At 39.9% G+C, this 65542-nt stretch overlaps 1 protein-coding gene and 1 pseudogene across 1 annotated transcript; both read right to left on the bottom strand.

Moving 5' to 3' along the window:
- Window positions 1-11983: 11983 nt before the first annotated feature.
- On the bottom strand, window positions 11984-60764 carry LOC114052598 (annotated as a pseudogene).
- Window positions 60765-61079: 315 nt separating this feature from the next.
- LOC114052597 (taste receptor type 2 member 8-like) lies at window positions 61080-62063 on the bottom strand. The gene has a single exon (XM_027875271.1). It carries the CDS (start codon window positions 62061-62063, stop codon window positions 61080-61082), a length of 984 nt encoding a protein of 327 aa, XP_027731072.1.
- Window positions 62064-65542: the final 3479 nt, after the last annotated feature.

The following is a 65542-nucleotide window of genomic DNA, read 5'->3' as shown; positions in this document are numbered from 1 at the left end:
AATTTGAGGGGAAGGATGCCAAGGTGGTACCTTGTTTGTTTCAAGTAAAGGATGAGGTTGTTTATTCTGTGATGACAATGCCTGGTGTTAAACCTGGAAGAAGCGGACTGCTTTGTTTAAAAACTGGGTTCTTTTAGTTGCTGTGTTTATTCTCTCCAAGGCCAAGAGCAGAGGAACCCTGGCCAGCTGACGTTAGCATGATTACTCACCCAGCTGGTAGGCAAAATCCAGGTTCTGGACTCCCTCCTTTCCTACCCTAGCTGGCCCCAGGGAAAAGGAAACACCTCAGATTAGACTCAAGTGACCTGACTTCCCTTCATATGAATGGACGGCCACAGAAAGGGCGCCATCATCCTCTGCACCCTGTGGCTAGAAAGGGCAATTTCCTCCCCAGAGACCAATGGGAAAAAATGTGAGGAATCTCTCCGTAGGTCTGTAAAAGGCTCTCAGGAGAGTTCAGTGGAAGAAGGCTATAAAATATGTCATCATAAAACTCATGTTTCTTTAGGAAGAAGTTGGAGAGCTTTTAAACCAATAGGCTTGCAGCAAGAATGATGGGATTTTGTATTTCCCAAGTCAGAAAATACATGTCTCTTCAAGGGGGAGAATGTGGTTACGGTAGAGAGAGAAGGCTGGCCTCCAAGCCTTGACAACTTGGGCACAAATCCTGCCTCTGGTAAATGTTGTAGCTGTGTGATCATGGGCAAGTCGCTTCTCTCTGAGCCTCAGTTTGCTCATCTGTAAAATGGCAACAGTAAGAGCACTGATTGCACCATTGACCACTGTCATCCTCTCTGCTTTTTTATGACATGACTCTCTCCTGGTTCTCCCCCCACCTGCTTAACTGCTCCTTCTTAGTCTCTGTTCCTCATTCCACGTCATGCTTCCAACTGTGGGTTCCCTCTCCTCCCCTTCCCTTCCTTTCCCTTCCCTCTCCTATTTTGCTACAGCTTATCATTCCCATTTTACAGTTGAGGAAACAGGGTCATGTGTGCGCTGCTGCCTGAACTTGCAGACGAGGTCACTGTAGTTTTGCTTGAGTTTACTTTGTTACAAGAGATCTCGGACGAAGTAGGAATTATCTGTAAATGTGTCTGATGCAAAAACAGAACACCAATAATTTTTGAAGAGCAACAATCAAACCTAATTTTTTTTGAAAGAAAGACATAGGTTCAGAAAAATGACCTGGCCAGGGTCATCTAGCTAGTGAGTGTCACAGATAGGATTCCAACCCCTATCATCCTGATTTGACGTCGTCCTGCATTCAGCCTCCTGTTCCAGGCTACCTCTCTGGGCCAGTGTGGCGCTCTTCCAGAGAATGGTGAGATCGGAACTGGGCTTTGAAGGATAGATAGAATAATGATGAATTAATATTGTGTGATATAGAAGAATAATAGTGAATTAGTACTGTGTGATATATAATAATAACAACAACAACGACAACATCCGGCCTTTTTGTAGCATTTTAAGGCTTACAAAGCACTCTACATACACTCTCATTTGAGTCCACCAACAAGCCTGTGAAGTAGCCACACTTAGGACTCTGAGAGCAAGCAAATGACTTGGTCATGGTTATAGGACTGCTGGGTGTGTCAGAGGCAAGATCTGAACCTGGCCAAGAGACTGGATGGTACAGTGGAGAGAGCATTATTGAGGTATAGGACCCAGGTTCAAACCCCGCCTCTGACACGTGCTGCCTGTGTGGCCTTTGAATAAGTCACTTAATCTCTGTTTGCCGCAGTGTCCTCATCGGTAAAATGGATAATGGCAGCTCCCAGGGCTGTTGTAAAGATCAGATGAGATATTAACAAAGTGCTTTGTAAACTTTAAAGCAGTTATGTAAATGGTAGTTACTATTGGTAGTGACCTCTGGTCTCTGTACCAGTCTCAAAATTTGATATTTAACAAATTAATATTTCAAGTATCTAATTCTGTTATTTCTCTCTGTGCCTAGCTCTGTGCATCCTACACATAAATGATTGCCGAGTAAACGAATGCATTGGAAGACACTGTTCAGCAACTGTCTTAATATTCTGTTCTCATTGCTTGATAGGAAGTGGGTGCATGGATGTGCATACTTAGGTTTTAAGCAGTGTTAAGGCATCACTTTTTTTGCTTGGCTCCAGAGGAAAGGAAAAGGTGGCAATTGGGTGGTAATTGAAGAGAGGCAGGTTGAGTCAATAGGAGGAAAACTTTCCCGATGATCAGAGCTGTTCCAAAGTGGATGGGGCTAGCTACCTCCAGAGATCAGGGCTTCTCCTCCATGGAGGGGTCCAGTCAAAGGCTGGATCATCACTTGGGGCACCTGGTCGAGACATTCTTGTGGAGGTACCTGTTGGACTGGAACAGTCACAGAGATGGCTTCTGTTGAGAGCATAGTGCCTGGGACTGAGTAAGCCCCAAAGAAATGTTTGTTGACTCATCGACTAACTGACTGTGATGAATAGTCCGAAGGGTAAGTAGGTTTACTTGTCATCTACACTTTCTAGTTCCTGGGAGCCCTGCCTGTTGACCTTGGTTTGCTTGCTCTTCCAGACTGCAGCCACTTTTGGGTATGACAGGTGCAAGTGGTTGTCACAAACAGACTCCCAAATGCCAACCAACACAGACCAGGGTCGGCTCCCAGGCAAAGTCCCATGACATATTTTTTTCTCAGGCTCAGAGAGAGATCCTGGTCTGACCATACTAAAAATGGGAAAGACTCATCCAAGGAGGAGAAAGCATGGGAGTCCAGAATGATGTCTGTGAATGCCTCACACTTCATGAGACTGCGATCAGGGGATCAGAGCCTGGGATATTGAGTGTGTCCCTAAATGACCAGAAGATTCTGACCCTGGCTGTCAAGGCTGGTCTAGACTTCTCTAACTAGAAAGTTAGATCTTTTGATCTTTTGAGGAGATCTTTTGAAATTTACCATTGCTAAGTTATTCCCTAGGCCAGGTAGGGGAGTCAATGGACAAGACTTAACTCACCTTCTCCTCAACCCTCTCCCACCATCACTTGGACCCTGCCCTTGGGATCCTGAGAGTTGAATGTTCACCTCCTCATCCCTTCCTAGCCATTTCCAAACCATGTCTTCTCATTTCCCCTTCTTACTTCACTTTCTGGGTTCTTTTCTCTCATTAGAATGTAAGCTGCTTGAGGGCAGACACTGATCTCTGGAGGTAGCTAGCCCCATCCACTTTGGAACAGCTCTGATCATCGGGAAAGTTTTCCTCCTATTGACTCAACCTGCCTCTCTTCAATTACCACCCATTTGCCACCTTTTCCTTTCCTCTGGAGCCAAACAAAAAAAGTGATGCCTTTGTCTCTGTAATCACAGTGCTCATGAGTCCTGGCACATAGTAAGTGCATGATAAGTACTTTTTCATTCATTCACAGAATTTCAGGGGAAAAACTTGGGAGCCAGACCCCAATCATTATTATAAGATACCTAACAAATGATTTTCTATGAAGGCTTCCATTGAAGGAAGTCCCACTACAACCTGAAGTGGCGAATTCCACTTTAGATTGATCTCATTGTTGGAAAATCTCTGCTTACATCAAGCCTCAATTTACCTCTTTGGAACTTCCAACCCATTGTTCATGCTTCTGCTCTTGGGGGCCGAAAGGAGCTGACTAACAACAAGAACAACTCTCATTTCTGTGGTGCTCTAAGGTTGGCAAAGTACTTTAAAACTATTATCTCGTTTATCCTCACAACAATCCTAGGAGATAGACGCTATAGTTTATCTTCATTTTACAGATTAGGAAACTGAGGCAGACAGAGGTTAATTGACTTTGTCCAGGATCAGACAGCCTCTGAGGCCAGATTTGAACTTAAGACTCCCTGACTCTAGGTTCCTTGCTCTATGCCCTGTGGTCTCCTCACCCCCACCCCGACCCTAGCTTCCTCTAACCACATGGTAGCCCTTCAGATACTTGAAGACAGAAACCCAAGTCCACTTCAAGTCTTTCTTTCTCAAGGCTAAATAACCCCCGTTTCTTGAACCAATCTTCACCGTCCATGGTCCTTCACCACCCTGCACCTCCTCCTCCAGACACTTTTCAGCATCTTAATGTCTTTCCCCAATAGGGTACCTAGAACTGAACCCAGTACATCAGACGTGGCCTGACCTGGGCTGAGCACAGAGAGACTGTTAACTCTTTCCTGGATGTCACTATTCTCTTAAAGAAGTCAAAGATCCGGGGCAGCTAGGTGGCACAGCGGATAGAGCACTGGGCCTGAAGTCAGGAGGACCTGAGTTCAAATCCGACCTCAGACCAAACCCTTGACACTTACTAGCTGTGTGACCCTGGGCAGGTCACTTAACCCCAACTGCCTTAAAAAAAAAAAGTCCAAGTCAAAGATCCCATGAGCTTCCATGTGGCAGCCACGTCCCACTACTGAGCTTGTGGTCCACTAAAGACTCCAGATCATTCTCAGACAAGTTGCTGTCCAAGTGTGACCCACCTGCATCTTATACGTATAAAGGTGATTGATTGATTCCAAGGATTGGATTGTCTGTAATTCCCCCTCTGATGTTATCTCGGTAGATTCAGCTCATCGTTCCAATCTGTCTGTCAAGATCTTTTTGTTCTTCCTCCCAGGAATCCAGCGCAGTAGTCCCCTCTCCCAGTGAAGCTCCCCCCCCCAAAGGGGCCCCTTCTTTTCACAATAACGTACTGCATGGGCCCACTTCGGTTAAGGCATGGAAGACAGGAGGGCCCCGGGAATATATTTCAAATCATTTGTCCTTCCCCTTTCAGACGACCTGAAATCCCAACTTCCCCACCCCCGGATACACACACATGCTTGGGACACAAAAGCCGACGGGGAGCCGAGACGCGTCTCTGTGACTGCTTCATGAAGGAGGAAACGTCCTGGATCTGGAGACGTTGGTCCTGAGTTCAGATGCCGGTTCTGCCATTTACCCTGATGTGCTTAGCCAAGTTCCTTCCGCCCGGTGAGCCTGACCAGGGAGGGAAGCTAGATGTCTTCTAAGCTGTCTTTGTGCTCTGGGTCTCTGCTTCTGTAGCAATATTCATGGGAGAATAAATATGCTTCAATGGAGCAAGGAACACGAACAGACGATTAATAAGGGCGGAATGACATGTGCTGACAGCCACACGGAATGATGCGCAACCTTCCTACTAAACAGAGAAGAGTGAATTTAGGCCTGTTATGCCTATTAGAAAAGCAACCCAAGATTATCGAGGCTGTGAAGAACCAAACTCCCTACCACGTTTCTGCTGGGGGGCGGGGGTCAGACTGGTGCAAAAATATTGGAGAGCAACATAGTGCCTTCCTGTTGGCATATGTGATCTTCTTTGATGCTTAGAACAATCACGTGAAGTAAATGCTGCTATTCTTTCCATTCTACAGATGAGGAAGTTGAGGTTTATTAAGTGTCAAGGTTGGATTGGAACCCAGTTCTTCCTCACTCTACATCCACCCCTCCGTGATTAGACATTGTCGGCTTCCCCTCTCTGTCAGCTCTACCTTTCTGGCTCCCAGCCCCAGTCCCAGGGGAGAGACAGAGAGGACAATTCTCTCATTCCTGGTCAAGGCATGTCTGCTGTCCCAAAGTTTAGGGAATCCTAGGTTTAGAGCTGGAGGGGGCTTCAGGGGCCAAGTCCAATCCCCTACAGATTGGGAAACTGAGGCTCAGAGAGAGTAATGATTTAAGATCGTAAGATTCTATTGTCTCTCGTTGTAATATATGATGCATAAGACATATCATTCCTCAAACCAGACATTCCATTGCTAGGTCTGTGTCCTCCTCCAAATCATAAATAGGGCAGAGACCTAAAGACCCATCTGTGCAAAATACATGTAGTTGCACTATTTGTGATAGCAAAACAAACAGACAAACACAACTGGAAACTATTAATGCAATGGAATATTGTGGTGCTGTAAAAAAGGAAATGTATGCTGCAGAGCAGAAACCATGCAAGGACATCTGTACAGGGTGATGCAGAATAAAATCCACAAAGAACTGTTGGGGTGCTAACTACTACATGCAACAAGAAAGGAAAGGAGGAGGAGACTGGAGGGGAGGGGAGAGAAAAAGGTAAGGGGAAAAGAAGAGGAGGAAGGGGAATGGAGAGGGGAAGAAGGTTATGGGGAGGAATGCAAATGAAAGGGATTCAAATGAGGAATGCAGATGAAAGTAGAGGAGGGAGAAAGAAGGGAAGCCCAAAGAAAGTGGGGAACAGGGAAGAGAAGGGGGGCGGGAAGAAAGCAGGAAATAGCCAGAGTTAGCGGGTTCTCAGGCAGGCCTGTAAGGCAGCCTGGCCAAAGCATTTCCCTTTTTTTTTTGTCACTTTCTTTTGTTCTTTTTGACACAAGATTAAAGGTTCAAGGTAAGCTTTTACCCCAAGTTTCGCCGTCTGTCTGTTTTTGTTGACAGTTATTAAGTTCTGGTCCCGTAAAATATATTTTACAAACCAACAGGGAGCAGGGCACACCAGATGCTGCTCCACTCTGGACACAAACCAGAGAAACCTCTGAGCCCCTGAGGGGGTAAGGGGTGGTAGGGAAAGGGCTCCTCCTCAGATGGGGCGGTCCAACCCTCTGGGCTCACAGAGTCCCCAAGACCAGCCACAGAGCAGCTTCATAAAGTAAAAGAGAAACACTAGGCCTGATTCCCATCAGGTACCTCTTCAGGGGTACCCTCACTCTTTGGTGCTCCCTCCCAGTTCCCGTCCTGTTCAAGGGCCAGGACATGAGGAGGCACGCTGTAGAGAGCACCCTACTGATTCACGGAGGGGAGACTGTGGCTCCGCAGATGGCAAATCCCTTTTCTGATCTCCTGTCCATTCCCCCAGAAGTTCAAAGTGGGTGTGGTCTGAGAAACAATGTCAAGGTCCCCAGCTGACTTCCTCTGTTCCCACACAGCCCACTTCACTGGGCTCCCACTGGACGTCTGAGGCTTATTTTCCCCTTCTGCTTTGGGTCCCTCCGTCTCTCAGACCTTGACGAAGGACGGTGGATGGCGGCCTTGGCTGCCCCTCACTGTCTTCCTTCGAGGAGACATTGCCAGCTTCCCCTCTCTGGGCTCTTACCTTTCTGGCTCCCAGTCCCAGCCCAGAATGGGACACAGAGATGAAATGAGGACAGATCCATTCCTGGTCAAGCTTCTCATTGCTGTGGTCCCAAAGTACAAGAGCTTAGGGAATCCTAAGTCAAGAATTGGAGAGGACCCAGATCAAGTCTAAGCCTCTCATTTTACAGATGGGGAAACTGAGGCTCAGAGAAGGGAGAAAGCCTTAAGATCCCAGTTCTAGAGGTAGAAGGGACCTCCAAGGCCGTATGGTCCATCCATTCCCCATTTTAGAGATGAGCAAAGTGAGATCTAGAAAAGAGAAATGATATAAAGTTAATAGGTCCAGAACTAGAAGAGAACGGAGAGGCCATTTCGCCCAGTCATTTTATTTTATAACTGAGGAAACCGGGTTTTAGAAAGGTCCGGTGATATGCCCAAGATCTCACAGTCGGTGAGCCCCGGGGCAGGATTCGAACTCGAGGTCTCTGCCTCCCCATCCACTCCCTTCCACTGGGTCCTGAGGGAGTTGAGGAGCCCGGCTAACCCCACTGTCTCCGGAAGGGAAGGCATCCACAGCTTCTGAGTCACCGACCTGCTGCTGAGGGGCTCCCAACAAGCACAATCCCCATCCTGACCTAGCGGCTCAAGACGAGCAACAGCGACAGCAGCAGGAAAACCCCAGGGAAGAAGTCCCCAGCAGAAAAAGCCATCAGAGAGTGGACCCAAAGCCGGCAGGAAAGTCGGGGGCTCGGACTGCGCCGGTTCCCATCTACATTTAATAAAAGAAACTGCAAACAATTCACTCTTCACTTTGTTTTTTATACTGTGGAGCCATTTTAAAATTGTTTATTTTCATGTTTGCTTTTGCTGAGCCCTTATTCTGCTAAATTGAGAATTAAAAAAAAGAGAAGACAAGGTTTGGGGGCAAAGTCAAGACGTCTGTCTACAACGTGCCATGGACGTGTGCACGCTGCATCTGCCGACAGAGGATGTGTGGAGTACTGGTTAGCATGACGGGTCTGACATCAGGAAGACATGGGTTCAAATCCTGCCTCTGACATTTCCTAGCTGTGTAATTTTTCACTAACTTTTCTGAGCTTTGGTTTTCTCAACGGCAAAATCCAGGTGTTAGACTTTCTGTCCTCCAAGGTCCTTTCTGGCTTAGAATCTATGATTCTGGGGCTCCAAACCATGGTAGAGGGAAGCATATTTAAGCTCAATTTAAGAAAAAGCATTCTAACAATGAAAAGCTGCCCAAGAACCGGGTGAGTGTCCTTGGGAGGTAGTGAGCTCCCTGTTAATTCAATTCAATAAGGCTATGTTAATCAGTCACTAAGTGTTTATTATGTGCTCGGTAGTGGAAACATAAAGAAAAAAAAATAATCCCTGCCTTCACGGAGCTTACATTCCACTGGGAGAACTACATTTAATTGTGACTGGAAGGATTGAGGAAGAGATAAGATCGTCATCTGCTAGACATTTTACAGAAGGGACACCTCACTTGATTGAAGGACTGAATTAGAATTTTACACTCATCTCTGCCACTTACTATCTGTGTGATATCAGACAAGTGGCTCAATATCTCTAGGTCTCAGTTTCCTCACCTGTAAAATGACGGAGGAGGCAGCTATGTGCTATGGGGGTGTACTAGAAAGTCACAGCCCTTAGGGAAGCTGGCTTACTAAATCAGAAACCAATAATTACAATTACCAATCTTGGTCCTGGAGAACAATCGAGTAAATCCATTTCCTTCCTTTCTGAAGAGAGAATGTGGGGTGGGGTTGCTGTGAGTGTGCAATGCTGCATATACTGTTTAAAAAAAAGTCTTTTTGCTTAATTGTTTTTCTCATTTTAAAGGGAGATTCCAATTGGTAGGAGATGGGGAGGAGCAGCAGAAAATAGCGTAAAAAGCTGATATTGCCCCTGCTTATGCCTGTTTCCTTTTCCACAAGGAATTAACTTAAAATAATTACTTATATTTATTTATGATGAGACAATCAGAGTTAAGTGACTTACCCAGGGTCACACAGCTAGGAAGTGTCAAGTGTCTGAGACCGGATTTGAACTCAGGTCCTCCTGACTCCAGAGCTGGTGCTCCATCCACTGCATCATCTAGCCACCCCAAGGAATTAATTTTTAACCCAGAATTTGTTTTGTTTTGTTTCTTTTCTGGTGGTCTCCTGAAAGGTGATTGGAAGTCATATACCCTTATCAATAGTATCTTAAAGCAACTTAACAGGCTGTTCATTTCTGGCCCCTATGCTGCCTCTACAAGAAGACATTTGATCATTCATTTCATGACCTGAGACTAAAATGGACCATGATATTTATGCCATGATTGTGGTTTTCAATAAATCATTCCCAGGTGGTTCAGAAAAGCAGAATCAATGAGGAGACAATAAGTGGTCTAGTTCTCACCCAAGATCTATATGCCATGTTGCCTTCACAGGTACTGGATGAACTTGTGGATTCCTGGTCCAGGGGCAGCACAGAAGGTCTAGAATGGTGGTTAGCCAGGCTCTGCTGAGTGTAGTGAGAGCCTCCTTGGTTCCCGGCAGTCCTGAGAGCATGCTCAGCTGACATCGCAGTCAAGGGCTTGGAAGCCTGGACTCCACTTACAATGCTCCAGTATGGGTGGGTGCTCACTGCCCTCACAGGGTTACTCTGGTAGGACTTAAAGATATCTTGATTCCTGCCCCTGACATAGGTCATCAGCTCTAGAGCTATAAGGGAACTTTCTTATTTTGAAGCAGAAAAACCTGAGGCTGAAAGACGGAGAGTGACTTGCCCAAGGTCTTATACATAGGAAGTGGCGAAGGTGGGATTTGAACCCAAGTCCTCTGATTTCAAATTCAATGAGGTAGTTAGAGAAACACGAAGGAGGCACCAGTCATCAGCCTCTTCTGTAATCTCCCTGTGTCCACATCTCAGCATTGATGCTAGGAAACAGGAAAGAGCTTTCAGGAGGATCTGAGGGAAATCCTGCTTTTTTCCCTGTAAAATTTAATCATGCTAAGTGATAGCTCCAATATGTCTTCTGCCAAGCAAGAACAAATGATTCTGTGCCACATGGGTGGCTGGGACACACGGATTGGTGGAGTTGTGCGTGTACGTTGTGGGTGTGCCAAGGGGAGCCTGGTGTGTGCCTCTCACATGGTGGAGGATGCCCAGACCACACATTCATGGCTGCATGCTGGATAAACAGTTACTTTTAGCTGGGGATTTGGGACCAGTGGCTCTCAGGGGGCTGCCTAGCTGAGTGTGCGTGTTTGCATGGTGTCCATCACCATAGCCTGCTCCAGCATCTGGATAGCGCAGAGCATTTAGCCTGCAAATGAGACCCAATACAACGCTGCAGACATGGGGTTGGCAAATAAGAACCCTCTCCTGGCCACATGACCACCACTCAAATTTGGGCCCTCACCTCTTGTCTTGACTATTGCAAGTTGGCCCAAGTCTCTTCAAGTGAAAAGCTCACATTGTCTTAAAGAAATGAGGCAAAATGAATCTCAGCTTCATGAAAAATAAAATATGAAGAACCTCACTGCTTAAAGTGGAGAGGTTAGGGTTAGCTATGGGTGAGGAATGTTGCAAACACCACCAGGCACTATCACTGTGTCCAGTGGTTTTCCTTAATTGTTCCTTGTTAAAAGGTGGGGCTCATTCAGTAAATGGAAGAGTGTGTGTGTGTGTGTGTGTGTGTGTGTGTGTGTGTGTGTGTTCGCGTGTATATGAATATCTAGAAGTGACTGTGACGTAAAGCAGAAGGCATCATTACAATGTATTTTTAATAAAGGACAGGGTGTCAGGACTCTTGGGTAAGTGATATAACTTGTCTTGGAAAACTTTTGTTGAAATGATTGATCTTGAAAACATTCTGGTGAATTGAGTTAACATGGAAAATATCCTGGTGAAATGACTTGTTTTGGAGAACATCTTGGTAATATGATTTATCTTGGCAACATCTTGGTGAATTGAACTATCTTGGAAATCAGTTTGATGAATTGATTTATCTTGGAAGACATTAGTTAAATGACTGCTCTTGCAAAACTTTTGGTGAAATGGCTTGTTTTTGAAAGATATTTTGGTAAAATAATTTCTCTTGGGGCTATCTCAATGAAATAATGGGTTTTGGAAAACATCTTTGTGAAATGATTTATGTTGAAAATATCTTGGTAATTTGAATTAACTTGGGAAAAAATGGATAATGGTAAAAAACAAGCTGCAAGTCCCCAGCAGATAAACGGTCAAAGTATATTAACAGTTATCAAAAGAAGAACTGCAAGGTACTCACAATCATGCGAAAAAATGCTCCAAGACATTCCATTATTAGGCTCATACCCCAAGGAAACCATTGGTAAGACAAAATTCCCCAAATACTCCAAAATATGGCAGCACTTTTTGTGATAATTAAGAAATGGAAACAAAATAGATGACCATCAGGTGGAGAATGACTAAAGAAATTGTGTCACAATTGAAATATTACTGTGGAATTACTGATGGAATACTGCTGTGCTGTAAGAAATGATGTATGTGTTGAACACAGAGAAACATGGAAAAAGTTGCATGAACTGATGCAGTGAGGTCAGCAGAGCCAAGCAAACAACATCCACAATGAGTACAACCAGGGAAATGGAGAAAATGAGGACACAACAAAACATTACAAGTCCAGGCAGATAGAGATTTATGCCTCTGGGAAAGGGCCTCTGGGAGGCAAAGGAATATATTGAACTTGAAGGCACAGCATATGGTGCTAAGGGATTTTGGCCTCCCAGCTCTGGATAAGGGAGATGGTGTAGGTCCAATTCTCTTGTTAAACCTGGGATCGGGGAAACCAAGGCACAGCAGCTGCCAGGCATTGCTCATGTCAACACAGGTGGAAGACACTCTGCTGCTGCCGGGCTCACGGAATTCTTACCAACACACCTGGCATTGGTAGTGCCCAATCATAGCTTTCAACAGATGTCCCAATAGTCCAATTTCGGGAAGGTCTTCTGGGCAAAAATGTACACAGTGAGGTGTGCATTGGCCAGGAAGTCCACTCGAAGTTGCTCTCCCATCAAAGTGGCTGCCTCAGTCCTCCAGTCTACACAGACCCATTCTCCTGGATGTTCCCTGACATGCCTGAAAGAGGCACAAAAGTCTGGGGGGAGACCTCTTACTTTCAATAGGCAATCTCCCTGGCTCATGCCAGGGTCCTTTGCTTGTTGGGCAAGAACACTTCCTTCTGTCCACCCCCATCCACCTGCCCATTAGGATGAAGCAAAGCTGAGGCTGTCGTCCTGAGGCAGAGTGGGAGCACTTTGTTGGGGCACCCTAGGCCAGGCAGGGCAGTCTCAAGGCCAAGAGAGCTAGAGACTTTGCCTGTGTCTCCACCGTCTTCCATAGCAGCTCTCACCCTTCTAGCTCTGCTTCGGTCCACAATGGCATCTTGCCCCTTCTACCACTCGAAAACCCAACCCAACCCAAACCCTCTTCATAGTTCAGTTTCCCTTAGCTTCCGGGTCCAGATCTCTTGACAGAGCTCCAGGCTAAGCTGCATTTGCTCCTGAATTCTGGGACCACTTGAAGCCCACAGCACCAACCCCTGGAATATCCCACCTATCCTCCCTGTTTCAATTCGCTTTCATCCAGCCATTGTCTTACCAGGCATCTCCAAAGCACTCCAACTGCTCTGTTGCCCAGGGCCACAAAAATCAGTCTTCAGGGCAGTAACGGAACCCTGGGAGGAGCGTTGTACTATGAACCAACTCTACCACTTTGACTACCTGTTCCAGCTTGGGCAAGTCATTCAAGCCTCCATTTTCCCATCTGTAAAATAGGTTCCACTAGATGGCCTTTCCAGTCCCTTCAAGCCCCAGATTTGTGCTGTGGGGGTTGGGGTGGGGGTTGATGCTATATGCAGATAGGGCTTCAAGCCACTCCAGAATTCAGGAGCAAGTGCAGCTCAGCCTGTCAAGAGATCTGGAGCTGGAGGTGGAGAGAAACTGAACAGTGAAGAGGGTGTGGTTTGGTTGGTTTTCGAGGGGGAGAAGGGGCAAGAAGTCCTGCCATCAAAGGCTCTGCTACCTGTGGCATCATAGGCTAGTCATTTATTGTTCTTGGACATAAGTTTCCTCATCCGGTCCCTTTCTAGCTTTAAATTTATGAGCTTGTGCCATTACAATAAGGGGTTGGGAGGGCAGGGGGCATTTAGGGCTCAAGGAAGAGCTATGGGAGCCGTGGCTCCGATGACCTGGGTTCAGAACCCATGCCTGTGGCTGTGACCTTTGGACCAGATACTTCCATTCCCTAGGCCTTTATTTCCTTCTCTGTAAAAGGAAGAGGTTGGATCAGATGGTCTCTGAGAACCCTTCCTAGCATCCTTCTCCCAAGGTTGTTGTGAGAATCAAATGAAATAATCTTTGTAAAGCACTTAGCATAGTATGTGGCCACAGGAGGCAAGAGTCAGGAAGACCTGAGTTCAAACCTGACCTCAGGGATTCACTAACTGTGTGACCCTGGGCAAGTCACTTAACCTCTGTTTGCCTTAATCCACTGGAGAAGGAAATGGCAGATCACTCCAGTATCTTTGCCAAGAAAACCCCATTGACAGTTGGTCAACAGGGTCAGGGTTTGAGGAACAAATGTTTATTATTATTATTATTATATCTAGGATCCTGTGATATCCCCTGAAGCTCGGTTTCCTCATCTCTAATATGAGTGAAACTAGACTTGGAAGGTTCCTCCAAGCTTTAAAGCTGTGATCCTATAATCTTGTGTATATCTATTGCCTTAGAACATTTCTTCTATTGTTATTAAGCTTCCCCTGGGTTAAGACTCATTTCCCAGAGAGAAATATTAGCTCCATTTCATATTCCATTGCCTTCTCCACAGCTGCCAGCACTTTACATATAGTAGACTTTTTCTCTTTTTAGATTTATTTTTACAACTAACAAAAATCTATTTTCCCTCCTGTTCCCTCTCAATTATTTTCTTAATGAAATAATCAATAAACATTTATTGTTGTTGCTGTTCGCCTTTTGTTTTTAGAAGAGGACCAATGACATCATGGAGTGATGTCCACCGGGGCATCCTGGGATGCAGTGGATGATCTTGGAATCTTGAGTGTCTGACCAAGCTCTAACTCCACCACACTTGCTTCTGCTGCCTTCATGGCTATTGAAATAAACCATTCCCATGTGTCCTTTTCACTGGGGGACGTCTTCACATGCTTGGAGTAGACAGCCCCCTCACTTCCTACTGAGTTTAAAGCCTGTAGTTACCCTCAGCCTGGTTTAGCCTGTCTGCCAAGATTGCTTTACCAGGATGTCACTGTGAATGCTACAACTTTTTGGAGCCACAAATGAAAGTCGTATGAAAGATACCAAAGGTGGATGAGCATCCCTGAAAAGGGCTCAGCAGCCCTCCCACCAGAGGTGCTCATCCTCCCTGAACACTTCATACACCCCCAAACATTAGTTAATAGCCCATTGATTGCCCTGCACTGTACTAAGCGCTGAAGATACAAAGAAAGGTGAATGGACAGTCCTTGGAGTCTCCAGGAGCTCATGGTCTAATGGGATAGATAACATGCCCACAACCATGTGTAAACAAGCTATGGTCAGGTCCCTTGATTCAGGGGTGTCAGGAAAGGCTTTCTGTAGAAGGGGACCTGAAGGAAGCCAAGGGGACCAGGAGGCAGTGATTAGGAGGGGAGCATTTCCAGAATCGAGGACTGACAGTGAAAATGAATGGAGTCAGGAGATCTACAGTCTTGTGTGAGGAACAACCAGGAAGCCAATGTCACTGGATTCTTGAGTATGTGTGGAGCGGGACAAAAGGGTCCAGAGAGTGCAGTGGAGGATTAGGGCTTTAGAGCTGAAAGGAGTCCTGGAGGCCATGTAACGCAAACCCCTTATTTTACAGAGGAAGAAACTGAGGCCCAATAAGGGAAAAAGATTTGCCCAAGTTTATGGAAGTGGTGACAGGGAGGATTGGACCATTTCTTTTGATTTCATACGTGACCACTGTCTATCCCATCATTGCTCTCCACGTCTAATAATAATAGCAAAAGATGAGAATGGGGAGATGGAATTTCCTTACCAGAAAGTCACTTTGCCTCCAGATTCAGTTTAAAAATAACCAAAAAAAAAAGTAATTGCATCACCACACCCCACTTCTGGGGCTGTTGCAGAGAAAGAATTTAGCAAACCACAAATCCCCTTAGAGAAGTATTTCAAAACATTGATGACAACTCACCTCTCTAAAGGCTCAGGTTTGGAAAATGTTTCAATTCATCACCCTCAGGAGTTGAGTCAGGGCTGGGCTGGAGGGGGAGGCATCCTTATCTTTATCTGTATCTTTGTCTGCATCTTTGCCTCCAGGTACGAATACTGTTATTGCTGCCTAACTGTAGGAGTTAATGCCTCCACCTAAAATTTGCCTCCGAGGAACTCACCTCATTCTGAGTGGCACCAGAGGCCAGAAGCAGGAGCAAAGGGGGCAGAGGTGGGACTGGCCAGAGAGGCAGAAGCAGGACAAACTTTCTCATGAATCCCTAAGATCCTAAAGTAGAATAGGCAGCCTCCTGAGTGAGTAGGATCCCCACTGAGAGAGACGCTCTAAGTGGATTGACTGGTTGACAAGCTGTTGGATTTGCCATAGAGAGGACGCATTCAAGGTCGAGTTGGACGAGCTGGCCCCGGGATCCCGTCTGGTTCTGAGATACTCACAGGGCTGCTGTCTCAATCAACTGAGAATGCATGGAAAACATTGGGCAAAACTCATGACTCTGTCAGTTGTTGTTATTATTAAAAGCCCAATGGCTAACCCACTTTGATGTCCCAAGTTTGTATGTTTTAAAATTTTGTTGTGGTCCACCTGTAATTTCCTTGTGGTAGCAAACTTCCAGTAAGGAAACTTTCCTCTGCCAACATTATGATCAACAATATGCAGTCTTTTTTTTTTTTTAACAGTATCTTATTTTTTCCAGTTACAAGTAAAGACAATTTTTAACATTCATTTAAAAAAAATTGAGGTCCAAATTTTTCTTCCTTCCTAAAATGGTAAGCAATTTGATATGTTATATGTGCAATCACATAAAGCATATTTCTATATTAGTCATGTTGTGAAAGAAGAAACTGAGCAAAAGGGAAAAAACAAGAAAAAATAAAATGAAAAATAGTATACTTCAATCCACTTTTAGATTCCATTGGTTCTTTCTCTGGAAGCAGATAGTATTTTCCATCATGAATCTTTCAGAATTGTCTTGGATCATTTGTATTGCTGAGAAGAGCTAAGTTATTCACAGGTGATCATCACATAATGTTGCTGTCACTGTGTACAAGATTCTTCTGGTTCTGCTCAATTCACTTTGCATCAGCTCATATAAGCCTTTTCAGGTTCTTCTGAAATCTGCTTGCCCCTCATTTCTTATAGCACAGTAGTATCCTATTACATTCATATGCCACAACTTATTCATACACTCCCCAGTTGATGGGCATTCCCTCAATTTCCAATTCTCTGCCACCACAAAAAGAGCTGCTATAAATATTTTTGTACAAGTGGGTCTTTTTCTCTTTTCCTTTTCTTTTTCTTTTTTTTTTTAATGATCTCTGGGATATAGACCTAGAAGTGGTAAACAATATGCAGACTTAAAAAAGTAGAGTATTGAGTAGATGTGCTCAGGGCCACCTGTTCAGTATGTGTCAGAGGCAGCACATGGACCCAGGTCTCCTCGAGTTTGAGGCTCAGCTCACTATCTAACTGACTTAAAGACCCAAGTTTTATGGCTCAGAAATGCAGACCCATGGGCACTCATAGATCCCATCTTTAGATTCAATTTAACCTTGAAGAAACCAGCTACTTTGTTGTCATCTGGATTTTGACCACAGAGTTCAAGGGTTTGATGGTAGGGGAAGATTTCAGGGAGGGATGGGAAAGGATTCTGATCCTGCGTCCGAAAGCCTGAGGTTGAATCTTGGCTCTTCCTACCTGTGTGACTTTGACCTTCACCTCCTGTACCTCAGTTTCCTCATAAAATGAGGGGATTAGATTTAATCCAAAATGAATTCAGGAATGCATTAAAATGCCTTTGTTAAGTGTCCATAAGGTGCCAAGTCTTGTTCTAAGTGCTGGGGATGAAAAAAAAAACAAACAAACTGAGAATGTCTCTTCTCAATCTAATTGAGGGAAGGTTGTGACTACAGGGTGGATTGAAAGTCAGAGAGGTGTTGAGGGTGCTGGAATAGATGGCAAGGTCAAGGGCCCAGTCAGGTAGCTTCCTGATCTCTGTGCCTGGGGAACTGGAGGGCAAAGCTTCGGGAAGATGGTAAGGTCAAGTAGTCCTCCATATTGCACCACGGATTGTGGTTGATGGTTCCCTCTTTGTCCAACTGATGTGAACAACTATATTTATGCCCAGGGCAGGGGTCCTGGGGGATTCTTGCCTACCAGCATTAGGCATCAGAGGATGGGCTTGAAGGTCCAGGGAGAACAGGAATTCTGGCTTCCCTACCACAGGGGTGGGGACAAGGTGGGGTGGGCATGGGGTGGGGGAAGAGGTCAGAGCCCAGCCAGGAGGAGGAGAGGAAAGGGGCCATGGGTGCCTAGATGCCCCCTGAGCCTGGGGTGGAAGAAAGGTGATTCCTCTCTTACTTCTGCTAGTGGGGTATAGACATCCTGGGGAAGGGGTAGAGAGGAATCTAGGAATTGTTGGGGCCCTGACCTAGGGCCTGATCTGAGCTGTATAACTTTGGGCAAGCCCTTCTAACTCTTGCCCCCCCATTTCTGCATTTGTAATAGGAGGGTATTAGAATTGATGGCCTCCCAGGCCTCTTGCAGCACGAAATTCCTTCTTCTATGATCCCATTTCATATCTAATCCATTACAGAGAAGCTTCTGAACAATTACCAGCCTCCTTAAAGTGGACAACAATCATCCAATCTGTGCCAGTCCAAACTCCAGGGCAGCTAGATTCATCAGCAAGACGGAGCCAGTCAGGCTCATCCCTGGGAGCTGCCGCTGCAGAGCAGTCAGCCATAAGCTCATATCCTGGATGGAGAGAAATTAATTTGAATTATGCCATTAAACAGATGTGCTCTGTGGTGCACGGACAACCTTTTATTTTGTACATGTCGAACCTGCTGCCACATCAGCTGGCATCCAATTAATTATACAGAGTTATCAACTAGCAGGATGTAACAAGTTGTGACACAGTCATACATCACCCAGGGCCTTGCTTGGGGCTGGGCTGCCTCCCAGAAGCATGCCTGCCATGTTGGAACCAGAACTAGACCAGAGGAGCAAGCTGGGGAAGGGGGGGGGAAGGGGATGCTCTTCCAGGAGGCACCATGAACCTGTCTGCCAGGTTCCACACATAGGCCAGTGCCCATGGGATTCCTGAAGGATGGGAGCTACCTTCTTCATAGTTACCATTTATATAGCAATTTAAGGTTTGCAAATGGACTTTATGAATTTTATCTCATTTCATCCTCACAACAACCCTGTGAGGTAGGTATTATTGTTATCCTCATTTTACAGATGGGGAAACTGAGGCAAACAGAGATAACTAACTTGTCCAGAATCACAAAACCAGCAAGTGTCTGAGGCTGATTTTGAACTCAGGTCTTCCTGACTCCAGATGCTGCCTGGCTGCCTCTAACTGCTTCTTATTCACATCAGAGCTCCCTGGAAGGGCTTCTGGGCTTGGAGTTGAAGACCTGCGTTCAAATATCTTGGTAACTTCCTGCTCTCTAGGATATAATTTCCTCTTCTGTAAAATGAAACAAGATTCTCGTCAAGGTTAAGAACAAGGAGTTCTTAATCAGGCATCCAGGAACACAAAAAGATTCTGAGAATGGCATTTTATTGGAACTGGATTCCTTTGCTATCCCAGATAGCTCATTTTATGCATTAAAGGGTTTTTGCTTTTTTTTTTTCAACATGGTTAACATGGAAACATTTGGCATGACGTTACAAGTCTAATGGTCATCATATTCTTTACCTTATCATTTGAGGGAGGGAGAGAATTTAGAATGCAACATTTTTTTTAAAAGTATATCCACTTCAAACCTCTCATTTTACAGAAAAGGAAACTGAGGCCCAGGACTGTTCATTAACTTGCCCAAGGTTGCCCAGGCTTGAACCCAGGTCTTCTGACTGTAGACTGCAGCCTACATGATATGCTGAGGAGATGACTGCTCAAGGAGAGTCTGTGTGGGCACAAGGGTGTGCCAGGTATCGTAGGGGAGCTAAGTATGTGTTCTCCTGGACATAGTGGCATTCTACTGCTCTGAAGTTGATGCACAAAATGCCAAAGCCTGAAGAGCAGTAAGATAAATTCTGAAAGCACATCAATATAGTGCATTGTCAATAGGGTTTATGAGGGAACATGAGAAAGGATGGTGGGGTACCATACTTTGTGGGTAACAATGAATATTTATTGATTTTCCATGATATTTATGCATTTTTAACATGCTAGCAAACTGATGACATGGAACTCAAGTGGGGCAAAATCTCCCCCCATGGGCTGGGCCAGTGTGCTTAATCTCAATTTCTAAAGTTTGGCTCTCCCAAGCTGGGTGTCCTGGATGAGCCAAGAAGCTGTAGCACATGCAGCAGCCAAACCCCAGCAACACACCCCTTGGTGACTTAGTGGGGTGTCTACCCCAAGCACATGAAGACTTCTCCTGAGGAATGGCAGACTGGAAAAATGTGTTCTATTGGCCTTGAAGGCAGCTAAAGCAGGCGTAGTGCAGTCCTTAGAGCTCAGTTAGACATTAAAGACACCAAAGTCATCCCCCTTATCCTGGTCCATCATCTTGATTTTCTCTTGCACTGGATTTCAATGACTCTGGAAAAGAGAGTAAGGCTAATGACTTCGTGCAGTTCTATCAAGATATCACCCTGGGGTGTTATTGGTCCTGTTCAAAAACAAAGGACAAACAATGACAACAACAATGGGCAGGAGCTTGTGTAAAATATTACTAGCATAAATTCACATGGCTTTAAATGTCAGTGCTCTTGGACAAAACCCCAGCCATCCTACTCCAGGTACAGTTCTATTGGTGCTGCCTTTTACTATTTCATACATTGACAAACTGCCTTAAATATTTACTAGAAGGATGACAACAGGGGAAGGAAAGGAATAAGCATTTATTAAGCACCTACTATGTGCCAGGCACTGTGCCAAGTGCTTTACAAATATTACCTCATTTGATGCTCACCTGGGAGGCAGGTGCTATTATTATCCCCATTTTACAATTGAGGAAATTGAGGCAAACAGTTTTAAGGGACTTTCCCGGGGTCACCCAGCTAGTAGATATCTAAGACTGGAGTTGAACTCAGTTCTTCCTGAGTCCATCCACCCCCAGTGCTTTCTCCATTTCACCACCTAGTTGACTCACAAGAGATCTCTCCAAAGACACCCCGATCACAAGTGATTTACTTCAAATCCTTTGCTAGAATTAAAGGACATTGGGATAGTCCCCATGCATTATATCAGTTATCTTATTTAGTCCTTATGACCATTCCATGAAGAAGGTGACTGGGGGTGCCTCAGTACCAGGCCAGCTGGTGTTCTTGCAGCAGCTGCTAGCTCATTTGCTTGGAGAAACTCCCATAAAAGTATTGTCTCTGCTCCGGGACATTGTAGTAATGAATCTCTGTCACTTTATTTCCTAATTCAAGCCCCCAGCTAGAGATCACTGTGATATTTTTATGACCATTTTAAATCTTTCTCCCCTCCCAGGTACTCCCCAGTCTGTCCTTTCTGGTGCATTCCAACAATATCACATAAGGTTTGGATGTGCCAAGTGCTTAACAGCTTTATTATATCTTGCCAGCTTAAGTGACCAAATAAATGCTGAAGAAATAGAGATAAACTTGCTCCCAGCTAAGTATCAGCCTTTTACAAGAGAGGACAGGAGAAGCAGGGGAAGCCTAAAGAACCACGACCTTCCTTCCATCTGCAGCCCAAAGGGGTTTTCAATCATGCAGGCTCCCTCCCACTACCGGGCTGCAGCATCTGGTTCTAGCAAGCTCCATCCCTTCTCCCACTCCCCTGATAGCTGCCCCTCTGCTGCTTTTTTCTGAGGTATCTCACATGGCCTCCTTCCTCCTTCCACAAATCCAAAGGTGGGAAAGGCTGGACCAGTGAGTCCACATGCAGCCCATAGACAAATTCCAAGATTAGGGCAAAACTCCCTTGGGAAGAGGTCAGTGAGGATCCTGGGATACACCTCCCCCAAGCCAAGAGGAATATGTGTCTAGGGTACTTGTCTTTTCAGTGACACCTGGAGAAGGCATAGCCAACAGCACTGCAAAGGTGGATTTATCAACCCCCTTTTACAGAGGAGAATACTGAGGCTTGGAGTGGAGGAAAAGAGGCTTTTCCACAGACAGCAAGTGGCAGACCCAGGATTCAAGCTCAGAACTTTTGACTCCAAATTCAGTGCTCTTGATAGGTCTTCTCCCCATCTTACAAATTAGGAAACTGAGGCCCAGCGATTTAAAGTGAGGCAACCTAGGATCCTATATTTAGAAGGAATTTCAGGGGCAATCAAGTTCAGCTCTCTCATTTTACAAGTAAATGACTTGTCCAAGGTCAGAGAGCTGCTAAGCAGCAGACCCAGGATTCAGTCCAGCACTCTCCACTGCATAGCGGCAGTTTGAATGGTAGTGAACACACGGGAAGTTGTGGGGACTCAGTTACTCAGTCCTCGATACCCAGAAGCCACTACCAAAGCTCTGGCTACTCCCAGAGGACATACTGCTGCTGCAGGTGCCGAGGACTGACCTTGGCTTCACCATTTCAATTCCCTGTGGATTTTCAAACAAAAAACTCAGTAAGCCATTCATCTGAGGGAGGCCAACATAGACCTAGGAAAGAGTTTACCTAAGAGTTCCATGAGAAGCATTGTGACTCACAATTCTCTCCTAACTGTGGGGCAGTGACTTGGGTTCTAATCCTAGCTTTCACTTATTAGCCATGTGACCTTGGTAAATCATTCCCCTTCTCTGGGACACATTTTTTCTCATCTGCAAAATGAGAGGTTTGGAGGAGATAGCCTCCGAGATTGGTTCCAGTTCTAGAGCTAAGATCCAGGCGCAGTGGGAAAAATTCAGGTTTGGGAGATAGAGAACCCGGGTTTGAATCCTGCCACTGCTGGTTATTAGCCGTGTGACCTTGGGCAAATCATTTCTCCTCATCTCATCTGTAAATGGCTGCTGAGGGCCCTTCCAATTTTACATGTGTGAGCCTCTGACCTAATTGATGAGTAATGTTCCTTTGAGTCATATGGTTTAATCATCTTTAGCTTGTGTGGAATTCTCTGCATGTATTCTTTTCATTCGAGCCTCACAGTGAGGAGGTATTACTGTCTCCTGCCCCTTCCCCCAACTTAAAAAATAAGTAAATGGACTTATAGTTTCATGGGTTTAGAGACTCCTGGATGAAAAACCAGCTGGGACCCAGTTGGTCTCCTGAACACTCAGAAGCCAGCCCTCTACATAAACCTTTTGTCCCATCCCTTCCACCATCCTCTTGTACATTGCCCCCTCCACCATCTCGTCTCTCTCAGTCTGATTTTCAGAGTCTCCCTCTCAATGAGCTCCTTTGCTTGCTGCCTACGCACCCTCATGTCTCCCCATTCTTAAGAAACCCACACTCCATCTGCCCATGCCTGCTCCCTCTTTTCCTATAGCTTTCCTCCCCTTCTCAGTTGAACTACTGGAGAAAGCTGTCTGTCTTAAGTGACTCCATTTCCTACACTCTCACTTTCTTCTTAGTCCCCTACAATCTGACTTCCGACCTCTTGGCTCAAATGACTCTCCTGTCTCTAAATTGAGTGATGATCTAATTGTCCATCTTCTCAACCTGAATTCTCCCTGATTTCTCTGCTGTATGTGACCTTCTTGACCAGCTTCCCCTCTGAGATAATCCCTCCTCTCTGTGTTATTGGGACACTGTCTGACCTACTAACTGTAAGTGTCCCCCAAGACTCTATTCTGGCTTCTCTTCTCCTTCTATACTATCTTGACCAGTGGCTTTGTTGATTCTATGGATTCAAGTATCATCTCTATGTAGATGAGCCCTGGATCTGTATATTCAGCCCTAATCTTTCTCCTGAACTCCATTCCTTCACCTTAACTTCCCATTGGATATTTCCAACTGGGTACCATCTCAAATTCAATATGTCTAAAACAGAAGTTATTGTCTTTCCCCAAAAAAACCCATTGCTCTTCTGAATTTCTCTATTAAAGTCACAATCTCTATTAAATTCACAAACTCATGTGTATATACACATATACACTCATGCATATATACACATATACACCACCATCATTTATTCTGGTCATCGAGATACCCAATCTCTGAGTTACCCTCAACTCCTCCCTCCCACTAACCCCATGAATAGAATCAGTTTCCAAATCTTTACATTTCAATTTCTCTAGCATCTTTTGTATACACTCCTTCTCTCCACTCATACAGACTTCATCCCCGCTTGCCTATACTTTAGCAATAGCCTCATAATTGGTCTCCCTGCCTCCATCCTCTCCCCATTCCAATAAAGCCTCAATGGCTGTCTGAGTGATTTTCCCTAAGTTCAGGTCTGACCAGAAACTCCAGTGATTCCTTGTTACTTTTAGGATTGAATATAAAAGTCTCTGCTTGGCATTCAAAACTCTTCACAACCTGTCCCTCTCCTTTCTTGCCAGTCTTATACATCACTCACCCCTGTGCACTGTAAGATCCAGTCATATTGGTCTATGTACTGTTCTGCGCCCACAACACTCCATCCACCATGCATCACTTACTCTCATTTTTAGTCCCAGAGGGACAATGTAAGGTTTATAAAGTAGGGCATTAGAGAAATTGAATTCCATCCAATTAAGCCAATATAATATATATGTTTATATATACACACACATATAAGCCAATTGATCTAACATACAGACATATGCAAGTATATAGATATGTTCATATACATTCACAAACACATGTGCATATACATACATACGCTCATGCATATATACATACATGTGTATATGTATATATGTGTGTGTGTGTGTGTAGTATAAATACAGAGGCCCACAGAGGTTAAAGATCATAAACTAATAAAGGACTAGCAGTGAGATTGGAACCTGGGTTCAACCAGAGCCAAGGCTATTTCAACTATACCCTATTCCCATTGGAAGGAGAGAGAGGTCACTGCTTCCAGTAGCCAAATCTTCAAAGAGGAATTTTGCTTTACAAATTTTGTCCTACAAATCCTGTGTGGCCTAGGAATTCTGGTGGGATTCCAAGACTGCCCCAAGGTCATTCAACAGAGTCAAGATTTGAACTTACGTCCAGTGACTCCAAGTTCAACACTTCCCATTTGAGCATCTTTTCCACTCCAGCTAGTCACAGAGATGGTTTTTGAACCCAGGTACTCTGACTCCAAGTCCAACACTGTTTCTACTTCATCACAGCTGCCCCTCTGCTAGCAGTCTCTACCCAGGCTGAAGAAGACCTAGTTCAAAACCCACCCTTCCCTCCCTTCTAATAGTATCTCTGCCCCACTGGGAGTCACTAACGGAAAAAATGACTGACTTTGGAAGCTGCCAACTGAGGTTCAAATCTCACCACCAGAACTCACCACCAGGATAACTTGCTTCACTTCTTGGATGTCAGTTTCCTCCCCAATGCCTAACATACAAAGCATCTGTCATAGAATTGGACCTTAATAGTTTCTAGCTGGTTGATTGATTGATTGATTGACAGACAGATGGCTGCAAAGTGCCTTCCACCACTATCTTACTGTGATCTGATTGTCCTCCTTCTTTCTCTACAATCCCATCCTCTCTTGTCCCCCCCACCCCCCAAACAAGTTAGAAATGTACCAAGAGGCCAAAAAAAAAGTTTGATGAAGTGAAGTGTTGCCAGGCCCCTAAATGCTATTATAACTCCTTTGGAGAAAGCTCTTTGGTTTGGATCTAAAAGGCTGACATCCCCGGTCACTGCATGCAAAACTTGGTCTTGGGGCTGTTGGGCAGAGGGTGAAGAGAGCTGTGTAGGGATTTATTATTTTTGTGTTTTCCAAAAAAGCAAGCTTTTGGAAAGAAATAACTATTATCACGGCCCTTTGTGGCAGCCATGAAAGCTAGTACAGGTCTAACTAAGGCCCTTATTGTGTCACTGTCTTCTCTGGCCTTCCGTCTGAAAGTTGCAATCATTTTACTACCAAGTAACAGTTTTCAGTACTGAGAACAAAATGAGCCATGAGTGTACAGCCCGAGGGTAAAGCAAGTCTGCAGAGAAAAGCATTCCTTACTTTGGCTTGGCCAAGTCCCCAAGTTCACAATATTTGCCACAAAAAGTTTTTTCTTGCCAGCATGTGCTCTGCATGGAGTTTAGGAGAGGGTACAAAATCAGCCTTCTTTTCTACCTCTGAGTCAGAAAGCCATCATTTTCCTATGTGAGTGGATGGGTGGGGAGAGAGACAAGTGGCTAGGAGCATACCCCTCCCTCCCCTCCCCCCACCCCAAGATGGCATGCAATCTGATATAGTCTCTACATATGCATTCATATTAAGCATATTTTCACATTAGTCGTGTTGTAAGCAAGAATTAGAACCAATGGGAGATACTTTGAGAAAGAAGAAGCAAACAAAAAAAAAGAAAAAGAAAAAGAAAGAAAAGAGTATGCTTTGATCTGCATTCAGACTCCATCCATTCCAGACTCTTTCTCTGGATATGGACAGCATTTTCCATTCTGAGCCTTTTGGAGTTGTCTTAGATCCTTGCATTACTGAGAAGAGCTAAGTTGATCATCGTGCAATGTTGCCATTACTGTGTACACCCTAATCACGTGGCAATCCAGCCCCAGAAGTCTTGCCATACATACCTCATAACAAAGTTCCTAAAAATTCACATAGGATCATAGAGAAGGCCTTGAGCAGAGAATGTCTTGCTGAGTCCAAGTCCGATACTGTATGGATTTGTCTTATTCTTACAATGAATGAAAGAGTCTGGAAAATTTTCTTTAATAGCTCCATGCTAACTTCTTCTCCCCCAGAAGAGTTATGACCTCAAACACACCTCTAAGGCTGAAGATTTATCTCATTTACATCTTTTCAGGCATTATTTCACCTGCCACCACATCTTCAAGGTTACCTGTCTCAGCTTGCTGTTGTACAGAATCAGGATTAAGGAGTGGCCTGAGGGATAGAGGAACATCAGTGGGAGGGCAAACATCACATCCAGCCTTGTGTTTGGAATTAAGTAGCTCCATTGGGAGATGACTATACCCAAGTAGAACAGCACAAAGAGGATGAGGAAAGAGAACGTAGCTTTCATGACTCAAACATGGGCCTCTGTGCTGGAGTCCCTGGATCCCGTAGCATTGAGCTTCATCTGATGGGTGTGTCTCCGGAGGGAGAGGATGAGGAAGGACAATGAGACCAGAGACAGAGTTTAGGGGATTAGACTCAATAAGTTCATGATAACAGGGATGGTAAAATATTGACTTCCACTCACCTGGAACTCTTGGAATGCTTTTGTGTCATTTCCTCTACTGATTAAATAGTAATAAGCTCTCTCTACCAATGGAAAGTCAATGAGCAAAGAAAAGAGCAAAGGTCCCACCTGAAGCATGTTGACCACATGGTTTATTCTCTACTTCAACTGGAGGAAGAGGGGGTGGGAAAAGTTGGCAATCTTTAGGAGATAGAAGACAGTGAGGCAAGTAGCAAACCAAACACTAGGAAGGTAGGTCAGTATCCAGAAAATATCAATAACCTTAATTTGATTGGTCAGTAATTCATGTAGACAGAACACAAATATAAAGCTAGTCCATATTAATGTGCATAACAGACCGATTCTAGAAATGGCCAAGGGTACCAGGATGAGATCTCCTGTTGCCAGTTTCTTGTTCTTGATCCAATCAATTCCATTCACTAGTACCATGAATCTATTCTCCAAAATCCCCAATAGGAACTCTCCGGCTATCAGAACCAATAAGATTTTCTCCCCACAACTTAGCATGTTGTCTGAGAGATTACTACAGTCCCAAATAGTGATACTGCTGTTAGATTGATATCCAGTTAAAACAAGCCCTGAATTATATGAATATTCCTGATACTGGATGATGTAACATTTTCTTCCCTACTTTGGTCTCCTGCTTAGGTCAAAAAATGTGTGGCCCTATTAGGATACCTTCATCAAGAGCACCTCTGGTTTTTCCCAACAGTCCAATTAATCCTATCTAACCCAGACTGTCTCTGAATTGAGTGGCAATTCTATTTCCTCATTGGACGTGATTTTGGCAACACTAAGTCATTTGCCAGACGCAAATGACAAACAGTTTGTCTTTCAATGTGCTCCTCTTTCTGATCGGGCTAATTTGAATCAAAATGCCTGAACTTTGCATGATGAGCCTTGCCTACCAAACTACAAAACCCTAAATGCTGAAATCAAGCTTTCTTCCTTTCATCATCTTCATCTAATTGAAGAAATCTCTTTGGTTATTTCATATCACTGACAACCAATTTGGAGTGGGTGAGGGGAAGGATTGGAGAAGTACTAAATGCTTTTAGGAAATGATTTAGGAAAAAGAATATGCTAAAAGGTTATATGACTATTTTTCTGTTTGATGAACTGAAAATTAACTTTCATCTTACCCTCAGCTGTGTAACTGTGTTTACCATATTGTGAAAGTTTTCTTGATCAAGAATTCTATAAAATGTGACCTCAAAATGTCTTTTGTGAGAGAGATTTCCAAGGGCATGAAGGGACTTTACTGCTCTGGATGTTCTTCTCTCCAGGCAGAATAACTCTTGGATGATAACGATGATAAATTAATACAAATCATTTCTGGAGTTTGTACTAGCAGTGCAAATTACAGTACTAATATTTTTTGACAGATGAATGGAGATATTTCCAGTCTAAGAGTCTGATATTTATCTCTGTATCTTGGATATTAGGTAAGATTTTCTGAGGCATGATCATGAAAAATCCATCACCAAATTAGATAGCCAAGATGGTGGATTGGAAGCAGAAACCCAGCCAAACTCTCCCAACATTTGCCTCCAAACAACTTTAAAATAATACATCAAATCTAATTTTGGAGTAGCAGAATCAACTAAAGATCAAGGTGATACATTTTTTCTAGCCTAAGACAACTTAGGGTGTTGGCAGAAGAGGTCTGTGGCACCAGGGTGAAAGTCTGCCTGGAGCACAGCAGCAGCAGCAGCAGCTATGGGCTTTGGAGGTGACAATAGCAGCAGCAACTTCAGGAACTCTCAGCCCAGACACTAAATAATTGAGTAAATTGGTAAAATTGAGTTAAATAATTCATCATCTTGGGGTAGCTAGGTGGCACAGTGGATAGAGCTCTAGCCTTGGAGTCAGGAGGAACTAAATTCAAATCTGATCTCAGACACTTGACACTTACTAGCTATGTGACCCTGGGCAAGTCAATTAACCTTGATTGCCTCACCAAAAAAAAGTTATAATAATTCAGCACCTTGTCAGAAAGAGATTATATGAGACCATTTGCTGGCACTGAGTGCAGTTGGTGCTGATTGACAGCTCTATTGACCATATATAATTTTGGGTGTCAGTTCATGGACAGAGAATGTGTTCATGATTGATCACAGGGGAATAGGGTTCCTGGTTGCAATTCCAAGGCAGAAAGGATCACCAGTACATGTGACTGCAGAAGAACCAGGGCCCTTCCTTGGTAAAGACCAGAACGCAGACCAGAAGAGTAGTGACCACACTTGCCCATACATAATTCTGGGTGATGGTTTCATGACAGAGAGGAGTGCATCTCATATACTCACAGAGAGCAGAGGCCCTGGTCTCAATTGCAAGGCCAGGAGGAATACTAGCATGTGTGACTGCAAGGGCTAGGGGACCTGGTCACAAATGCAGAGCCAAAAAGAATTCTAGGGATTGTGGCTGCAGGGGAGCAGGTGCCCTTCCTCATTAAAGACAACAGTATAGACTAGGAGAGCAGTGACCACAGCTCTCCCTGGATCACACCACCTTGGGAGCATCAAAAACTTCTAGACCTCAAGAACTAGCTCTGAAAACAGTAGCATGAAAAAGTCTTAAAGCTTAGGACAGTACCTCTCCAGTTCCAAGGGAGTAGAGTCTAAGTTTAAAGACATGAAATAGACCGGAAAATGAACAAACAAGAAAAAAATTAATTTGAGCATAAAAATTTACTAGCTTGACAGGAAAGATTAAGACACAAACTCAGAAGAAGAAAGCAATGTGAAAACAGCTACAATAAAGCCTCAAAGAAAAATACTAATTGAACCCAAGCCCAACAGGAATTCATGGAAAAGTTAAAGAAAGAGATAAGAATAGGAGAAGGAAAATTGAGGAAAGAAATGAGAGTGATACAAGAAAATTATGAGAAGAGAATTTATAACTTGTTAAAGGAGGTGCAAAAAATTCCTAATAAAATAATATCTTAAAAACAGAATTGGCCTAATGGCAAAAGAGGCAAAGCAGTTTATTGGGAAAAAAAACTCCTTAAAAAGCACGATAGGCCAAATGAGAAAAGGAGGTACAAAAAGTCACCGAAGAAAAGAACTCTTTAAAAAATTTGCATTGGGTAAATGGAAGTTAATGACTTTATAAAACATCGAGAAACTATACAACAACGTCAAAAAAAGAAAAAAAATAGAAAAAAAATTGTGAAATATCTCATCAGAAAAACAACTGACATAATAGATCAAGGAGAAATAATGTAAGAAATATTGGACTATCAGTGGAATAGGTTAGGTACACAAGACACAGTAGTCAATGACTATAGTAATCTACTATTTGATAAATTCAAAGATTCCTGCTTCTGGGATAAAAACTCACTATTTGACAAAAATTGTTGGGAAAACTGGAAAATAGTATGTCAGGAAATAAGCACAGACCAACATCTTACAGAGTTTATCAAGATAAAGTCAAAATGGGTACCGAATTTAGATATAAAGGCTGATATGACAGACAAACTGGAGAATAAGGAATAGTTTACCTCTTACATTTATAGAGAACAGAAGAATTTATGACCAAACAGGAGATAGAGAACATTATGAAATGCAAAATGAATAATTTTGATTACATTAAATTGAAAAACATTTTTGCACAAATAAAGCCAAAGCAACCAAGATTAGGCAGGAAGCAGAAAACTGGGAAAAAATTTTTACAACCAGTGTCTCTGATAGGGACCTCATTTCTAAAATACATAGAGAACTAAGTTAAATTTATAGGAATACAAATGGTCAAAGGATACGAACAGGCACTTTTCAGATGAAGAAATTAAAGCTATCTATAGTCATATAAAATGCTTTAAATCACTATTGATTAGAGAAATGCAAATCAAATTGACCCTGAGGTACCATATCATACCTATCAGATTGGCTAACATGACAAAACAGGAAAATGATAAATGTTGGAGAAGATGTGGGAAAATTGGAACACTAATGCATTGTTGGTAAATTTGTGAACTGATTCAACCACTCTGGAGAGCAATTTGGAACGATGACCAAAGGGCTATAAAATTTGCATACCCTTCGACCCAGCAATACCACTTCTTGGTCTGTATCCCAAAGAGATCATAAAAATGGGAAAAAGACCCAGATATACAAAAATATTTATAGCAGCTCTTTTTGTGGTGGACAAGAATTGGAAATCGAGGGGATGCCCATCAATTGGGAAATGGCTGAACAAGTTATGGTATATGAATGTAATAGAATACTATTGTTCCATAAGAAATGATGAGCAGGCAGACTTCAGAAAAACCTGGAAAGATTTACATGAACTGATGCCGAGTGAAGTAAACTGTACCAGGAGAACATTGTACACAGTAACAGCCAAATTGTGGAATGACTAACTTTGACAGTTAGCTCTTCTCAGCAATGCAAGGATCTAAGATAACTCCAAAAGACTCATGATGGAAAATGCTATCCACATCCAGAAAAAGAACCACCGAGTATGAATGCAAATTGAAGCAGACTATTTTTCGCTTGTTTCTTCTTTCTCATGGCTTCTCCCATTGGTTCTATTCCTCTTTATGGCATGACTAATGTGAAAGCATGTTTAATATGAATGTATATATAGAGCTTGTATCAGATTGCATGCCGTCTTGAGGTGAGGGAGAAAATTTAAAACTTAAAATCTTATGGAAGTGAATGTTGAAAACTATAAATAAATAAATAATTAAAAAGAAAAAATGTTTCCAAGGTTAAACAAAAAATGAAAAGAAGCTAAATTTTCCTAAATTTTAATTTTATTCCAACTAAAATTACTCTGCAAAGAAAGATGTACCAGTGACTTATACTTAGTTTGAGAGATAGCATGGTGTCTGACACCTCAGAGTCAAATGAATCTAGATTCAATCTCACCTCAGAAATTTACTAACTATGAAGTGTCAATTAAGCTGTCAGAGCCTTGGTAAGATGGGTATATTAATAGTATTTATCTTGTGGTGTTGTTGTGAGCATTAAATGTGACAATCTACATAAAATCTGAAAAATTTTAAGTGTTATATAAATATCAGTTATTTTATAATTAATAACATCATTATTGATTGATTTGATTAATGAATAAAGTCTCAAGCAACTACTAAAAAACTGGACTACCTGAAAACCATGATCAAAAAAAGAACTGAAATATATTTCAAGAAATTATAAAGGAAAACTGCCCCAATATCTTAGATCCAAAGGGTAAAATAGAAATGGAAAGAGTTCACAAACTTCATAATTATTATAGCCAAGTCCAAGAGTTCACAGGTGAAGGAGAAAATATTGTAAGCAGCCAGAAAGAAACAATTCAAATATCATGGAGCCACAATCAGGATAATATAACATTTAGTGGCTTCCATATTAAATGCATGGAGAGCTCGGAATATGATGTTCTGAAAGCCTAAGGAGCTATGATTACAATCAAGAATAACCTACCCAGCAAAACTGAGTAGAATCTTTCAGAGGAAAAATGGATATTTAATGAAAGAGAGGACTTTCAAGCATTTCTAATGAAAAGATCAGAGCTGAGTAGAAAATTTGACATCCAAACACAAGACTCAAGAGAATCTTAAGAAGGTAAGCATGAAAGAGAAATCATGAGACTCATTAAAGTTAAACTGTTTAGATTTCTTATGGAAAGATGATACATGTAACTCTGAAGAACTATCATTATCAGGGTAATTAGAAGCAATCTACATAGACACAAAACATGGATGTGAGTGGATTATGTTGGGATGATGTCCAAAAAAATGAAGGAGTATGAAAGAGGAATAAACTTGGAAAAGGGGAGAGAGGTAAAATACAGAAAATTTTCTCACTTAAAAAAGGCATGCAAGAAAAATTTTAATAATGGAGGGGAAAACAGGGGTGGTGGTGGATGGCAGTGCTTGAACCTCAGTCTCATATATATATGCATATATACAAATGTATGCATGGATATGTATGTATATTTATATGTACATATATGTAAATACATACACATACACACTCAATTGTGTATAAAAATCTATCTCACTCAACAGAAGTTAATAGGAGGGGAAAGGTATAAGAAAATGGGGGGATGACAAATGGGACAGATTAAGGGAGGCAATGGTCAGAAGCAAAATGAACTTTTGATGAGGAACAGGATAAAACAAGAAAGAGGAGATAAAAAGAAGAAAATAGGTTGGAGGGAAATACACAGTTAATAATCATAACTGTGAATGTAAATGCAATGAGCTCACTCATAAAATGGAAGCACATAAGCAGAATGGATTAGAAATCATAATCCAACAATATGATGTTTGCAATGGATACATTTGAAACAAAGAACACACACACAATTAAAATAAGGAGATGGAGCAGAATCGATCATGCTTTAGCTGAAGTAAAAATGGCAGGGATGGCAGTTATGACCTCAGACAAAACAAAAGCAAAAATAATTAATTAAAATTAATAAATATTTAAATAAAATAATTAATTAAAATTAATTAATTAAAAGAGATAATCAGGGAACCTATATTTTGATAACTGCTACTATAGATAACAGAGTAATATAAAAATTATAGCAAGTTTCTTTGAAAAAGGCCTCATTTCTCAAATATATAGGGAACTGAGTCAAATTTATAAAAATAAGCCATTTCCCAATTGATAAATGGTCAAAGGATATGAACAGGCAATTTTCAGAAGAAGATATCAAATCTATCTATAGTCATGTAAAAAGGCTCCATATCAATGTTGATTAGTGAAAGGTAAATGAAAACAACTGTAAGTGAAAATGACAAATGCTGGATGCAATGAGAGAAAATAATGAAATGTTGGTGGAGTTGTGAAGTGGTCTAATCATCGTAGAAAGTAATTTGAAGCTATGCCTATAGGGCTATAAGACTGCATACTCTTTGATTTAGTAATAACTCCAGGTTTGTATCCCAAAGAGATCAAAGAAAAAGGAGAAAGGACCTATATACACAAAAATATTTATAGCAGCTTTTTTTGTAGTAACAAAGAATTGGAAATTGAGAAGATGCTCATCAATTGGGGAATGACTGAACAAGTTACAGAATATGAATGTGCTGGAGTACTATTTTGCTATAAGAAATGATGAGAGGGATGATTTCTGAAAAACATGAGAAGATCTATATGAACTGATCAGCTGTGAAAGACTTAGCAACTATGGTCAATATAATGATCCAAGAAAATTCCAAGGGATTCATGATGACAAATGCTACCCACCTCCAGAGAAAAAAACTGACGAAGTCTGAATGCAAATTGAAGTATTGTTTTCTCTCTTTATTTTTCTTGCTTTTGTGGGGGCATGATCTGGATAATATGGAAATATGTTTTGCATAATTTTACTAGTACAATTGATGCCATATTGCTTTCCTTCTCATGAGTGGAAAGGCAAAAGAAGAGGGAGAGAATTTGAAACTCATTTTTAACGTCAAAAATAAACAATAAATTGTTAAAAAAAATCATCCGCCACCTCCATCACCACCACTATCATCATCATCTTCATTATCATCATCATCATCATCATCCTCACCAGAAACAATAACAGTGGAAAGAAGGTTCTGCCCTCCACCCCTCTGTGATACATGCAGTCACCAGAAGCAGGATTTTATGTGGGACTAGAGGTTTGTTTCTGAAATTGCTACCCTGTGTGTTATACTTAGGTAATCCACCAGGAGGCACTTTAAGCTCAAGTTGTATCATCTTTTTTCAACTGCATGCATGAGTACAAAATAGTGCATCCAAGTACTAAGTCCTCCCTGTTAATTGCTATCCCCAGTTGGAATACCTCCCTACTTGCCTCCAAAATTAGAGGTAAGAATATACTTATGTTACAGGAGAGAGTCTGGACCAACGATTTCACTTCTCTAAGGAACTCCTAACTGAGGGGAAACTTTCTCAATGAAGGTTGGCAACTTCTCTGCAGATTATATTCACAGATAATTGTTCCCATCATTGAGAGGCCAAATGATTTGCCCACTGTCATCCTGGCAGTATGTGACAAAAATAGAAATAGAACCCAATCTTCCTGGCTTGGAGTCCTTCCTTATCTCTCTTATGCCATGCTGCTTCTCCAAGAATATTCTTCTAGTAACTTGTCATTTGCTTCATTGATTGTGTTTTCCTGGTTTCCCCAATTGGTTTTTCACTCTAAGCATGATACAAGTGAAAAAGCACTTAACCAGGACATAAAGCAAATTAAATTTACTGAAATAAAATTCCAAGTAACAAAACATGGTTTTAAAAAGTTATTTTTAAGTAATGGAACAGCACTATTCAGTATTAAGGTCTAAATTTTAATTCCTACCCTTTTTCTACTATACACCCATACCTATATCTGTTTATTAAACTAAAACAAAGTCTTTTTTTTTCCTCCAAAGTAAACATTTCTTGGTTTAAGAACCAGAAATAGGGGTGATGAGGATGAAATCATAATATGGGATCCTGTCAAGAACTGACTGCATAGTGATTTCCATCTCAAATTTCTGGCTGTTAATCAAGCTATTTCAGTCAAACACCTTCTCAGTGTCTTTTCTTGATGTTGTACATGTCTGGCTAGTGAATGCATGTGGTCAGGACAAACCCCAGAAGAACAGGAGAGAAAATTTCCTAAAATAGAGAGACTCAAAGTACTCCCTCATCCTTTAAAAAAACTCTCTTCTAAAAGGTAATGACAGTAGGGTGATGTCTTGTATTCTGCTTATCTGTGCTTCTTTCTTCCATCTTCCAACCTCCTTGGTCCTTCAGGATACAGAAATTTAGGTGACACCAGTTCCTCCCACTGCCCAGTGGAAGCAGTCAGTGTTATAATACTAATAATTCACATGTAGACAGCACTTTAAGGCTTAACAAATACTTTGCATATTAGAGGGGTGATCTGGAGGACACTGACAAACTACTTCCAATCAACTTGGTGAGAATACAAAACCTTTGGAGACATCTAGGGAGCATCTTCCCATGAAATGTAGATATGTTCATTGACATCTTGCTGATGAGATACAAGTAACTCAGGATGATAGCCTGAGATATTCTTATCTGGAGACACTGGCCCTAATAGTACATGAAAGTAAACTTTTTTTATTTATTTATTGGCTAGGCAATGGGGTTCAGTGAGTTGCTCAGGGTCACACAGCTAGTAAATGTTATGTGTCTGAGGCTGTATTTGAACTCAGGTCCTCCAGAATCCAGGGCCAGTGCTTTATCCACTGTGCCATCTAGCTGTCCCTGAAAGTAAACTCTTAAGACTAGATCAGTTTCTTGTTTATGTTTTCTCCCTATTCGAGGTTCCTTTTATGCCTCTTGTCTTAAGCCATTTTCCAGAGAGCAGCAAAGGTTTAAGGAGGGAATTTTGCCCCAACCCTACAGGAGCAGTTGGTGACTTTCAGCAGAAGTAGATGACAGAGATAGTCATGCTTGCACATGTCTGGAGGAGCTCATGGGCAATTTCCTGAATCCTCATGTCCTATATGTGGGGTGTGGGTGCAGTTTTGTACTTCCTAGGCAGTATGACCTTGGAATCTAGCATTCTAACCAGATAAGGAATCATGTCTGAGCAGCACCAGCTTTTGGAATTTTCTTGTGGGTACCTTCAAGTTCAAGAATTCTTAAGTTTGACAACTCTGAGGTACCATCCCACACATGTTATAATGGCTAATATGACAGAAAAGGGAAATGACAAATGTTGGAGAGGATTGGGAGAATTGAGACACTAATGCACTGTTGGTGGAATTGTGAACTGATTCAGCCATTCTGGAGAGCAATTTTGAACTATGCCCAAAGGCCTATAAAACCATAAAACTTTGACCCAGGAATACCACTAATAGGCCTCTGTCCCAAAGAATTAAAAAAAACAACAAAAAAAAAGGAAAATGACTTGTAAGCACAAAAATAGTTATAACAGTTCTTTTGTTAGTGTCAAAGAATTGGAAATTGAGTGGATGCCCATCAATTAAGGAATGGCTGAACAAGCTGTGATACATGATTATGATGGAATACTATTGTACTATATGAAATAACAAGTAGAATGCTCTCAGAAAAACCAGGACTTACACGAACTGTTGTAAAGTGAAATGAACAGAACCAGGAGATCACCGTACACAGTAACAATGATATTGTAATGGTGATCAGCTGTGAGTGGCTTGGCTATTCTCAGCAATACAATGATGTAAGACAATTCTGAAGCACTTATGAAAAAGGTTATCTAGCCCTCAAGGAAGAATTGATGGAATCTAAATGCAGATTGAAGCATACTTTTAAAAAAGCTTTCTTTTTCTTTTTTTGTTTTTTCTTGGTCTATGTTTGATTTCACAACATGACTAAAATGGAAATGTTCTGCATGACTGCACATCTATCAAATTGCTTGCCTTCTCAATGAAGAGGATGGGGAGAGAGGAAGAGAGAGAATTTGCCACTCAAAATTTAAAAAAAAGAATGTGAAAAATTGTTTTTACATGTAATTGGAGAAAAAAAGTTAAATAAAAAATTTAATTTCCAACTTTGAGAGGCCAAGGGATTGGTCCTTACAAAGAGAGATTTCTTGATGCAGTGGTTTCCTTAGAGAGAGGGTCTCATAACAATCCTAGATATTATTGCTATTTTACAAATGATGTAATGATGCTCAGAGAGATTAAGACCTACCCATGGTGATACAGGTTCTAAGGGTCAAAGTGAGACTTTGCACCCGGATTTTAGTGGTTCCAAATTCAATATTTTATGAATTGAACTAACTCTCAGTGATCTTGCAACTATAATGAATGAAAGGAATTGGGGAAAAGTCCTTTAAGAAACCTATGCCAACTTCTTTCCATCCCAGAAAAGAAAAGGTCATTCTCAAATTCATGTTTAGAGCTGAGGCTTTATTTCATTTATTTCTTTTCAAGGAGGACTTCACCTGCCCCAGAACCCTTAGGATGACCTGTATCAGCTTGCTGTAACCCAGAATCAGGATCAATGAGTGACTTGAGGGACAGAGAGAATTAATTGCCATATCTAACAGTCTAGCCACATTATCCTCAGTCGAAGGGCAGCTCTTGACAGTGAGAAGGGTGCCCAAATAGTACAGTACAAAGAGGTTGTATGATAAAAGAGACCACTGTCTTCATCACTCTTACATGGGCCTCTGTGCTGGGATCTTTGGAGCCAGTGACATTGAGCTTTGTTTGCCGAGTATGTTTCCACAGGGAAAGGACTAACAGGAAAGAAGAGATTATGGCCAGAGTGCTGGTGTTCAGACTTAGCGAGCTGAGGAAAACCTGGACGACAAGGTGCTTACTTGTACTCATTTGGACTTCTTAGGATGCATTCCTTTGACTTTCTTTACTAAAGATTCTGTGATAGTAATAAGCTCTCTGTACCAGCAGAAAGCCAGTGGACCAAGTGATGACTAATGGTGCCACTAAAACTGTGGGGACCACTCTGTTGATTTTCCACTTCAACCAGAGGAAGAGAGAGTGGGAAGGGAGAGTTGGTGATTTTTAATAACGCAGTTAGTAAGCCAAACATTTGAATAATGGGCCAATATCCAGAAGAGATCAATGATTCTCATTTTATCTGTAGTTGATTCATCTGTCCAGAACATGATTCGTAAGCCATTCCATGTTATTTTGCATAACAATGATTCAGGATATGGCAAAATTGACAAGGATTAGATCAACTATTGAGATTTTCTTGCTCTTGGACCAGTCTATGCAGTTCACTAATGCAACAAACTCATTCTCAAGAATCCCCGTGAGAAAGTCTCCAGTTATCAGAATCAGAAAATTTTCTTCTTTGGATTTGACATGTTGAGAGATAGAAAACCACCTAGAAATTATAGATGTCTCTAATATTTCTTCTGCTGTTGTTGTTGGATTGATTTCCAACCAAAAGGGTCCATGGAATGAAACTTATATTCCTGATACTTGACAAATTCAGTAGCTTTTTTCCTCTATCTTAACTGCGACTGCTATCTCAAGTAAGAAAATGTTTAGCCCTGTTAAGGTCATCAGAACCTTAACTGCTCAACAGCTCAGTTAATGTCGTCCAACCTAATCACTATCTCTAGGTGGCAATTTTTATTAAATTAATGAATTTTTAGTTTTCAGCATTCACTTCCATAAGTTTTTGAGTTTTAAATATTTTCCCTCTCCCTCCTTTCTCCCTCTCCCCAAGATGGCATGCAATCTGATATGGGCTCTAAATGTACATTCATATTAAACATATTTTCACATTAGTCATATTGTAAAGAATTAGAATCAATTGGAGGAATGACAAGAAAGAAGAAACAAAACAAAACAAAGAGAGCAAATAGTATGCTTTGATTTGCATTTAATGGATGTGGATAGCATTTTCCATCATGAGTCTTTTAGAATTGTCTTAGATCCTTGCATTGCTGAAAAGAGCCAAGTTTATCAAAGTTGGTCATTGCACAAAGTTGTTGCTGTGTACAGTGTTCTCCTGGTTCTGCTTACTTCACTCAGTATCAGTTCATGTAAGTCTTTCCAGGTTTTTCTGAAATCTACCTGCTCATCATTTCTCATGGAACAATAGTATTCTATTACATTCATATACCACAACTTGTTCAGCTGTTTCCCAATGGATGGGTGAGCCTCAATTTCCAATTCTTTGCAACCACAAAAAGAGTTGCTATAAATATTTTTGTACATGTAGGTTCTTTTCCCATTTTTATGATCTCTTTGGGATACAGACCTAGTAGTGATATTGTTGGATCAAATTGTTGGATCAATTGTTGCATACTTTTATAGCCCTTTGGGCATAGTTCCAAATTACTCTGCAGAATGGTTGGATCAGTTCATAACTCCACCAATAATGCATTAGTGCTCCAATTTTTCCACATCTTCTCCAATATTTATCATTTTCCTGTTTTGTCAAGTTAGCCAATCTGATAGGTGTGATATAGTACCTAAGAATTATTTTGATTTGCATTTCTCTAATCAATAGTGATTTAGAGCATTTTTTATAGGAGTATAGATAGCTTTAATCTCTTCATCTGAAAACTGCCTGTTCATATCATTTGACCATTTATTGGGGAATGACTTGTATTCTTATAAATTTGATTCAGTTCTCTATATACTTTAGAAATGAGGCCCTTATCAGAGACACTGGTTGTAAAAATTATTTCCAATATTTCTGCTTCCTGCCTAGTCTTGGTTGCATTGGCTTTGTTTGTACAAAACCTTTTCAATTTAATGCAATTAAAACTATCCATTTTGCATTTCATAATGTTCTCCATCTCCTGTTTGGTCATAGATTCTTCCATTCTCCATAAATCTGACAGGTGAACTATTCCTTGCTCTCCCAGTTTGCTTATAGTATCAGCCTTTATATCTAAACCAGGTACCCATTTTGACTTTGTTTTGGTATACAATGTAAGATGCTGGTCTATGCCTAGTTTCTGACATACTCTTTTCCAGTCTTCCCAGCAGTTTTTGTCAAATACTGATTTCTTATCCCAGAAGCTGGGGTCTTTGGGTTTATTAAACAGTAGATTACTATAGTCACTGACTACTGTGTCTTGTGTACCTAACCTATTCCACTGATCCACGACTCTATTTCTTAGCCAGTACTAAGTTGATTTGATGATTGTCACTTTGTAATACAATTTAAGATCTGGTATAGTGAGGCCACCTTTCCTACCATTTCTTTTCAGTAGTTCCTTTGATATTCTGGACCTTTTATTCTTCCAGATGAATTTTGTTATTATTTTTTCTAGCATTATAAAGTAAATTTTTGGTACTTTGATTGGTATGGCACTGAATAAGTGAATTAATTTAAGGAGAATTGTCATTTTTATTGTATTAGCTAAGCCTACCCATGAGCAACTGATATTTTCCCAATCATTTAGATATGACTTTGTGTGAAAAGTGTTTTATAATTTTGTTCATATAGTTCCTGGGTTTCTTTTGGTAGGTAGACTCCCAAATATTTTATAATTTATAATTTTATAAATGGAATTTCTTTTTCTATCTCTTGATATTGGGACTTGCTGGTGATATATGGAAATATCAATGATTTATGTGGGTTTATTTTATAGCTTGCAACTTTGCTAAAGTTGTTTATTATTTAAAGTAGTATTTTTTTTTAACTTTATTTTCTAGGATTTTCTAAGTATATCATCATATCATCTCCAAAGAGGGATAACTTTGTTTCTTCTTTGCCTATTCTAATTCCTTCATCTAGGTGGCATTTTGATTTTCTTTCTTTTTTTTGTGATGGTTCTAGAAAGGCTTAATCACTTACTAGGATGCAAATGGAGTACAGCTTGTCTTTCAGTGTTTTGCTTTTCTGCTCAGATTAATTTGAATTCAAACACATGAAAAGTCAATGATGAGATTACTTCATGATTTTGGGAATTCAATCAAGCCCCAAATATGGAGATGAAATTCCTCCACTTCATCATCTTCATTGCTCTCATCATCACCAGTACTATTATGGACACTGCCACCAAAAGCAATTGTAAGGTAGTCACCCAATGAGTGTAAAGCAAATTTAGAATTCTGTGATATACAATGAAATAATATAAACTATACCATAATATATTCTACAGGTAATAAAAATGATGAATCTAGAGGCTCTGATTAATAGAAAAGAGTAAACAGCCCTGAAATATATGCACATTTACATATTTATCAGAATTTGAAATAGATGAAAAATAAAAATTGGAAGGGAAAAAAACCTAGTTGTTCCAAAGATAAAGTTCTCATCTGCAATTGAATAAAAGGTTTACATTCCAGGGAAGTATAATAATTAATTGTTTGTAAATAAATATAACTTGTTTCATTAACCAAGTTTAATAGTATATATTTGTGTGTATATAGATGTGTGTGCGTGTGTATAGCCAAATTGAGTTCATACCCTCCAGACAATATTAAGAATCATAAGAAGAAAATTATAGAAAACAAATTAAATTTGTTATCTATAAAAATAATTTTAATGGTCTTAATTCACTTACTAAAATAAAAAAGTTAGAGAAAAGATAAAGAACAAATTCATCAAAATGTCTTTATGGGAAATATTTTTTAAAGTACATGTTGACTGAAGTTAAGAGATTACTCTAAAAATATATCGTGCAACTATAAGATTAAAGAACGTAGGAGTAATCATAATGATATCTGATAAGATAAAATTCAAACTAGGAAATTTTGATAAATGAACAACATCATATAATGGTGAAAGAAAGTGAATAGCAAGTGTATAAGAATTTCCCAATTTTTTTTAATCCAACAATTGTTGTCTTTTGTTTTCAAAGAGGATTGATGACATCATGGGGTGATGTATTGACTTGTGCATGAGTTGAATTTTAGTGAGTCAGAGTTACACAGTCATCAGTCTCATTCTCTTTTTTAGTCATCAAGTCCGGTGGCAAGACAAAAGTCAAAATGACTAGTGATGGCCCAGGATGCAGTGGATGTTCCTGGCATCTTGGATTTCTGACCAAGCTCTAAGTACTCCACAGCACCTGCTTCAGTCACCTTTGAGGCAGTTGAAACAAATTGTTCTCATCAACCCATTCCACTAAAGGAAGTCTTCACATGCTTGGGATAGACATCCTCCAACTCACAAATGGATTTGAAGCCTGTCGGTTATCTTTAACCTGGTTTAGACCATCTATCATGATGGTTTTTACTGGAGTGTGGTTACTGCATATGCTACAACTTCTTGTAGTCACAGGTGAGACTCGAGTGAAAAGTGGAAACCAAAGGCGGGTGAACAGTCCTGAATAGGGCTCAGGCAAGCCCTCACATCAGAGGTGCTAGTCCTCCCTGAGCAATTATACAGATAAACTAATATTTAATATATCACTGGCATTCACTTGTCAAACTGACATTGACTTATATGTTCACTAAGTTCCCACAAAAAGTAGCTATTACTAAACTCATGGTTGTAGGGGTAACCGTATGGGTGGCTATCCTCCTAAACTCTTTTTCATGAGCCCCTCACCAGTTTTTCCCATTAACAATCAGGCAGCAGACTCATTTCCTTCTTTGGCAAGGGCATTTGCTCAAATTGTATAACAAGAACATTAGTTACAGAGCATTCCCTCCAAAAACAGAGGTACACCATCCTAAAAATATCCCAAGAGTCCAGAAAGGGAGGGAGAAAATGAGCATTGAGAAAAACAGTTATTTCTGTCTTACACTAACAATCAATTATTGAATTAGGACTAAGGTTTTTCCCCTTTTTTACTTTTTCATTCAGCAGTCAGCCTTTCAAGGTTATTCAGGCGGCCTTTGAAGTACAAAGCTGATAATGAGAGGGAAAACTCAGACCAAAAGGTAAATAAGTTTTAGTTTAGGTGAACTGATGGAATCTGGCCCATTCTGTTTTGCTCAGACAGGTCTGGGAAAAAGTGGATTCTCCCTTTTTTCTATATTACCCTAAACAGGATGATATGGGTGTAGATAAGTCTCACTGACCAAGACTGAGTGATTAGATTTACACCTTAGCCCCTCATTAGAATAGGTCCACCTTCCATTATAATATCCATTCTTCTCACTAATTGTTAACCAATCAGAGTTGAATTTCACCCTCAGGAACACCCACTCTTTCAAAAGCATATAAGGGTAGAATGGGTTCTATGAGGGATGTTTGGCATTTGAGAGTGCCATTGACCCTTTTATTAGTTATATGTTAACATGATTGATAAAATGATTACCCAGAAGTTATGTCTCTTGAACTTTTTATACATCACAACTTAAATACAATGGTAATGAGGCACATGTTTAGCTGATGCACCAACCAGAGCAACTCATAACGCTAAAATAATAGGTCCTTAATGTCCTTTATCTCTCCAGAAGTATCTCATGAAGTTCACTGCAGGTGTCTCTGCAATTCATCTAGGCTTTTTCTACAAAGGGCAAAGTGTTTGGGCCAGCATCTCTTAGACTGTGGTATCTTGGCTGGATGTCCTATCTGGTGTTGGGCTATGCTGGGAATTCACTGGATGTAATAACTGCCAGACATGGCTGAGGAAGCCACTTTGCCATTGGCCATTGGCTGTCAGTTGGGACCAGGCAGGTCACTCTTTGGTCAGGCAGCTACTTGTTGCTGGATTGTGCAGAATGACCAGGCAGGTTGCTCTGCCCCAACAGCTGCTTCCCAGCTGTGATGGGGTGAACAGGTTGCTGGGCTTTTTTCCAGGCATGGCATTTCTGCCAGACAAGTTTAATCCACTGGTGTCTCAGGGTTGCCGTTTGATGGACAACTGCAGTCTTTTGTCCACCTATAATCACTGTCAGGACTGGGAGATATTGCCCTCTCTCTTCTGCTGGAGTATTGCCACGCTCTTTTCAGCAACCCAGTTTTTTGGTTAGGATAATGATCAATAGCTGGGGATTGGTAGGAGTTTCTTCCCTTTGATTCTCTCAAAACTGAGGTTCTGTTATTATTTGTCATCTCCAGGCAGAAGGGATAGATTTACCTCTGCTTTCAATAGATTCTTTATTAATTAAAATCAAAACCTACTGCATGTTGCCTTAGGGCGATTAGTTTCAGTTCAATTTTTTTTTAACCTTCCTACTACTTTGGGAATCTTATGTAGATGGTAGCTAGAGACAAAGGTGTTCATGCAGTCTATGTCTTAGCGAAACACTCATTGCTTTTACAAGCATTTAAAGCATTCAAGCCTCATACCCTTGTTGTTGATCAGTGGTGACCCCATTTCAGGTTTTCTGGGTAAAGATTCTAGAGCAGTTCACCATATCCTTCTTCAGCTCATTTTACAGATGAAGAAACAAAGGCCAGGGTTAAGTGACTTGTCCAGGGTCACACAGCTAGTGTCTGAGGCCAGACTTGAACTCAGGAAGATGAATCTTCCTGACTCCAGGGCCCGCACTCTATCCACTGTGCCACCTAGCTGGCCCCTGCAGAATTGCAGTGAGGATAAAATGAGTGTGTGTGTGTGTATGTGTGTGTACACATGTATACACATATATATACACACACAAACTGCTTTGCAGACATCAAAGTGCTACATAAATGCTTTTATATATCTATCTGTTTATTTATTTATTTGCATCTAAAGACTTTTCCTTTTGCTATTTAATGTCTCAACCACTCAGCCTCTGAAGACCTTCAATTTTTGCTGAAGTCTTACTGGGGCACCCCCTTCCCTCTGACTTCATACATAAAAAAAAAGAATAGCAGCAACACTGGAAGAAAGAGAACTATACATGAAAAATGGTAAAAGATTTCAAAACTCCATTATTAGAATATAAAAAATTAAGTAAAATGATTAATAACTAAGAAATCACTGATCTACCTACTCAGGTGACACATTGGGATGAATAGATATATGGAAAGAACTAAATGGAAGAGACGGGGAAGGTATGCACATTCTTTTAAAAATGTTAATAAAATCAATCTCATTAGATTATAGAGAAGCCTTGCAAAAATTTGGAAAGCTAGACATGATATGTTGCAAATTTTTGGATCAAAACATTTACAATAAATAACAATAGCAGTAAAATGTTATAAAATTACTTGGAAATGGAAAAAAAAACTACCTATTAAGCAAGGATTGGGTGAAAGAAGACACCTCATAAAATAATAACAGAATGTTTAAAAAAAGCCTGTAACAGATTGTGTACCATCTTGTGGAAGGAGGTGGGCAGGGACAGGGAGAAAAATTTAGAACTCAAAAGCTTATGGAAGTGATTGTTGAGAAATCAAAACAAATTAATAAAAAGTCCCTTCCCCACCCTATCCCCCACTTTTCTCACCTCTCTAGAAGTTCAGAACACTTCTAAACCTGTTCGGATGTACACTTTGTTTCCCCACCCTATCCCCCAGTTTTCTCACCTCTCTAGAAGTTCAGAACACTTCTAAACCTGTTCAGATGTACACTTTGTTTCCTCTTCAAAACAAATGAGAGTAAGGGTCCTACATTACTAGTCCTGCACCTCTACCTGTTTCCTCTGTATTAGTTCTTCATTTCATGCCCCGTTTTTATGAGATGATTGATCCTTTTTTACCTTTTCCTACCCAGTTTTGTTTTTTTTAGAATCACCCTACCATACACAACTCAGTCACAATCTTTCTTTCAAACTACCTTAGTAATGATAAGTTTTAAGATACTGATAACATTTTCCCATAGTATAAGTAAATAATTTAACCTTTATCAGTATTTTTAATGATTTCCTTACATTTCTTCTGGATCTTTTATATAAAATCTTCCATTGAGTTGTGGTCTTTTTGTTACAAATCACTGAAAGTCTTTTAGTTCATCAAATATCCATTTTTAAATTTAAGATTGTACTCAACTTTGCTGGATAAGTTATTCTTGGATGCAACCCCAGTTCCTTTGCTCTTTGAAATATAATGTCCTAAGACCTATGATCTTTTTGTGTACAAGCTGCTTAGGGCTTGTGAAATAATGATGGGTTTATTTTCATAGCATTGATTTTTTTTTCCTGTTGATTGCAATATTTTCTCTTTAACATGGGAATTTTGAAACTTGGCTATGACATTCTTGTGAGTTTTCTTCCTAGGATCTCTTTCAAGTGAAGATTGGTGGATTTTTCTATTTTTATTTTACCTTCTTGTCCTAGGACTTCAAGACAATTTTCCTTAACAATTTCTTGTGATATTGTATCCAGATTCATTTTTTGATCACAACTTTGAGGTAGTCTGACAGTTCTTATGTTGTCTCTCTTTGAACTGTGCTCCTGATCAGCTGTCTTTCTAATTAGATGTTTCAGACTATCTTCTATTTTTTCTAGCTTTATTACGTCTTCATGTCTTATAATGTCATTGGATTCCATTTGCCCAATTCTAATTTTCAAGGAGTTATTTTCTTCCTTAAGATTTTGTATCTCCTTTTCTAAATGGTTAACTTTGTTTTTTTTTTTTAATAATTTTCCTGCATTGCTTTTATTTTTTCTAATTTTTTCCTTGTTCTCTCTTATTTGATTTTTGAATTCCTTTTTATTTTTTCCTTACAATTTTGTATTTCTTTTTTAATTGGTTAAGTTTCTTTTCATAATTTTCTTGAATTGCTCCCCCCCCCAAGTTTTCCTTGTTCTCTATCATTTGATTTTTGAATTCCTCTTTAAATCCTTCCAAGATTTCTTTTTGGGCTTGTGATTGCATGATTTACTCTTTAGGGTAGAAGTGACTTTTTTTTTTAACCTCACTATCTTCCTCTGAATATGAATCCAGATCTTTTACACCAAAGTAGCTATCAATGGTTAGGTTCTTTTTCCTTTGCTTACTCATTTTTATTTTAAATTTGAATTATTTTATTTTTAAGCAGCTTAATATTACTATCAAGTTTTAATCCCAAGTTTCTTTCAAGCCATGCCTGTTATTTATAATTTTGTAACATTAACTTTTTTTTTTTTTGGTTAGGCAATGGGGTTAAGTGACTTGCCCGGAATCACACAGCTAATAAGTATCAAGTGAATGAGACTGGATTTTGACTCAGGTCCTCATGACTGCAGAGCCAGTGATTTATCCACTGATCCACTTAACTGTCCTGGTAACATTCACTTTGATTTTGGTTGTCCTTCCCATTTATATTACTGTAGATATTGTGTCTATTGTTTGCTTAGCTCTGTTTATTCCCCTCTGCATTAGTCTATGTTGATCCTTCTGTGTTTCTTTGTACTTGACATGTTCATTATTACTTACAGCAAAATAACATTCCAACATTCCACAATAATAAACAAATCACAATTTGTTTAGCCATTCCCTAATCAATAAGCATCTAGTTGTTTATAATTCTTTGCTCCCACAAAATTTCTGCTACATATGCTTTTGTGTATGTGGGGACTTCTTTCTTGTCAGTGGCTTCCTTTGTAATGGAGTTTCTGTATCAAAGTGTATAGACATTTTAGGCACTTGGAATGATTTCAAATTTCTTTCCAAAATAGATGTTTTGATTCATAGCTCCACCAACAATGAAGTAGTGTGACTGTCTTCCCCCAACCTTGACAACATTGAACATTTTACCTTCTGTAATTGCTTCTATTCCTTGTTTGGTTAAGAATTCATCTCTTACCAATACCTGTGAGAGCCAGATGATCTGTTTCTCTTCTAATTCTTCACATATCATGATCATGCATTCATTTAGGATGTATTGTGGGATATAGCATAAATATTGGTATAAGACTAATTTCTGCCATTTTGAATCTTGAATTGCAATATTAATTGAATTATCTTTTAAATCATTCTGGACCAAGATTTTTTTTTAATATAAGGAAGTGTTTGAAGATAATCCTCTATTTCTTTTAAATTTTTAGTTTTGCTAGCATATAATTGGGTCTTATAATTCTTTGAGTTCTTTTCTTTTTGTTGGAATTACTCCTAGTTCATTTTTATTGTTTATTTGACTTTCTTCCTTCCTTTTAAAAATCAGTTTAGCAACAAGATTACCAATTTTGTTAATCTCCAAAAACAATTTTTAATTTTGTTGGTTATTTCTATAATATTTTTGTTTTCTAGTTTTTTAAATGTATTTTTAGGATTTTTTGGTGCTTATTTTGGATTTGCTTATTCATTTTTATCACATATTTGGTTCATTAATCTCCCATTTTCTACTTTGTTATTTTGTATGTTTTAAGGACTGCTTTTGCTGCAATTATTTCTATGTTTTTTTCTATGACTCATTCATTACTTTTTAAATCTTTTTTTCTTAGGATAAATCATTTCCATAACATAGTGCAATAAAACAATGATTGTACATGAAACTGCATATCTACTATGCACAACTTGCTATTTCTTTCAAATACACAACAAAATTATCATTTAAATTTCCTTTTTTCCCTCCCCCTCTTCCCCTGCCCTAGAGATGGCCACCATTGTAAGTAAATAGGTATGTATGTATGTAAAATTACTCTATATATACACTTTTACCTATCAGTTCTTTCTCTGGATGTAGATAGTGTCTTTCCTCATATGTCCTTTATAGTTAATTTGTGTATTTATAATAGAAAAGTCACTTTTTAAAAAAATTTATTTATTTTTAGATTTCAACATTCACTTCCACAAGATTTTGAATTTCAAATTATCTCCCCATCTCATCCCTCCCCCCACCCCAAGACAGCATGCATTCTGAATACCCCTTCCCCTAATCTGCCCTCTCTTCTATCTCTCCCTGCCTTCTCTCATCCTCTTCCCCTTCCATTTTCCTGAAGGAAGGATAGATTTCTATACCCCATTTCCTGTATTTCTTATATCCAAGATGTATGTGAAAACAATTTTTTTAAACTTTTGTTTTTAAAACTTTGGGTTCCAAATTTTCTCCCTTCCTCCCTCCCCACCCACCCTCATTGAGATGGCAAGCAACTCGATACAGATTATACTTGTGTAGTCATGCAAAACACTTCCATAGTAGTCACGTTGTGAAAAACTAAGTCTATTTCCCTTAATCCTATCCTGCCCCCTCATTTATTCTATTCTCTCTTTTGACCTTGTCTCTCCTCGGAAGTGTTTGCTTCTGATTACTCCCTCTTCCAATCTGCCCTTTCCTCTATCATCCCCTTGCTCTCTTGTTCCCTTCTCCCCCTACTATTTTCCTGTAGGGTAAGATAGATTTCCATACCCAATTGAGTATGTATATTATTCCCTCCTTAAGCCAAATCCAACAAGAATAAGATTCACTCATTCCCTTTCACCTTCCCTCATTTCCCCTCCATTGTAAAATTCTTTTCTTGTCTGCTTTATATGAGATAATTTACCCTATTTTACCTCTCCCTTTCTCCTTCTCCCAGTATAATCCTCCCTCACCCCTTAATTTTATTTTCCAGATATCACCCCTTCATCTTCAACTCACCCTGTGCCCTCTATCTATCTATCTCTATGTATACATACATATAATTTTTTCCCTCCAACTACTTTAATACTGACAAAGGTCTCATGAATTACAAATATCATCTTTTCATTGAGGAATGTAGACAGTTCAACCTTAATAAGTCTCTTATGACTTCTCTTTCCTGTTTACCTCTTCATGTTCCACTTCAGTCTTGTATTTGAAAGTTAAATTTTCTATTCAGCTCTGGTCTTTTCATTAATAATGCTTGAAAGTCCCCTACTTCACTGAATGACCATTTTTTACCCTGAAGGATTATACTCAGTTTTTCTGGGTAGGTGATTCTTGGTTGTAATCCTATCTCCTTTGACCTCTGGAATATTATATTCCTTGCTCTGCAATCCCTTAATGTAGAAGCTGCTAAATCTTGTGTTATCTTGATTGTGTTTCTATAATACTTGAATTGTTCCTTTCTGGCTGCTTGCAATATTTTCTTCTTGACCTGGGAACTCTGGAATTTGGCTATAATTTTCCTAGGAGTTTTTCTTTGGGTATCTCTTTCAGGAGGTGATCAGTGGATTCTTTCAATTACTGTTTTGCCCTCTGGTTCTAAAATATCAAGGCACTTTTCCTTGATAATTTCTTGAAATTATCCAGGCTCTTTTTTTGATCATGGCTTTCAGATAGTCCAATAATTTTTATATTCTCTCTCTTGGATCTATTTTTCAGGTCATTTTTTTCCCCAATGAGATACTTCATATTGTTTTTTTATTTTTTCATTCTTTTGGATTTGTTTTACAGTGTCTTGATTTCTCATAAAGTCACTAGCTTCCAATTGCTCCATTCTAATTTTTAAGGAAGTATTTTTTTGAGTAATCTTTTGGACTTCCTTTTCCATTTGTCTAATATTGCTTTTTAAGGCATTCTTCTCCTCATTGGCTTTTTGGACCTCTTTTGCCATTTGGGTTAGGCTATATTTTAAGGTGTTACTTTCTTCAGTATTTTTTTGGATCTCCTTTAGCAAGCTGTTAACTAGTTTTTCATGCTTTTCTTGCATCACTCTCATTTCTCTTTCCAGTTTTTTGTCTACTTATCTTACTTGTTTCTCAAACTCCTTTTTGAGCTCTTCCAGGGACTGATTCATACTTTTCTTGGAGGTTTTGGATATAGAAGCTTTGACTTTGTTGTCTTCTGGTTGTATGTTTTGATCTTCTTTGTCACCAAAGAAAGATTCTTTGGTCTGACTTTTTTTCACTTTTGTTTATTACTTGAGTTATAAATTCTTTGTTAAGGTAGGGATCTGCTTCCAGTGTGGAGAATGTACTGTCCCAAGGGGTTTTGTGCAGCTGTTTTCAGAGATACTTCTAGGGATCTGTAAATTTTCTGTTCTTCCAAGGTAGTATGATAAGGGGTGAGGTGTTTACTCCTTTCCTGGCCTGAGTTCTAGTTTATGAGTGACCATAAGCACTCCTTTCTGCCTTGGAACTGTGAGGAGGATTTCCTCCCCACCACCCTTACAAACTCCACTACTGCAGCACTCCTTCTCACCCCAGGACCACCACCCAGAACTATGACCCAGATCCAAGCATAGGCAAAGCAATAGAATCCTGCTTCAGCACCAGCAAAGACATCCTAGCTTGGGGACTGGGGCTGGGACCACCCTTTTCTCTCACCACAGTCACAGACTTTTCCCACTGACCTAAGTTTTCTTTGGCTTTTGTGGGTTAAGAAGTCTGGAAACCGCCACAGCTTCTGGCAATTCAGTCCTCTAAGGCCTGCTCCAGGTTTGCTGAGGCCTGTTTTGCCTGTGCACCCATGCCCAACTGTGCTTTTCTCCCTGCCTGGCATGATATACCTTTCTGATCAACTATCCAGGCTGTTTTGGGCTGTAAATTTGTTTTACTATCTTTTTGTGGATTCTGTTGCTTTAGAATTTGTTTACAGCAATTTTTTTTTTTTGCTTTTTAGGCAATTGGGATTAAGTGACTTGCCCAGGGTCACACAGCTAGAAAGTGTCAAGTGTTTGGTCTGAAGCCAGATTTGAGCTCAGGTCCTCCTGACTTCAGGGCTGGTGCTCTATCCACTGTACCACCTAGCTGCCCCTAGAACAATTTTTTACAGTTATCTGGAGGGGTTTAGGGGAGAGTTCAAACAAGTCACTGCTTTTACTCCGCCATCTTGGTTCTGCCTCTCAAAGTCACTCTTAAAAGAATGTTGCTATTACTATATACAATGTTCTCTTGGTTCTGCTCATTTTATTTTGCTCAAGTCTTTTCATATTTTTCTAAAATCATTGAGCTCATCATTCCTTATATCACAGAAATATTCCATCACAATCATACACCACAACTTGTTCAGCCATTCCTCAATTGATGGGAGGGAATCCCTACAATTTCCAATTCTTTGCCACCACAAAGAGAGCTTCTATAAACATTTTAAGATATGTAAGTTCTTTTCCATTTTTCCTAATCATCTTTGGAAATAGACCAAGTAGTGGGACTGCTGGGCCAAAGGATATTGGTAGTTTAATAATTCTTTGGGCATAATTCCAGATTGCTCTGCAAAATGGTTGGATCATTTTGCAATTCCACCAACAATGAATTAGTGTCCCAATTTTTCCACATTCTCTCCAGTACTGTCACTTTCTTCTATCATTTTAGCCAATCTTATGAGTGTAAAATGATATCTCAAGGTTGTTGTAATCTGCATTTCTCTAATCATTAATATTTTAGAGCAGTTTTATATGACTATAAATTGTTTTGATTTCTTCATTGGAAACCGCCTGTTCATATCCTTTGACTATTTATCAAGTGGAGAATGACTCATGTTTTTATAGATTTGGCAAAGTTCTTTATATATTTTAGATACGGGACCCTTATCTGATAAACTGTCTGTAAAAATCCCCACCCCCCAGTTTTCTGCTTTCCTTCTAATTTTGGTTATATTTGTTTTATTTGTACAAAAGCTTTTAGTTTAATGTAATTGAAATTATCCATTTTACACCTAATGTTGCCCTCCATCTCTTCTTTATTCATAAATTGTTCACCTATTCATAAGTCTGATAAGTAATACGTTCCATGTTCTAATTTTCTTATAAAATGTCTTTTCACATCTAGGTCATGTATCCATTTTGACCTTATCTTGGTAAATGGTGTGAGACATTGGTCCATGCCCAATTTCTGCCATACTGCTTTCCAGTTTTCCCAACAATTTTTACCAAATATTGGATTCTTATCCCAAAATCTTAAATCTTTACACTTGCCAAATACAAGGTTATCATATTTATTTGCTGCTGCAAATTATGTGTTTACTCTATTCCATTGATCTACCTTTCTATTTCTTAGATAACATTATGAGATACTTCATTATTGAGGATGTCATTGTTAAGTCTTCATTTGGGTCTGCACCTTTTGATGATGTTCTCTGTATTAATTATTTATTATTGAATTATATTCCACAAGAGATATGTTAATATTTCTCCTTTATAAAAAGCATTTATTTATGTATAATTTTATAATAATTAGGCACATAGGTGGTGTAGTGGGTAGAGCACTGGGCCTGGAGTTGGGAAGATCTGAGTTCAATTCCAGCCACAGATGCTTATTGGCTGCGTGACCCTGAACAAATCGCTTAACATCTGTCAGTCTCGATTTCTTCAATTGTAAAATGGGGACAATAATAACATCTATTTCATAGTGTTGTTGTGAGCATCAAATGAAATAATGATTGTAGAATATTTGTAGCAAAATGTCTGGCACCTAGTAGATTCTTAATAAATGCTTGTTTCTTTATCTCCTCTTGTTCCCAGGCCCAGTCTATTTTTTGCAAAAGTATGATGTCATGCTGGTACACGTATATTCTCTAATGTTCTCATTCAGAAATGATACGGTGGAATGAGTTCTAGTTCTAGAGTCAGAAGACTTGGGTGCAAAGCCTGCTTCTGATGCTTATTAGCTATGTGGCCTTGTACAAGTCACTAAACTTCCTCGGATCTCAGTTTCCTTATGTGATGAGAAATGAAGGTTTGGATTACATGACCTCTTAGGTCCTTTCCAGCTCTAGATCTGTGAAATTATGAGTTTGAAAGCCTTTCAGCTTTAAATTTTCCAACTGTAACCTGAAATCAAGTCTATTTGTATAAGACTCTCCTCATGGGTGGAGAATTATTGATGTATGTTCCCTGTCTGAGTGGGAGATGGACTTGGCGAAAACTTGGAGAAGAAGCAATCCTTTCTCATCTGTCTTCCAGCTTTGAGAGAGCACCTACAGTTTCTAATTCCCTTTAGAGAGAGGTCCCTGGAAGGAGAGATGGAACCCAGGAGTAAACATACGTGTAGAGAAGCTGGCACCTCAGTCATGTCTCTATCCCTATCTTATCATACTAGAGACTTTACAGAATTTTCCCTCAAGTGAGATTAAGAGTTATTGGAACTACAAGACTGGCCTTTCTGCTCTCCAGTGAGAGGGAGTATCCAGGCTAGAATTTTGTCTATCAATCCCTTCCTCCAAATATAGCTAGATTAGGAGAAATAAATTTTACATTCAAACTGACCTTCTTCTTCTTATCCCTTTAACATGGAAGGAGTGAATCTAAGGCAAAGGCTTGACTCTCTTCCCAGTGTCAACTCCACAAACACCATCACACATGTGGAATAGCAAATAAAGTTATCCAAGCTAATAGCCAATGGAAATCAAAGAAATTCAAATTAGATTATAGCAGACAATATACAGAGTTAACAAGTTCTCCCTCTGGGAATGAGAGAATCCCTGATCTCACCCAAGGAGAAATTCCTTGAAGTCTTTAGTGAGTAAACTGGGGATAGGGCCATCAATGAGGTGCTGACTTCTCAACAAGTCAGCATCTTGCTGTAGTCTTTCTCCACTCCCAGAGCCTCTCCTGAAGGTAACCTGGAACATTTTGTGCCCTTTCTTGTAGGTGGAAACCACAACAAGGATTTCCCCTCTCCCAAGTTCACAACTCCACCCCTTAAACAGAGACAGAGTATCTAGTGATCATTCTCTATGAATGGTGAGAATCTTAGGCAAATTGGAAATTTGGGTTATATGATAATTTTTTCAGTTCTAAATTTTCCCCATAAAAAATCTTTTAACTTTGGGAAATGAAAATTAAAGGCTTTTACTATTATTATTATTATTATTATTATTTATTTCTTTTTAAAATCAAGCTAACTTTTCCTTTGTGAATTTAGTGTATATATCTTTACTATGGTATTTACTACTTACTCCATTGTCTTTATCTTATTTATTCTATATGTAATACTTTTATTGGTTCACTATCTATGTTGCTTAAAGATTCAATAGTTTACATGTTTATTTCTATGAATACTAAGAATTTTTTTTTGCTTTGTCAAATAACATGATTGCAGCTTCTGACTTTTCAATCAATCAATAAACATTTATTGAGTACTTCCTATATACCTAGATAGTATCTACTGAGATAAGTACTGGGGTTACAAAAAGAGAGAAAAGATAATCCCTGCCCTCAAGGAACTTACAGTCTAATAGGGGTGACAACATGTAAACAGAACTCCACAAAGCCAGATGTATGCAGCTTAAATATGAAATAATTAACAGAGGAAAGGCATTAGAATTAAGAGGGGTTGGGGAAGGCTTCTTGTGTAGAAGATGGGATTTTAGTTGGGACTTAAAGGAAGCCAGAAAAGTTAGTAGGCAGAGTAAATGACAGAGAGTATTTCAGGCATGGGAGACATCCAAAAAATTGCCTTTTTAAATTTCACTTAATGAATGATGATTTTTTTAGCTTCTCATTTTCATTCCATATGTCATTAGATTTTCAGATGTGTTTCTTGCAAAGAACAGATTTTTAGGTCTTATTTTCTTAGTCAATGTGCTATTCTCTTTCATTTTGTGCTAGTGTTTAGTACATTAATATTTGAAGCCATGAGTATTGGATTTCTATTTGTTTCTTTAGTATTGCTTGAAACAAGAACTTTTTTTTAAAAGTCAGTACTTTATTCCTGAAATTTGTTTTCCTTAAGTTATTTGGATGTTAATTTGTTTCTCCTGGCTTATATTCCCTTTCCTGTTCATTTTTCATGTCCTTTCCCTAATTTTTAGATTGCAACTAAATCATTAATTATTCTTTGTTTTCTTTATTTATTTATGCATTTCAGACTCTCTTGTCCTCTTTAGCTTCAGCTAAGTGATTAATATGAAACCTTCCTTTCCTTTCCCTCATACACCTTCTGGTTGTTATTAATTTTATTTTTCAGCATCTTTTTTTTCCTGAGAAGTTTTTCTTTACTTTGTTCTCTCTTATTTCTCTTCCAGTCTATTCTGGATTTTATTTTTCAACTTGAGGGCTATAACTTAATTTGCTCCTTCTTTATTCTCTCTGTGTCTTCCATAGGATTTAAAGCTTCTCAAGTATGAGGTTTGAGTATGATTGTGTTTCTGCTGCTGACATGTAGAGTCTGGTAGGTAAGAGACCCTGACAGAGTACGCTAATTGTGATATTTCTTCAGAATTAATTTATAGAAGTTTTAAATTCTCAAGAATTCTGACTTTCGTAGATTTATCTATAAGTACTCTTCATCTGGTGCATAATTATTTTGGTGCTGGGATTAGAAGGTTGAAACTATTTGAAGAAATAGGAGGTGAGTAGTTTGTTTCACCTTCAGTCCTTTGGACCTGTCATTGATCATTGTCTTCACTGGAGTTCTAAAGCCTTCATTTGCTTTTATTTGTAATTTTGTTATTATTTTTAAAGTGTTCTCCTTGTTCTGCTGACTTTATTGTCCATCAGTTCATGCAAACCTTTCCAAGTCTGAAAATGTCACTTTCATAATTTCTTATGGTATAATAATATTCATTACATCCATATGCTGTAATTTATTCAACCTTCCCTCAGCACATAGGCACCCCTTAGCTTTTAGTTTTTTTCTAGTCCAAAATTAGTTGTTACAAATACATATATATATATATATATATATATATATATATATATATATATATATACGTGTGTGTGTGTGTGTGTCTTTTTTTTCCTTCATCTCTTTGGAGTATAGATCTACTAATGGTATGGTTGGGATAAAAAGGCATGCATGGCTTAGCAACTTTTTGCTCATAGACGCAATGGCTGGACTAATTTCTATCAATGATGTATTAATGTACCTATTTTCTCACAACTACTGCAATTTCAAAGCAGCTGATGGCATAATGGATAGAATACAGAGCCTGGAGTCAGGAAGACTCATCTTTGTGAGTTCAAATATGGCATCAGATACTTACTAATTGTAAGTTAGTTCACTACCTGGACAAGTCACCTAACCTTGTTTGCCTCAGTTTCCTCATCTTTAAAATGAGCTGGAGAAGGAAATGGCAAACCACACTTTGCTAAGAAAACCTCAAATGGGGTCATGAAGGGTCTGAAATGACTCAACAACTGCAACATTTCTGATTTTCTTTTTTTTGTCATCTTTATTTAAAAATTTCTTGACTTTCCACTATGAGCCAGGCACTCATGTCTATCTGACCCCTGTTGGGAGGGTGAACTTTCCCATTCTGTGTCCTCCCATCACTACTCCTTTACCTCTCTTGTGTCAGAACCCATCATGATGAAGATACTGCTGCTGGCAATGAAGGGATTAAAGCTTCATTCCCATATTTCATTTTTCCTTTATTCCCTGCATCGTAGATTGTGGCCAGAATCTGTGTTTCATGGATACAAATTAGTCTGAGAAAGAACAGGCAAACCATGGAAAGATAATCTGTCACTCTTTTGCATTTTCTGATTCAAATGCCTTGAGTTGTGAGCCTTCAGTCTTTACCTTTGTTTGATTGGTGGAAATTTGGGAAGTTAGGAAATCTCAAAAGAGATTTACAAAAGAAATCATTCCTAGGCCAGCTTAACTGCAACACTACCACAGAACCATAGAATTTCATATATGAAAGGGACCTCAACAGCCTTTTCATTTAACCTATATCCCCAAAAGAAGCACAGCTCAAGCTAGCTGAGAGCTAGATTGACTATCTAGCATCTATTCAGAGAAAGCCAAGTAGTCAGCACCCAACTCCTCTCCAAGTAGTCCCACTCTCACTGTTAGGGCCCTTTCCCCAACATGAATCCAATACTGACTTCTTTACTTCCTCCCCGCCATGACTCCTAGTGGCTTTACATTTTCTCTAGTGCTAGTTATCCTTGACATTCACCCTGATTCCACGCAAAGGTCTTACGCCTTCTTTGATTTTCCTTTTTTCTTCCAATGTAGTTTATAAAAAAAAAGAAACAAACAAACCTTTTGTGGTGCTTAATTTCCCTCACCAGCATCTGCTTGTTCTGGGCTTCAGTATTCCCCATATATTTTTGATAGGACTGTGTCATTTTCATATTGTCTCTGCTATCTGGACTTGCTTCCATAACTTTACATTTCTTTTGAAAATTTCAATGAATAAATAAACACTTATTAAACACCTATTATGTACCAGGGACTCTCCTAAGAACTGGGAATGGCAAAAGATCGTCACTGCCCTGAAGTAGCTTACAGTCAAATGGGGAAGTCAATATGCAAACAACTATATAAAAAATAAGCTATATACAGGAGAAATAGAAAATTATAAAGAGTGGGAAGGCAATGCAATTAAGAAAGGGAAGGAAGAAAAAAAAGAAAGGTAAGGAAGGCTTCCTTTAGAAGGTGGAATTTTTGAAGTTGGGATTAATGAAAACAAGGGAGGTGAGTAGTCAGAGTAGAGGAGGGAGAATATTCCAGGCATGTGGGACAGTCAGAGAAAATGCCCACAGGTGAGAGATGGAAGGTCTTGTTCATGGAAAAGCCAGGAGGCCAGTGTCATCAGATTGAAAAGTACTTTTTGAAGAATAGGATGTAAGACTGGAAAAGTAAAAAAAAAACAAGAACTGGAAAGATAGGAGGGGGCTAGGTTATGAAAGGGCTTTGAAATAGGAGAATTCCATGTGCATCCACATCATTTTTTTCAAATAAATCCCATCTTTCCTCCTTCCTGGAATGATTTCCCTTTGTTTCTTCAAAATTTCATTCTTGAGCATCACCCATCCTTTCTGGCCTAACTTCCCTTGAAGTGTTTTAGTCCAGGGCACCTATCTATCTCTCCTATGAAGCCTTTGAAATCTGCCCTCCAAAAATCTACGGTTCCTATCATGATAGGCCCAGATTTCTTAATCTTCTGGATCACAAATTTTATGATTAGTAGTCACTTCCCCACAAGGATCCCTTCATTTCTACAACAGAAGCTAATTCTTCTCAGATAGTGAGAAGTAGATCCAGACTAGAATGCCACTTTATTGGTTTGTCGGTCTTTTAAAGGATGAAATTAGCAGAAGGAGAGCTCCAGGCAGCGTTTGCTACCTGGAGTTTCTCTATCACCACTATGTTGTGCCTCTCTCAAGCCTGTGGTTTGTATCCTAATTGTTACTGCTGCCGTTTAGTCCTTTCAATCATTTCTGACTCTTTCTGATCACATTTAGGGTTTTCTTGGCAAAGACACTAGAATGCTTTGCCATTTCCTTCTCCATAAGGAAACTGAGGCAAACAGGGCTAAGTTAGTTGCCCAGAGTCATAAGCCCCAGATTTAATCTCAGATCTTTCTGACTCCTGGCCCAGTGCTTTATCTACTGCACCACCTAGCTGTCCTCCAAACTCTTGTATACCAAACTATTCATCTATGCAATCTTTCTTTCTTTTCCATTTCATCTTTAACTGATTATTCTTTGACTTCCTCTAGGCCTTCTGGGTTTCTTAGTTGACATCCTCCTTCCAGGGTTAGGATCACCATGTTCTTTGAGATTCTGAGCACTGGATTTTCATAGCCATTAATGGAATCTTAGGACAGAATTCTAGGGAGGTTCAAGTATCCCCCAATTTCTTGGTCTGAGTGCCACCAGGTCTCTCAGGTCAAGGTCAAGTGCATGTTACTGTCTCAAACACTGGAAGAGGAAAAGAGGATTCCTCAAGAGGCAGTATTGTCTCACTTACAAGAATCTGTGCATGAACTATGATACCTGGGAGACCTCCCATTGTCTCTTAGCCCTTTTCTTCCACCTTCTTTCTTCAATGGCAACTAAATATACAGAAGAGCAGAGAAAAAAATATATCTCCCTTCTAGATAGTGTAAACCAAAACATACCAATTGCACTTCCCGAAGAGCTGAAAAACGCTTGATATCAGTGAACCTCTGACCAGCTTGGTGAGTGCTCCTATCCACTGGATGAGGTTGCATAGTTGGGGCCTTGAGAGGCATCCCAGGAGCCCCTCCCCTATGAAATGTCTATATGACCACTGGTGCCTTACTGACCACACTCAGGGAACTCAAGATGATATGCTGGGCTCAAGGGGTCAGACTCCCTCTGCGGAGAACTACCATTTCTGCTTTCATATTATATGAAAGTGAGCTTTGACAACTACCCATCCATTTTTTGCCCTCTCTCTCTCTTCAGAGCTTCCTCTGCCTCACATTTCTCTAATGTGTAGCATGGATGTGAGGAAGAAAACTCCATATATAAAGAGCAGTTGATGGTGACTTGCAGCAGAAGCACATATCAAAAGCAGACATGCTTTCACATGGTCGGGAAGAGAAGTTCATGGGCCATGTTCTAAAAGCCAAACTCTTGTAATGAGCAGGAGAGATTTGGAATTTACTATGCATGCTGCTACTGAAATCCCACTTTCTTTCTAGGGAAGGGAGACTTCCTGAGTAGCATCAACTTCAATGGGGCTTTGAATGTATTAATGAATGAAAGAAAGAAAGAATGCAAAAGCATTTATTCAGATCATTATTTAATAATAACAATATTATAAAGACAAACAACTCTGAAAGACTTAGAAACCCTGAGCAGCGTAGTGACCAGCCACAATTCCTGAAGACTCAATGAATACGCTGCCCACCATCTGATAAAGGGGTGAAGGACTGAGAGTAAAGAATTAGACATACATGTTTTTTTTTACCTGGCTAATGCAGGAATTTATTTTGCTTAACTATACATGTTTGTAATAAGAGTTTTCTTTTTCTCGTTTTCTTTATTGGGAGGGTAATGGTGGGGTGGGAGGGAGACAATGTAGATCCTAAAATAAAATAAAATTTCATTTAAAAATGGAAAGAATAATATATGTCAGGAACTCTGGAAGGTATCAGAAATACAAGCATTAAAATCAAGATATACAAACAATAAAATCCTTACCTTCTAGAGGCTTACATTATAATGAAGGAGAGAATACATATAGGTAGTGCCACCAGGGAAGTGTGTTGCTTTTTTTTTTTCAAGGAAGTTACAGAGATGGCAACTGGCATCATAGGGCAATTGATTGATATGTCTTTCCAGAGTGGTAGAGTGGTAATGTTGATTAGATTGCTGTTCCCCAATTAGAGGCAGAGAAAGGGTCAAAGGAAGAAGGGAACACACAGAGAAGTATGTCATGATAATGGCTGGGATGGGCTGGGCTGAGTGGACTGGACCTGATTTGAGCTCGTCCTGATGCTCATTCCTTCACCCATCAGTAGCCCAGGGCCCATAGGTAGAGTTAGAGTTGGAACACAATGTCTGAGGTTTAGGTTGGATTCATCATCATCATCATCATCATCATCATCATCATATTCTTCTTCTTCTTCTTTGTCTTCTCACTATTCTACAGATGAGGATTCTAAGAGTCACAGAGCTTAAGGGAGCTGCCTGTGGTCACACAGGTAGTAAGTGACAAAATTGGATATTGCACCAAAGTCTTTCTGTCTCCAATTCTAGGTTTTGAATCAGAGTTCAGTGGTCTTGCTGCTACCAAGAATGAAAGAGATCGGTAAATTTCTTTAATGCCTTCAATGTGACTTCTTCCTCCCTAGAAAATGCCAGATGATCCTTAGAGGTATCCAAAGGGCTTGTAGATGACATTCTTTCTGGCAGCACCACATCAGCCGTGACACCCTCAGAGCAGCCTTTCTCAACTTACTGTTCCACAGAATCAAAATCACCGAGTGACCAAACGGAAAGAGCAACGTGATTGGCGTACCCAACATGGAAGCCACCTTACTCTTTTCTTCTGTCAAGTAGTTGACATAGAAACCCACATAGTACAATAAAAAGAAGATGATGAAAGAAGACGTAGCTTTCATGACTTGAACATGGGCTTCTGTGCTAGGGTCTCTGGAACCTGTGGCACTGCATTGCATTTGGCAGGTATGCTTCAACGGGGAGAGAATGAATAGGGAGAAGGAGATTGTAGGCAGAGTAAAAGTAATAAGACTCCTAAGGCCAAAGAGAACCTGGAACGTGAGAAACATACTTTTACTCACTTGGACCTCCTGAGACACATTTCTCTCCTTTCCTATACTAAAGTGACTGCCATAGTAATAATACATTCTTTCTATCATTGGAATGCCAAATGAAAAATAGATAATCAAGGGCCCCATAAGAACCACAAAGACCATCCTGTCAATTCTCCTTTCCATCCAGAGGAAAAGGGGATTAGAGAAGTTGGCGATCTTCAGGAAGTAGAAGATGTTGAGGACAGTGGTAAACCAAATATTTGAATTATGAGTCAGTACCAAGAACATGTCAATTATTCTTACATGGGTGCTTACATCAATAGAGGTAACAATTAAATAACTATTCCATGTTTTTGCACATGACAGTCCAATTCTGGAGATGGCCAAGTTGACCAGGATGAGATCACCTGGTGACAATTTCTTGCTGTTGATGCTGTCAATGCAATTCACGAAAACTATGAATCCATTTACCAGAATGCCCAATAAAAACTCACTGGTTGCCACAGCCATAAAGATTTTTTCCCCACTACTTAGCATGACAGCAGAAAGGAGATCACTTCAGAAGTTACCAATATTTAAAATACTTTTGATGCTACTACAGTTGGATTAATTTCCAGGCAAAATAAGTATGGAATGATATGTACTTCTGATATGTGGTGGTGCAGTAATTTTCTTCTCTGTCTTTAATAAGGTTTCTGTCTTAGGCAAGAAAATGTCTAGTCCTCTGTTGGAATATCTGCATGAAAATATCCTATGTGCCTTCCCAACAGCTCAGTTAAATCTGCCCAGGCAAGACACACTTTCTCTGTGACATTTCTATTTCTTTTTGAGAGGTGATCATGGAAAGGATTAGAGTCCTATGTTAAGATGAGAATAGGGAGAGTCATCCTTCAATATTTTCCTCTTTGTTTCTCAGCCTATTTTGTATCCAAACATGTGAGCTGTGTATGATGAACCTGTCCCAATGATGCATAACATAGGCAATGTAACAAAGCCCTAAATGTAGAGATTATGCTTCAGCTCCATCATTTCTCACCATATGAATATTGATATTACCATCAATTGTTTATAAAATCAAATTCATGCATGGTATTTCTGGTAAGTCACATTTAGGTTTGAAAATTTATAATGAATTGTAATTTAATGGGCCACTAATATGAGTAGTTCACTCTCAAAAGATATACCTTTCTTTCAGTTTTCATGGTAACTCAGACAAAAGAGTAGTATATCATGCTAATTCTTCTATAAAGACATACCACTAGCATCAGGCAGGAAAACTGGGACTGTTTGTCAACCACCATCTTTTTGTTGAGTTATGTGTACTATAAGCTTAGAGAGAATGATTATTAGATAATGATTCAATGTTTCTAGTGTGTTAAGTTTTCCAAAGTACTTTCTTTGTAGGAACATTTGGAGGTGTGAATTCAAGGGCTATTTCCCCTTCTATTAACAGATTAAAAAAAAACAGGTTTAGCAAGGTGAGATGACCTGTCCAGGCATCACAGAATTAAAAGTTTGAGCTAGGATTTTGACCCTAGTGTATACTGATGGACAGCCAGCTAGTGGAAGTAATCACCTACTTAAAAACCCACTGATTTATTATAAATGCAATATTAGGCACCTTTCCCTTAATCAACTTTTCACTTCTGAAACCCACAGTTGGGTTTGAATGCTTGGCAGTTCAGCTCAAGAAAAGATTTCATTGCATTTCTAGGTGTTTTTCAGAATCATTCTAAGACAATTTAAATGGAAAGAGTTCAATTTTCTGGCATGGCACTGGTAAACTGTCCAAGTTTCATGTGCATATAGCAATGAGATCAGCACAATGGCTTTGTGCTTTCTCCCAAGATTTTTAGCATGATGTTTTTAGTGATGTTGTCAGATACCTTTAACAAGGATGAAAATGGCATCAGGGTCAGTTACTGCACAGATGGTAAATTGTTTATCTTGCAAAGGTTAAAACCCAAGAGTAAAGTGGAGAGACAATTGGTGGGTGACTTTCTGTTCGCAAAAAAACTGTTACTTTGAATGTTGTGGATAAGTTCATTTACTTTGGCAGCATACTTTCCAAGGATATACACATAGATGATGAGGTTGATGCATGCATTGCCAGAACAAACTCAGTGTTTGGGAGGCTCAAAGGAAGTGTGAGAGAGAAGAGTTAATACGTTGCCTGTGAAACTGAAGGTGTACCAAGCCATTGCGCTGACCTCATGGTTACATGTTTGTGCAACCTGGGCAGTCTTACCAGAGCGTCGCCAGGAAATTGAAACACTTCCATTTGAATTCTCTTAGGAAGATTCTGAAGATCACCTGGCAAGATAAGGTGCCAGACAATGAGATCCTTTCTTGAACTGAACTGCCAAACATTCAAGCTCTGCTGCAGAGAGCACAACTCCAATGGGCTGGTCATGTTGTTCAAATGACAAACATATGTTTACCTAAAAGATGATTTCACAGAGAATTCACATGAGGTAACCTCAGAAGAAGAATTTCATGGATACTCACCAGGTCTCTCTAAAGAACTTTGAAATCAATTGTGAGACATGGGAGACCCTGGCACAGGACTGTGTAACATGGAGTGCCTGCATCAAAGAAGGCACTGTGTTCTATGAGCAAAGCACAATTGCAGTGCTTCAAAAGATGTACAAATTTACAGACATCTCCATTCCAAATGTTTATGTGGACTATTTATGCCCAACTTGTCAAAGAGCCTTGTGAGCTCAATCAGCCACAGTTGAACACACTACACATTGACCTCAACATAGAGACATCATTTGGGTCCTCTTTGAGAAGGAAGACACCAACCACCACCAAATTCTTTGCCTTCTATCAACAACGCTGCTGAAAAAAAGTCACTTGTGCCCCTGAGCTTTTTATTTCCTTGACAAAGATTTCATAATTTTCTATTTTAAAAGGAAAGAAAGTACATAATTTTTTATTTCTGTAATAGAAACAATCAAATTACAGTTTTAGTTAGAGTAATAAAAAAGAAAAAGGAGTTTTAGAATATTCATGTTTATTTACTTAAAAGCACTTAAATTAGAAATAATAGCAAAATAAAAGGGGGGAGGAGTAAGAGCTAGTCATCCCAAGGGCAAAAATTTCTCTTTTTTTTTAAAGATTCATTAATTTATTTATTTTTAGTTTTCAACATTCACTTCCACAAGATTTTGAGTTTGAAATTTTCTCCCCATCTCATCCCTCTCCCCACCCCAGAATGGCATTCATTCTGAATACCCTTTTCCCTAATCTGCCCTCCCTTCTATCTCCCCCTCACTTCTCTTATCCCCTTCCTCTTCTATTTTCCTGTAGGGCAGGTTAAATTTCTATACCCCATTTTCTGTATATCTTATTTCCCACTTGCATGTGAAAACAATTTTTTTTTTAACATTTGTAAAACTTTTGGTTCCAAATTTTCTCCCTCCCTCTTCACTGACCCTCATTGAGAAGGCAAGCAAGTTGATCCAGGTTATACTTGTGTAGTCATGCAAAACACTTCCATAGTAGTCATGTTGTGGAAAACTAACAATATTTCCCTTCATCCTATCCCACTCCCTGTTTATTCTATTCTTTCTTTTGACCTTGTCCCTCCCCAGAAGTGTTTGCTTCTGATTACCCCTTCTCCCACTCTGCCCTCCCTTCTATCATCTTCCCACCCCACTCTCTTATCAGCTTGCCCCCTATTTTCCTGTAGGGCAAGCTAAATTTCCATACCCAATTGAGTGTGTATGGTATTCCCCCCTTAAGCCAAATCTGATGAGAGTAACATTCACTCATCCCCTCTCACCTTCCCCTACTTGCCCTCTACTATAAAAGCTTTTTCTTGTCTGTTTTATGTAAGATAATTTACTCCATTCTACCTCTCCCTTTCTTCTTCTCCCAGTATAATCCTCTCTCACCCCTTAATTTTATTCTCCAGATATCACTCCTTCATCTTCAACTCACCCTGTGTCATCTATCTATCTGTCTATCTATCTATCTATCTATCTATCTATCTATCTATCTATCTATCT

This window comes from Vombatus ursinus, unplaced genomic scaffold (genome assembly GCF_900497805.2).
Source record: "Vombatus ursinus unplaced genomic scaffold, bare-nosed wombat genome assembly UNPS02014808.1, whole genome shotgun sequence".
NCBI classification, from domain to species: domain Eukaryota; kingdom Metazoa; phylum Chordata; class Mammalia; order Diprotodontia; family Vombatidae; genus Vombatus; species Vombatus ursinus.
Note: the sequence above shows the minus strand (reverse complement) of the source record. Positions and strands in the feature narration are given on the sequence as shown.

Coding starts and splice junctions, on each gene's coding strand:
- LOC114052597 (XM_027875271.1), bottom strand. CDS start 62,063: ATGCTAAGTAGTGGGGAAAAAATCTTTATGGCTGTGGCAACCAGTGAG.